Source organism: Triticum urartu, chromosome 6A, assembly GCF_056163025.1.
Source record: "Triticum urartu cultivar PI428250 chromosome 6A, HENAU_Tu73, whole genome shotgun sequence".
Classification (NCBI taxonomy): Eukaryota; Viridiplantae; Streptophyta; class Magnoliopsida; order Poales; family Poaceae; genus Triticum; species Triticum urartu.
In genome coordinates, this window is record NC_141878.1 from 158,525,105 (window position 1) to 158,597,193 (window position 72,089).

The 72,089-nt window shown below is 42.3% G+C and overlaps 1 protein-coding gene across 1 annotated transcript; it reads left to right on the forward strand.

Moving 5' to 3' along the window:
• Positions 1-23,252: 23,252 nt before the first annotated feature.
• On the forward strand, positions 23,253-31,296 carry LOC125517402 (actin-related protein 4). The gene is made up of 20 exons (XM_048682594.2): positions 23,253-23,469; positions 23,559-23,650; positions 24,629-24,802; positions 24,880-24,953; positions 25,323-25,403; positions 25,494-25,554; positions 25,625-25,674; positions 26,161-26,215; positions 26,485-26,562; positions 26,637-26,690; positions 27,968-28,021; positions 28,112-28,172; positions 28,490-28,541; positions 29,128-29,194; positions 29,392-29,451; positions 29,539-29,601; positions 29,768-29,830; positions 30,412-30,476; positions 30,810-30,878; positions 30,966-31,296. The coding sequence occupies exons 1-20, from the start codon at positions 23,457-23,459 to the stop codon at positions 31,009-31,011; spliced, it is 1,332 nt and encodes a 443-aa protein (XP_048538551.2). The 5' UTR covers positions 23,253-23,456; the 3' UTR covers positions 31,012-31,296.
• The last annotated feature ends 40,793 nt before the right edge of the window (positions 31,297-72,089 follow it).

A 72,089-nucleotide genomic window follows, 5' to 3' on the forward strand; every position in this document is an offset into this window, starting at 1 on the left:
CATTGTCCCACTGCGGACATTCAAAGATGTAGTGGCCAGGTTTCTTGCACTTGTGGCATGTTCTCTTCTTGTAGTCATGAGCAGAAACTTCATCATTCCTTGAGCTAGATCGTGAGGACTTTCTGAAACCTTTCTTCTTGGTGAATTTCTGGAACTTCTTCACAAGCATAGCAAGCTCCTTTCCAATGTCTTCAGGATCATCAGAACTGCAATCAGAGTCTTCTTCAGATGAGGAAACAGCTTTTGCCTTCAAAGCACGAGTTCACCCATAGTTGGGACCGTAGATATCTCTTTTCTCGGAAAGCTGAAACTCATGTGTGTTGAGCCGCTCAAGTATGTCAGACGGATCGAGTGTCTTGAAGTCAGGGCGTTCTTGAATCATCAGGGCTAGGGTGTTAAACGAGCTGTCAAGTGATCTCAGGAGTGTCTTGACGACTTCATGCTTGGTGATCTCAGTAGCGCCGAGGGCTTGAAGCTCATTTGTGATGTCAGTGAGTCGATCAAACATGAGCTGAACATTCTCATTGTCGTTTCTTCTGAAGCGGTTGAAGAGGTTGCGAAGGACACTGATTCTTTGATCTCTCTGGGTTGAGACACCTTCGTTGACCTTGGAGAGCCAATCCCAGACTAGCTTGGATGTTTCCAGAGCACTCACACGGCCATACTGTCCTTTGGTCAGATGACCACAGATGATGTTCTTGGCAGTGGAATCCAGTTGAACGAACTTCTTGACATCAGCAGCGGTGACACCTTCACCATCCTTGGGGACGCCATTCTTGACGACATACCAGAGGTCGACATCAATAGCTTCAAGATGCATACGCATCTTATTCTTCCAGTAGGGATATTCAGTTCCATCGAAGACTGGGCACGCAGCGGAGACTTTGATTATCCCTGCGGTCGACATAGCTAAAACTCCAGGTGGTTAAACCGAATCACACAGAACAAGGGAGTACCTTGCTCTGATACCGATTGAAAGTGCTAGTGATCGACTAGATGGGGTGAATAGGCGATTTTTATGAAAGTCTTCAAAACATGGAAGTTTCAAAGACAAACGGTAGAAACAAACCTATTACCATGCAGCGGAAGGTAGACTACACTAAGCAAGCCATAGTCAAGTATTCAATGAGATGAAAGCACAAAGACTAATAGTAGCTAGGCAGTATAGATCAGGATGGAAGATAGTACGAAGCCAAACAGAACAAGCAGTTGCACAGTGAAGACAAATAGATAATGCAAACAGGCAATGACTTCACAAGGACCAATCTGTAAATAAAGAGATGGGAAGAATGGAACCAGTGGCTCGTGGAATACAATGATTTGTTGGACCAGTTCCAGTTGCTGTGACAACTGTACGTCTGGTTAGGGAGGTTGAGATTCAACTCAGAAGACCACGTCTTCACCTTATTCCCCTTGAGCTAAGGACACCCAGTCCTCGCCCAATCACTCTGGTAAGTCTTCAAGGCAGACTTCCAAACCTTCACAGACTTTGTTCACCGGCGATCCACAATGTCTCTTGGATGCTCAGAACGCGATGCCTAACCGGCTGGAGGATTCACAGTCCTCAAGTGTAATAAGTCTTTAGATCACACAGACAGGAAGACTTCAGTGATGCCTAACACTCTTTGGCTCTGGGTGTTTAGGGCTTTGTCCTCGCAAGGAATTCTCTCTCAAAGGCTTTGAGGTGGGTTGCTCTCAAACGACAAAAGCCGTACACTAACTCTGAGCAGCCAACCGTTTATGGTTGTAGGGGGTGGGCTATTTATAGCCACTGGGCAACACGACTTGATTTGTCCGAAATGACCCTGGATCACTAAGGAACTGACACGTGTTCCAACGGTCAGATTTCAAACACACACGGCAACTTTACTTGGGCTACAAGCAAAGCTGACTTATCCAGCTCTGGATAAGATTTGCTCTCATTGTCTTCGCTCGAAGACATAGGATTTTGGTTAAGCATCACTTTAGTCATTTTGACTTGTTCACTTGGACCCCACTTAACAGCACGGTGGTTCCTATGACTCAACAAAGAAGAAAAAGAACGACGAAACAACTAAGTCTTCGTGCTCCATAGTCTTCACGTGATGTCTTCTCTTGTCATAGTCTTCAATGTGAATGTCTTCACATACCACCTTTGACTTCAATGTCTTCATACATTTTTAGGGGTCATCTCTGGTAGGAAAACCGAATCAATGAGGGACTTCTACCTGTGTTATCCTGCAATTCTCACAAACACATTAGTCCCTCAACCAGGTTTGTCGTCAATACTCCAAAACCAACTAGGGGTGGCACTAGATGCACTTACACATGGTATGGCCTCACCATGCCCTGGTAAAAATTGGAGAATGTTTTCCTTATGTCGTGATGCGCGCCTTTCATAAATCGAACCATCACCGAGGAAGTTTCATGGTTTCGAGGGGGAAATCACCAAGATTGAAGGGGGGATCCAAATTTCCTTTGTCCTTTGTCCACGAGTTTTTTTCCTATGATGATCATACAACCTGCAAGTCACTGTGTTCAAATTTGGCACTTTTCCAGGTTCATTTGCCATATTTAGGGGATTATGTGCATTTCCTAGGCATTAATGCCCATAATTCAAGTTCAAACAATCGATGCATAAAAGGGTCCACAAGAACGGCCTAGAAAACCATGCTCGTGCAATTTAGTAAATTCTCATGCCTTTTACAAGGAATGGACAAAAATTTCGATGAAATGTGTGGCAAGAGTCAACCACAAATGTCTGTTTGTTGGGGTTTCAACTATTGAAAAAATGAAATAAATGCTTAAAAAACATGACGCCTGGCATGGTGCCATGGTATGACCTCACCATACCTTGGTAAAAATTTGAGAAGGTTTGGCTTATGTTGTCATGCACGCCCTTCATAAATCAAACCATCACTAAGGAAATTCCATGCTTTTGAAAGGGAAATCCTCAAGATTGAAGGGGAATCCAAATTTTCTTCGTTCTTTACCCTATAGTTTTTTTCTACGATGAACATACACCCTGCAAATCACCGTGTTCAAATTTGGCATTTTTCCGGGCTCATTTACCATATTTAGGGGATTATGTGCATTTTCTAGGCATTTAGCGCATATAAATCCAATTCAGCTACAGGTGCACGGGTGTGATGTGAGGGACGTGGATTGCCTTTCGATCGCGGCGCATCCAATGATGCACACGTGTGATCCGCGTGGCTGGGGTTCCGGCCAATCATAACGCAACACACAATAGGCTTAGCGCACACTGTTTCTGGAAGCGACGGAGATGAACAATGTGCGATAATGAATGAGCAAAATTGTAAGGGAAGCCAAATTTTTGTTGTCATTTGTGGTTGAGCTCTTGAATACCACCGCATTGTACGGCTGCCCGGCCCCTCCGTCCCAGAGCTCTCTCCAGGCGTCGTCCATGGCACCGTGGCACGCAGTAACTGGTAAGGAAGCGATGGCATCCCGTCGCGCCGCGTTCCTCGATGATACGTCTCCGTCGTATCTACTTTTCCAAACACTTTTGCCCTTGTTTTGGACTCTAACTTGTATGATTTGAATGGAACTAACCCGGACTGACGTTGTTTTTAGCAGAATTACCATGGTGTTGTTTCATGTGCAGAAAACAAATATTCTCGGAATGACCTGAAACTCCACGGTACATCTTAGAAAAAACAATAAAAAATCCTCGCCAAAGATGAAGACCAGGGGGCCCACACCCTTCTCACGAGGGTGGGGGGCGCCCCCTCCCCCCTAGGGCGTGCCCCTACCTCGTGGGCCCCCTGTTGCGTCTCTGACTCCACCTCCATATATTGAGTTTCGATGAGAAAAAAATCAGGGAAAATAAATCATCGCGTTTTATGATACGGAGCCGCCGCCAAGCCCTAAAACCTCTCGAGAGGGCTGATCTAGAGTCCGTTCGGGGCTCCGGAGAGGGGGTTTCGTCGTCGTCATCACCAACCATCCTCCATCACCAATTTCATGATGCTCACCGTCGTGCATGAGTAATTGCATCGTAGGCTTGCTGGACGGTGATGGGTTGGATAAGATTTATCATGTAATCGAGTTAGTTTTGTTAGGGTTTGATCCCTAGTATCCATTATGTTCTGAGATTGATGTTGCTATGACTTTGCTATGCTTAATGCTTGTCACTAGGGCCCGAGTGCCATGATTTCAGATCTGAACCTATTATGTTAGTATATAGTCACCTACTATGTGTTATGATCCGGCAACCCCGAAGTGACAATAATCGGGACCACTCCCGGTGATGACCATAGTTTGAGGAGTTCATGTATTCACTATGTGCTAATGCTTTGTTCCGGTTCTCTATTAAAAGGAGGCCTTAATATCCCTTAGTTTCCAATAGGACCCCGCTGCCACGGGAGGGTAGGACAAAAGATGCCATGCAAGTTCTTTTCCATAAGCATGTATGACTATATACGGAATACATGCCTACATTACATTGACGAATTGGAGCTAGTTCTGTGTCACCCTATGTTATGACTGTTACATAATGAACCGCATCCGGCATAATTATCCATCACTGATCCGGTGCCTACGAGTTTTCCATATACTAGTTCTTGCTTATTTACTTTCCCGCTGCTACTGTTACAATCACTACAAAATACCAAAAACATTACTTTTGCTGTATTTACTTTTGTTGCCGCTACCGCCACTATCATATTACTTTGCTACTAAACACTTTGCTGCAGATACTAAGTTTCCAGGTGTGGTTGAATTGACAACTCAGCTGCTAGTACTTGAGAATATTTTTTGGCTCCCCTTGTGTCGAATCAATAAATTTGGGTTGAATACTCTACCCTCGAAAGCTGTTGCGATCCCCTATACTTGTGGGTTATCAAGACTAATTTTTGGCGCCGTTGCCAGGGAGCATAGCTCTATTCTTTGAGTCACTTGGGATTTATATCTGCTGGACACTATGAAGAACTTGAGAGATCCAAAAACCAAGATATATCCCTCAACTACGAGGGGAGGTAAGGAACTGCCATCTAGCTCTGCACTTGATTCACCTTCTGTTATGAGTAAGTTTGCGACACCTACGCCTGCTTCTGCTATTCGTTCTGATATGTCGCATGTTATTGATGATGTCACTTCTGCTATGCATGATACTTATGATGAAGCTGCTTCTATGCCTGATACTACTGTGCCCCTTAGTGAATTTCTTGATGAAAAAATTGCTAGGGCTAGAGAAAAAGAAATTATTGAATCTGAATATGATGATGAAAATATGCCTGTTATTCCTGAGGGTTATCTTTTTGATAGGGAATCTTCTGCTGCTATTTCTGCTTGCAAAGATAGATATGAGCTTAAGAGGTTATTAATTAAATGGAACAAAGAATCACTTAGAGATAAAATGAGACCTGACCCTGCTTTTGCTACTTCACCTATATGTGTTCCTGATAAGGATTATGGATTCTCTGTTGATCCTGATATAATTACTTTGGTTGAATCTGATCCATTTTATGGCTATGAATCTGAAACTGTTGTGGCACATCTTACTAAGTTAAATGATATAGCTGCCCTGTTTACTAATGATGAGAGATCGCGTTGCCTTTATATACTCAAAATATTTCCGTTCTCACTAAAGGGTGATGCTAAGATATGGTTTAATTCTCTTGATCCTGGTTATGTGCGTAGTCCCCAGGATATGATTTATTACTTCTCTGCTAAATATTTCCCTGCTCATAAGAAACAAGCTGCTTTGAGGGAAATATACAACTTTGTGCAAATTAAAGAAGAGAGTCTCCCACAAGCTTGGGGGAACCTTCTCAAGTTACTTAATGCTTTGCCTGATCATCCTCTTAAGAAACCTGAAATACTTGATATCTTTTATAATGGACTAACCGATGCTTCCAGAGATTACATGGATAGTTGTGCTGGTTCTCTTTTCAGGGAAAGAACACCGGATGAAGCTGAAATTCTATTGAATAATATGTTAACAAATGAAAATAATTGGGTAGCTCCTGAGCCAGCTCCTGAGCCAACTCCTGCTCCAATTACTGAGCCTATTCCTAAACCAACTCCGAAGAAGAGAGGTATTTTATTTCTCAGTCCCGAAGATATGCAAGAGGCAAAGAAATCTATGAAAGAAAAAGGTATTAAAGCTGAAGATGTTAAGAATTTACCTCCTATTGAAGAAATACATGGTCTTAATATACCGCCTGTTGAAGAAACATATGATCTTAATTATTTATTTACTGAAGAACCTCCTGATCCCGATATCCCGACACAGGTAGTAAAGGTAAATTATCTCTATAGATATGATAAAGCTGAAGTCCCTCCTACTAAAATTGCTAGTCAGTGCTTGGATGAGTTTGATAACTTTATGTTTAATCAAGAGGACTTCAATGCTTATTTTGGTAGACAATTAAAGGAAAATGCTTATATGATTAGACGCTTGGGTGATTATATGGCTGATATTAAAGGTGAACTTAAACTTGTTAGCAAACATGCTTCTATGGTTAGCACTCAAGTAAAACAAGTACTTAAAGCTCAAAAAGAAGTGCTTAATGAAATGAATAGTAAGAAAAATGATTATGCTGTTAGAGTGGCTACTAGAACTGGTAGAATGACTCAGGAACCTTTGTATCCTGAAGGCCACCCTAAGAGAATCGAGCAAGATTCTCAAAGAAATAATATTGATGTTCCTAGTTCTTCTAAAAAGAAGAAGAAGAAAAATGATAGAAATTTGCAAACTTCCAGTGAACCTATTGCTGAACCACCTGATAATCCAAATGATATATCTATGTCTGATGCTGAAACACAATCTGGTAATGAACATGAACCTAGTAAAAATATTAATGATAATGTTCATGATGATGCTCAACCTAGTAATGATAATGATGTAGAAATTGAACCTGATGTTGATCTTGATAACCCACAATCAAAGAATCAACGTTATGATAAAAGAGACTTTGTTGCTAGGAAACATGATAAAGAAAGAGAACCATGGGTTCAGAAACCCATGCCCTTTCCTCCGAAACCATCCAAGAAAAGGGATGATGAGGATTTTGAGCGCTTTGCTGAAATGATTAGGCCTATCTTTTTGCGTATGAGATTAACCATGCTTGCTAATTATACTTTTAAGGGTGGAATACCAAAGAAACTTGGAGACCCCGGAGTACCTACTATACCTTGCTCCATTAAAAGAAATTATATTAAAACTGCTTTATGTGATCTCGGAGCCGGTGTTAGTGTTATGCCTCTCTCTTTATATTGTAGACTTGACTTGAATAAGTTGACACCTACTGAAATATCTTTGCAAATGGCTGATAAATCAACTGCTATACCTATCGGTATCTGTGACGATGTGCCTGTTGTGGTTGCAAACGTTACTATTTTAACGGACTTTGTTATTCTTGATATTCCCGAGGATGATAGTATGTCTATTATTCTTGGAAGACCTTTTCTTAATACTGCAGGGGCTGTTATTGATTGCAACAAAGGCAATGTCACTTTTCATGTTAATGGTAATGAGCATACGGTACACTTTCCAAGGAAACAACCTCAAGTTCATAGTATCAACTCTATTGGAAAAATTCCATCGATTATATTTGGAGGTATTGAATTTCCTCTCCCTACTGTCAAGAAGAAATATGATATACTTATTATAGGGGATGTGCATATCCCCGTTGAGGTAACTTAGTGCTATTCGAAATTTCTCCGGTTTCATGATTATCGGAATGAGTTTGTTAACAAGACTTGATCAACCTTGTTAGTGGAGTCTTTTTGATGAGCATGAGATGGATGAAACTAGAAGGACAAACTTTTGTACCCCCACTTTTACTTTCTGTTATTTATATTAAATAAAGTAAAAATAGTATTTTTCTGTCTGTTTCCTGACTTATCCGTGCAATATAAGAATATCCCGAAAATAAAAGTCCTCAGAATGCCATGCCAATCTAATATGATTTTTTTCGGGAATATTTGAGGATTTACTGTGCAAAAATTACCGCGGAAGGAGCTGCCACCTGGCCACGAGGGTGGTGCCCCCCCTATAGGGCGCGCCCCCTGCCTCGTGGGCCCACGGTGGCCCTCCTCCACTTATCCCAGCACCCATCTTCTTCCTCTATCTCACACAAACCCGAAAAACCAACTCAAGCACGAGTTCCAGCCACTTTTGCTGTGATTTTTGATCTCCTTGCTCAAAGCACCTCTCGCAAAACTGCTTGGGGAGATTGTTCCTTGGTATGTGACTCCTCCATTGGTCCAATTAGTTTTTGTTCTAATGCTTTATTCTTTGCAAATTTGTGCTGCATAGGTGACCATGTTCTTGAGCTTGCATGTCAAATTTATATGGTTCCAAGTAGTTCTAATGCTTGATATAGGCTCTAGGCACTTGTAGGAGTAGTTGCTATCAATATTATTGAGTTTGGTTTACTTTTATTTTGAAGTTACTAAAAATTTCAGATTGTTTCAGAAAAACGATGAGGAGATTATTGAGGGGCTCATCGAGCCAAAGCTCGAAGGAAAAGGCACCGAAGCCTAAGTATAATTTGCCGCGCACCGCAGAGATTCGGGCATGTGAATGGCCTTCTGATGATTTCTTGAGAGCAGCCGATATCTATGAAGATTTTCATGAATTGGCTCACAATGCAGGCCTCACCGCTTTCCTCCACGACCAATGCGATCAGTATCTCTTACTCACAAATACCTTTGTGCAAAACTTTCATTTTCATTCTAGGAACTCACCACCTACGGTGGAGTTTCATTTATATGATGAGCATAAGGAGATGTCACTTTATGATTTGTGTCAGATTTGTTTAGTCCCTTTTGGGGGCAAGACAGAAGAACCACATCATGATGATGTGGCTGGGTTTATTGATAATATCACTGTAGGAGAAACGAGGAAGGTTTCCGACGCACGAATCACTAGCATACATTTTCCTGTTTTGCGTTACTTTGCATTATTTGCTAGTCGTTGTTTAATTGGACGCGGAAATTCTGGAAACCTTAGTATCCCTGATTTAATTATTCTGCTCCAAGGTTTATACAGTGATAACACTTTTAGTTTGGGCGGTATTATCGCTAGATGGTTAAATATGAACCGTACTAAGGGCCCTGTCTTTGGAGGCATCTATGCCACATGCCTAGCCGCACATTTTAACATACCTATTAGGCATGCTGAGAAGGAAGAAAAGGTGCTGCCCCATGTTTATCTAGATCATAAAAGTATGGTGGCACATGATTTTATTGTTAAAAATAGGGCAGGGGAGCTTAAATATCAATTGTTCTTTAATAAACATCATCCTGAGACTATTGCCTTGCCTGCTCCTTTGTTTGATTTGACTGCAGGCACGTACCTTCACGCCTACCGGGACCCTGCACTAGCCTCGGAACAGGAGCCACAAGATGAGCCTCCACAACAATCTATTTATTCTTGGGATCCAGAGATGACTGTCAGCCAGTGGCAGTCAGAGTCTTCTTCTTCATCACAGTATGATCCCAACTATTCCTCCTCATCACAGTACGACCCCAACAGCTATTATTATGGATATCCGCCAGGCCGGCCGTGGCCATAGACCAACTTAGGCCAAAAACCTAAGCTTGGGGGAGTATGTATTTCTCACCGACATTACATTTATGTTCACACACACTCATTGCTAGATGTTGGTGCTCATACTTTTTCATTGTATCATCCATGCTAGTTTATTTTCTTTTTCCTGTTTTCTTCTTGTGTGTTTGTTAAACCTTAAGAAAAAATATTATTAGTAGTTTATTTTTCTGCTGTAGTAGTAATAATTAAAAAGAAAACCCAAAAATATTTCCCGTTCTTCTTTTGCTTGTTGGGAGCTTTCCCGTGTAAATAGTTTTATTTCTTTTCTTTTATTTGGGGGTCGGTAGGAGAAGACCATGATTAAATTGTTGAAGTGGCTCTTATATGCATTATTGTTGATTTAACCAAGAGCCCATATTGCCTTGTCTTCTACTGTTTATTGAATGCCCGTAGATTCCAGCTTAGTCCAATGCACGTGCACTCTTATTATTATTCACACCGTTCGGTCGTGCAAGTGAAAGGCAATTATGATGATATATGATGGACTGACTGAGATGAGAAAAGCTGGTATGAACTCGACCTCTTTTCTTTTTGTAAATATGATGAGTCCCTCGTTCTTGATTCAGCCTATTATGAATAAACATGTTTGCAGTGACAATTAGAGATCATAGTTGCGTGTGCCATGCTTGATTAGCTATGAGTTATAATGATTTACCTTGTATGCCAACATGCTATTGAGATGATTGTGATGTGGTATGATAGGGTGGTATCCTCTTTTGAATGATTTAAGTGACTTGACTTGGCGCATGTTCACGCATGTAGTTGAAACAAACTCAACATAGCCTTCACGATATTTATGTTCATGGTGGATTATATCCTACTCATGCTTGCATCCAATGTTTATTAATTTTAATGCATGTACATGGCTGTTGTCGCTCTCTAGTTGGTCGCTTCCCAGTCTTTTGCTAGCCTTCACCTATACTAAGCGGGAATACTGCTTGTGCATCCAATCCCTTAAACCCCAAAGTTATTCCAGATGAGTCCACTATACCTTCCTATATGCGGTATCTACCTGTCGTTCCAAGTAAATTTGTATGTGCCAAACTCTAAACCTTCAAATAAACATTCTATTTTGTATGCTCGAATAGCTCATGTATCAACAAAGGTTGTCCTTATCTTCTGTGTTAGGCGGGTTATTCTCAAGAGGAGTGGACTCCGCTCCTCACTTACGAGAAAATGGCTGGTCACCGAGATGCCCAGTCCCATGCTTTATGCAAACTAAATCAAAATTAATTGCAAACAAAACTCCCCCTGGGACCTGATGTATGTTGGAGGCACTCATTGTTTCGAGCAAGCCATGGATTGATGCTTGTTGGTGGAGGGGGAGTATAAACTTTACCATTCTGTTTGGGAACCGCCTATAATGTGTTTAGCATGGAATATATCGCCATCTCTTAGTTGTTACATTGACAATGAAAGTATACCGCTCAAAATACAATTTATCTCTATTGCAAAACCGAGCTCTGGCACCTCTACAAATCCCTGCTCCCCTCTGCGAAGGGCCTATCCATTTACTTTTATGCTGAGTCATCACCCTCTTATTAAAAATCACTAGCTGGAGAGCACAGCCGTCATTTGCATTCATCACTGTTAATTTATATTGGGTATGACTATGATTGGATCTCTTTTACCATGAATTACAATGTCTAGTCAGTCCTTGATCTTTAAAGGTGCTCTGCATTTATGTTTTGCGGTCTCAGAAAGGGCTAGCGAGATACCATCTTGTTATATCATATTATGATTGTTTTGAGAAAGTGTTGTCATCCGAGATTTATTATTATGACTTGCTAGTTGAGTATGCTATTGATACGAGTAATTGTGAGACCTGAGAATTATTGCAAGCGTGGTTAGTTATGATCTATGCTGAAAACTTGAATGCTGGCTTGACATAGTTACAACAATAAGAGCAAACAGAGTTTGTAAAAGTTTTTCTTTCTTTCTTTCAGTTTGTCAACTGAATTGCTTGAGGACAAGCAAGGGTTTAAGCTTGGGGGAGTTGATACATCTCCGTCGTATCTACTTTTCCAAACACTTTTGCCCTTGTTTTGGACTCTAACTTGTATGATTTGAATGGAACTAACCCGGACCGACGCTGTTTTCAGCAGAATTACCATGGTGTTGTTTCATGTGCAGAAAACAAATATTCTCGGAATGACCTGAAACTCCACGGAACATCTTAGAAAAAACAATAAAAAATCCTCACCAAAGATGAAGACCAGGGGGCCCACACCCTTCTCACGAGGGTGGGGGGCGCGCCCCCTACCTCGTGGGCCCCCTGTTGCGTCTCCGACTCCAACTCCACCTCCATATATTGGGTTTCGATGAGAAAAAAATCAGGGAAAAGAAATCATCGCGTTTTACAATACGGAGCCGCCGCCAAGCCCTAAAACCTCTCGGGAGGGCTGATCTGGAGTCCGTTCGGGGCTCCGGAGAGGGGGTTTCGTCGCCGTCGTCATCACCAACCATCCTCCATCACCAATTTCATGATGCTCACCGCCGTGCGTGAGTAATTGCATCGTAGGCTTGCTGGACGGTGATGGGTTGGATGAGATTTATCATGTAATTGAGTTAGTTTTGTTAGGGTTTGATCCCTAGTATCCATTATGTTCTGAGATTGATGTTGCTATGACTTTGCTATGCTTAATGCTTGTCACTAGGGCCCGAGTGCCATGATTTCAGATCTGAACCTATTATGTTTTCATGAATATATGTGAGTTCTTGATCCTATCTTGCAAGTCTATAGTCACCTACTATGTGTTATGATCCGGCAACCCCGAAGTGACAATAATCGGGACCACTCCCGGTGATGACCATAGTTTGAGGAGTTCATGTATTCACTATGTGCTAATGCTTTGTTCCGGTTCTCTATTAAAAGGAGGCCTTAATATCCCTTAGTTTCCAATAGGACCCCGCTGCCACGGGAGGGTAGGACAAAAGATGTCATGCAAGTTCTTTTCCATAAGCACGTATGACTATATACGGAATACATGCCTACATTACATTGACGAATTGGAGTTAGTTCTGTGTCACCCTATGTTATGACTGTTACATGATGAACCGCATCTGGCATAATTATCCATCATGATCCTGTGCCTACGAGTTTTCCATATACTGGTTCTCGCTTATTTACTTTCCCGCTGCTACTATTACAATCACTACAAAATACCAAAAACATTACTTTTGTTGTCTTTACTCTTGTTGCCGCTACCGCCACTATCATATTACTTTGCTACTAAACACTTTGCTGCAGATATTAAGTTTCCAGGTGTGGTTGAATTGACAACTCAGCTGCTAATACTTGAGAATATTCTTTGGCTCCCCTTGTGTCGAATCAATAAATTTGGGTTGAATACTCTACCCTCGAAAGCTGTTGCGATCCCCTATACTTGTGGGTTATCACGCGACCACACACATGGTAAGGAAGCGATGGCATCTCGCTGCGCCGAGTTCATCGCCGCCGGCGGCCAGACAGTTACATAGGCGGACTTTGAGGCTGCCATGGCTGAATGGGTGGTGGATCTAGAGGCGGCCAAAGCCGCATAGAAGGAGCGGAAAAGGTGGAAAGCAGTCAAGAAAAGATAGTCCCGTGGGTGCAAGAAAAAAGAGGCCGCACGCCGTGGTGAGGAGAGCTTGGCGGAGATCGAAGCACAATGGGTTGCCACCTACAAGGCCGGGAAGGAGAACATCGGCGTCTGGCCAGCATGCCCTGATGGCAGCATGTGAGAAGTAGTTTAAGTTTGTAGTATTAGAGCAAATTACCAGTAGTACTTTAAGTTTGTAGTTTTAACGTAAAATGTCAGTAAGAGCATCCTTTGAGGGCTTTGAGCGTTGATTAGCATGTGTGCCCGTGTGCATTCTTTTGCGTTAATCATTAGAAGATCACAAAACACACGGTTTCTATGCCGTACCCGTCTACGTTTTTGCGTTAATGACCCATAAGTCAGTTACCTGTGCGATATTTTCTAATAAACCAGGCATACCATTGACCGAAAAAAATCAAGTACACATGTACATTTTTTTGGAGACGGGATCTGCCAACTTTCTTTTTTCTCGCACATGAGTATTTTACGCGGTTCGTCTGCGTTGTGTGTTTCCCCCGCCCAAGTTCCAAATTTCGCACTGAAACTTTCATTAGGCGCGCGATTTCAAAATTTATTCCTCCAACCACATCCCCTTCCCCTCAATATCCCCCCTCCCTCATGCCTCCCCCTACCGGCATCTCAAACCGCCGCCGCCGCAACCACAGCTTCAACCACATCTACGTTCTGCTCGGATCCAGTCAGGTAACCCACCGATCTCTACCACTTCCTCGACCTAATTGCTTAAATGGCGCCTGTGAAACATCCTCATGCCTCCAAAACACCCCCCCCCCCCGCCGCCAGGAGCTGATGGCGGTCCATGGCGCGATGGCCGCTGTGCGTATTGACCCGGAGGAACACCTCGCCTCCGCCGCCACCGCCGACATGGTGCAGGCTCTGGCCCAGATGAAGTCCCCCAGCGACTACCCCCCAGGACTTAACAAGTAAGATTTGACCAGCTAAATCTTACCAATACCACTTGCAACGGCTATGATTTGTACGATTGATGTATTAAGCATGTTCGTGCCTTGTTTATTTCAGTACTACACACTGTGTGATGTTCAAATATTATCGTGGTCAGCTCAATTTCACCAATACCAGCAACAAACTTACAATACATGACTCACGATATCACTAGATATGCCGCCCATTTGCTATTTTTAGTGGATGCTAACCCTGTTGCACTTAACATGCCTGTCCATGTACTTACGCAGGGTCATAACGGCTGATGCTTTTGTTTGCCGTTGAGGTGAGCTGCATCCCATGGCTTATAGTATTTCACATAATTTGTGCAATTACAGTTTAACTTCTACCCATTTACTGGTTGCCTGTAGGTACACATGTCAGTGGCACTGATCCATGCTTCGACCTGGAGGAACAGCTCGCCTCCGCCGTCGCTGACTTTGGGCGAACTCTGGCCAAGATGAAGTGCCCCAGCAACTACCTCTCAGGACTTACCAAGTATGTACTCACCAGTTCAATCTTACCAATACTAGTTGCAATTAATGGCTATGTTCTGTACGGTTGATGTATTAAGCATGTTCTAGTAAACATGCCTAACATGTTTTTGCTAATTTCCCTACCTTTTTATAGACATCTGGGCCATTCTCTGCTCTAGCAGCACCTGCCTTGTGATGTTTAACTATGCCAATTGCATTTTTATTAGTACCGATTTCAATGTCTATTAAGCATGTTGCAATTAGCAGTTGAATCCATTTTTAAACAGTTGCATTTCAATGGCTACAAACTTACAAAACATGACTTAGGATGTTGTTAAGCCTGTTGCAATTAACAGTTGTATCCATTTTTTAATCTGTCCATTTGCTACCATGCTACTCTTCGCAATGAAGATATACTAGAGATGCTGCCCCATTTGCTTTTTTTGGTGGATGCTAACCCTGTTGTACTTAACATGCTTGTCCATGTACTTACGCAGGGTCATAACGACCGATGTTGTTGTTTGCTGTCAAGGTTAGCTGCATCCCATGTCTTACAGTATTTCACATCATTTGTGCAATTGCAGTTTAACTTCTACCATTTACTGGTTGCCTGTAGGTCAGTGGCACTGATCCACGCTTCGACCCGGAGGAACAGCTCGCCTCCGCCGCCGCTGACTTCGGGCGGGCTCTGGCCAAGATGAAGTGCCCTAGCAACTACCTCTCAGGACTTACCAAGTATGTACCCATCAGTTCAATCTTACCAATACCAGTTGCAATTAATGGCTATATTTTGTACTATCGATGTATTAAGCATGTTGTATTAAACATGCCTAACACGTTTGAGCAATTTTCCCTACCTTTTTATAGACAACTGGGCCATTATCTGCTCTGGCAGCACCTGCCCTGTGATGTTTAACTCTGCCAATTGCATTTTTATCAGTACCGGTTTCAATGGCCACTAAGCCTGTTGCAATTAATAGTTGTATCCATTTTAAAAGAGTTGTATTTCAATGGCTACAAACTTACAAAACATGAATTAGTATGTTGTTAAACCTGTTGCAATTAACAGTTGTATCCATTTTTTAATCCGTCCCTTTGCTACCGTGCTACTCTTTCGAAATGAAGATATCACTATAGATGCTGTCGTTTTATTATCATTTGCTATTTTTGGTGGATGTTAACCCTGTTGTAGTTAACATTGGCTTTCCATGTACTTACACAGGGCTACAATGGGCGATGCTGTTGTTTCCCATCGAGGTTAGCTGCATCCCATGTCTTATACACCATCTATTCCTAAATATAAGTATTTTTAGAGATTCCAATATAGACTACATAAGGAGCAAAATGAGTGAATCTAGATTCTAATGTAAACTATATCTATAATTCTATATACATCCGTATGTAGTTCATATTGAAATCTCAAAAAAAATACTTGTACTTAGGAACATAGGTAGTTGTATTTTACATCATTTGTGCAATCTCAGTTTAGCTTCTAACATTTACTGGTTGCTTGTAGGTACATATAGGAGGGGTACTGATCCACGCTTCAATCCCTTTTGCGTATGGGACAATGAGATATTCATGAACAAGCGTCAAGTGAGGAAACTAAGAAAGATTGTTAGGCGAAAGAAATGGGTGATTGGAATTAAGCTCTTTATTTATACTTTGTCGAAGACAACAGTGAACTTTAGGATGTTAAGTAATGTGTTGCCTTTTCCCCTGCCCACAACAAGTTACTGTATTAGACCTCAATATCTGATATTTTTCTCTTTTCGGTGGTTTCTGAAGCTATTTACTGATGATTACCTTGCAAACTATATGACCGGAGTGGAGGCAACTAAGGTTAAAGTATATAATTCATGCTACCATGATAATGCTCTAGAAGTCTTCCTGAAGGCGGTGAAGGATGGGCGGGCGATCGTCACAAGGGGTTGGACAAAAGTGGTTCGTGCCCATGGCATGCAGGAAGGCACATTATGGGCATTCCGCTTCTTCAACACCGTCAGCAGTCAAAATGATTTACACTTGTCTCTTCACCTTTACCACCTTTAAATACTACGGTTCATCATAGTTAATTGATGCCTAATCCTGTAATTACTGAACATATTGTATTGGCAATTTTATTTATGGATTCTTTGTTGAACCATTGTGCTGAGATTTTGAATTGCATGTTTCGTATTTCAAAATTTCCAATTAGAATAATAAATTACAGGCAAAAACAAAAAAAGAACAGACGGTCATGGACCTTTGCAAATGGTTCTAGTAGTAAAAGCGCTTGCAATGGATAGCCCAATGCCACGCAGTTTCTACATCAAATCGTGTGTGATGTAGTTAATGAAAGCAAACAGTTAACCAAGGCAGAGCGTGTGTGATAGTTACACCTTTCACACACGAGCGTATACATAAAACCGTGTGGGATGTACATCCAAACGGAAACGTTTTCCCTGGATTGACTGTGTGGGATGTACATAAGAACGAAAACATATTCCTTGGATTGACTGTGTGTGATATACATACGAACGGAAATATTTTTCTGGGATTCACCGTGTGGGGTGTACATACCTATGGAAATGATTTTCTCGAATTACCGTGTGGGATGTACATACCTACAAAAATGATTTTCTCGGATTAACGTGTGGGGTGTACATACCTACGGAAATGATTGGGTTTCGATGCCTCGCCCGATCGCACATGGCCCCAGCCTGGGTCCCAGGAGGGCCTATCCCCGATGATTTCTGGGTCGTGTGGGAAGGACACCCTATCGCACACACTCACTTGACGACGGTTCCAAAAGCCATTGCGGAAATGGGTAAAAAACCGTTTGTTTAGGACCTACATGCACCAGTGGTATGCCTCCACTGTTTTGCCAATTTGCTTTTCCAGACATGTTTGAATCGTGCGTTGGTATGTGGCACCAGCATTTTTGAGCCCGAAAGGCATAGTGTTGAAGAAGAAAGGCCCATAGGGGTAATGGATGCTGTTTGCGGCCTGGTCGGACTACTTCATCTTAATTTGATGGTATCCAAAGTATGCGTCGAGGAAACATAGTGAGTCGTGTCTTGTGGTTGCGTCCATGATTTGGTCAATGCGGGGCAGTGGGAAGGGGTCCTTAGGGCAAGCCTTATTGAGGTCCTTAAAGTCGACACAAAGGCGCTAGGATTTATCCTTCTTTGGCACCATGACCAAGTTTGCCAGCCAATCTGGGTGTTTGATTTCTCTAATGAACCCGGCTTCAAGTAGCTTGGCTAGCTTCTCCCCCATAGCTTGTCATTTGGATTCGGAAAATCGTCGCAGTGTTTGCTTGACTGGTTTGAACCCCTTTTTTATGTTGAGGCTGTGTTCAGCCAGTCTACGTGGGATTCCTGGCATATCCGAAGGATGCTAAGCAAAGATGTCCCAATTTTTGCGCAGAAATGCTCGCAAGGCGACGTCGACAGTCGGATCCAGCTGTGCTCCGATGGAGGCTGTCTTGTTAGGATCCGTCGGGTGTACTTGAAATTTAACTATTTCGTCTGGGGGTTTGAAAGAAGTGGACTTGGGCCTCTTATCAAGAATTACATCGTCCTTGTCCACTGTGGTTCGCAGAGTGGTTAACTCTTCAGCCTCGAGGGCCTCAGATAGTGCCTCGAGGGCCAATGATGTAGTTTTGTTTTCGGCGCGGAGTGCTATATCCGGATCACTGGTGATGGTGATAACTCCGTTGGGCCCTGGCATTTTTGAGCTTCATGTACCCGTAATGGGGTATTGCTTGAAAGCATGTGAAGGCGTCTCGCCCCAACAGGGCGTGATATCCGCTATTGAAAGGTGACACGTGGAAGAGTAACTCTTCGGACCTGTAGTTCTCCGGTGTGTCGAATACTACATCAAGTTTGATTTTCCCCGAGCATCGTGCTTCTTGATTGGGGATAATACCTCGAAAGGTGGTGTTGCTTTGCTCGATGCGACTCTTATCGTTTACATTTTATTGAGCGTGTCCTCGTAGATGAGGTTCAGTCCGCTGCCGCCGTCCATGATCACCTTAGTGAGCCTGAAGCCATCCACAATTGGGTTTAAGACCAAGGCGGCAGGTGCTCGGACTGATCTGGCCCTTGGTTCGTCATCGGCAGTAAAATTTATTACCACATCGTTCCAAGGATTTATTGCGGCTGCGTGGTTGACTTCGGCGAGGTTACAGAGCGCCCTTTTGTGCCGATTATTTGAAGAAAAGGTCTCGAAGACCGTAAAGACATTGAGATCGTCATCCTTCGAAGAGTGTGTCTCCGGGGTGATTTTTGTGAGGATGGCATCGCCGCTCTTAGCCACTTGCCGGAGCACCCAACATGCCCGAAGGTTGTGTGTTGGTTCGGCATTCAGCGTAGTGTGTATTTGACAGGGCTTGTCGAGCAGTTCATCAAGGATAGTTCTATGTCCTGTGAAGGATTTGATTCTTTTGTCAATGAGATGATAATCGGGTGGCCCGTATGGATGCATCCTTTTTGCCCGTCCAGCGGGCTGTTTGACGGCAGGAGGATCCCATCGGGCTGTCTGGGCTTTCCAAGCGCTTTCCATTGCGCAGTACTTCTGTACTACGTGTGCCAGATATGTAAAGTGCAGTATGCGGCGGCGGTTGAGGGCATTGAGGATTCCCTCATCCGTATAGTTGCGGCAAAAAATTGAAACCGCATCGTCGTCGTAGCAATCTTTAATCTTGTTTTTAACAAGGAGGAACCTAACCCAGAAGTGATGGACCATTTCCTGAGGTTGCTCTCGTACGTACATTAGGTCACATACATTTGGAGGACCTGAATTGCTTGGGGAATATTGCTTCTGGTGGGTCGGCGGGCTAAAATTTAAACCCTGACCCGCCATCGCCTCTGGAGTTTGAAGAACTTCCGAGGTCGCTAGTCCAGGATCTGGAGGGTCCTGAAGACTTTCGGGCTCAATGCCTGATTCTATGTTCGGAGGACATACGGTCTCTTCCCGTGGACGGGTATCCGACGCGTAGGGCTCGGAAATCCGAACATAGCTTGTTCTTAACTTAGGGGAAGAAGTATTCTCGGCTCGCTCCTCCACGACCGCTACCAGATGGGTGGTCGGTGGGGATTTGATTTCCCTCTGATCGGGTTTAAGCCCAATTCGATCATGGTCTGTTGCAACTCCCAGGGCGGCGATGTGATCTAGCAGTTCGTTCAAGGACGAGGCATTTACCGGATCCATCTCTTTCGGAGTGTTCGGGGCCGATGCGGAGGTGATGTTTGGCGACTGTGGGGGCTGCCTTTGGCTTAAAGGCCAGTCATGAGCCCATGGTGAAACCACCAAGATGGAGGACCTGTCCTGGGGCTAGGGCCCTCCCAGAGGTGATGATGTCATTAATGACAAGGCGATCCATCGATCCTTCCATCAACGACACAAATGAACTCTCAATGAAAGCACCAATGTCGGTGTCAAAACCGGCCGATCTCGGGTAGGGGGTCCCGAACTGTGTGTCTGAGGATCAAAGGTAACAGGAGACAAAAGGGACACAATGTTTGCCCAGGTTCGGGCCCTCTTAATGGAGGTAAAACCCTACTTCCTGCTTGATTGACTTTGATGAGTATAGGGGTTACAAGAGTTGATCTACCTCGAGATCGTAATGGCTAAACCATAGCCGTCTAGCCTATGTGAATTCTGATAGCCTCTACGGACTAACCCCTCCGGTTTATATAGACACCGGAGGGGGCCAAGGTTGTACATAGCCGGTTTACAGAAGAAGGAAACTGTCATGGTATTCTCACGGGGGGCTTGCGAGTCGACAGATGCCACAAGGGCTTAGTGTGAGGGTAAGACTGCTGCTGATAGGACCGGGAGCGAGTATGCGAGTAGCACGCGCTAGTTTACCCAGGTTCGGGGCTCTCCGGAGAGATAACACCCCTACTCCTGCATGTCTGAGTATATCTGGTATATCTGTACAGAGTGCTCCTGGAGCTGTATCTGAGATCAGTGTCAAGTGCATCTGACTTGGTATATGCATGCGTATGGCCGGCTCTAGTGGCCAAGTATGGCCATGGCTTGTGGCCGTGAGTGAATGGATGAATGGATGTATGTGTGAGCTAGCTAGCTTGCTAGCCTGTGTGAGGCCTTGTGGCCATGGCCCGATGGCTTGCTCCCCTGGGTCACTTTATATACTAGTGCCCAGGGGACAAGTTACACTATTGATGGTACTGCACACTGTTGATGGTGATGAATGAATAGTGTATGCCAATGCAGCAATAGTGGCCAGGCATGGCCGTGGTGTGGCTGTCTTGTCAATGTCTTGTCAGTGTCGAGTCGGGCTGCAGTCGGCAGCCGGCTGGGCACAGCAGTCAGCAGCTGGCCGGGCAGAGCAGTCGGACGGGGAGCCGGCGGAAGCGGCCGGGCCGTCGGACTGAGGGGCTTTGCTAGCCCCGATGTCTTGAAATATCGTCTCACCGTCTTCGGGATATCCGTGTCCAGTTACTCCGACAGAAACTATACATCCGGACGCTAATCTTGCCATCCACGCAAAGGAGAGTCCCATTCGGACACGGGGGAAGGCCTTCTGCCTTATATCTTCATGGCCCATTAGTCCGGCCCATATCACACAACCCGGACATTCGAGGACCCCATGATTCAGGACTCCCTCACTCTCTCCTCCAACTGCCACAAACCAATGACCAATTCTGACATGTTCTTCATTTAGACATAATTTGGCATTAGAGCTAGCATCCTACGCATAAGTAAAGATCATGCACGTGCAAGAAGGTAAATGGTAGGGTTTGAAAGAATCACAAACAATGATTGACGCGGAATATATTTTACGCGTGCAAGCTAGGTGCTCTATCGTACGTCCACGTCGATGAAGGCTTCGGTCTCAAAAGTCAAGGTTGCAAGATTTCACGAAGGAATCGAGTCCACGAAGGGCTCACACCTACGAAGGGTCCACGAGAAGCAACCTTACTTATCTCACCATGACTTACACCCACATAGAGCTTACCTCACTCGAGTATACCTTCATGATGATACGATCTCTTTGCCCTCGCAAACTTCTTGGTTTCTCTGCAAGCCCAAGCACACCTGGCCAATCTAGTAGGCACCAGCCTCCAAAAGATAATTAGATGATGCTGTTGATGATGAACTCCTTACTCTCATGCTTCAAAAGATAATCTCCTTTACACTCAGACACTCTTTCACAATTTTGACTTTTGGGTAGGAGAGATTTGGGTGAAAAGCAACTAGGTGACTAGAAATCAAAGAATCAATAGTTGGAGTGGAATCCTTTTGCACAAGAAGTGCGAGCTCTCTCTTAGAAATATGGATGTGTAATGTGTTTGCTTCGGGAGATACGGGTGGAGTGGGTTGGGGTATATATAGGTTGCACAAAAAATCCGAACGTTACTCACCTTTTAGCACATCCCGGTGAGCCCAACTGAAAACACTCAGCCAGACCGATATGTACAAAGGTTTGAACTTTGGATATTTCGGTGACTCCAGATGAAACTAAGGATGGCAAATTTACTCATGGGTATAGGTACCCGCGGATACCGTACCCGCATGGGTAGGGTATGGGCACAATTTTATACTCATGGGTAGTACCCATACCCTACCCGTTAAGTCATGGGTAGGACAAGTGTATAGCATTGTACCTATAGATATATCCATACCCTACCCATTTTATACTGACATGTGTACCTTACCCATGAAGTGTGTCGTGGGAACCTATGTTAAAGTTGTCACCAATCATCAATTTGAATTGAAATAATTGTTATGTACTCATCTATTTTGTTATTGAGTTGAGATAAATATTTGTTTGGTCAAATGTGGCATCGATGAATGTGAAATTGTGAATAACTTGTGTATTATTTGATCTACCCGTTGAATACCCAATGTGTATGGGTATGGGTAAAGTTCCGTACCTGTGAGTATGAGTATGGGTAGAATTTTGTACCCATTAACTACATAGGTATGGGTATAGTATTGCTCTATCCGCACCATACCATACACATTGCCATCCTTAGATGAAACTACACTATGGCTCTCAGTTGTGCTGACCTAAGTACTTTCCACACTTCGGTCAATTTTGATGGGCAATGAAGGTTGGCAAGAGCTCTTCAGTGAGACCGGAGGGCCAACTCGGTGAGACCGAAAGTTTAGACTTTAGAACAACGACTATATCAATTTGACTCGGTGACTCCGGTGTATATGGTTCCGGTGAGTCCGAGTAGAACTTTGCATAGATTCCTACCTTCTTCTTGGAGATGTGATGTTAGGATTTCTCATCATGTCAAGATTTAGCCTCAGGTGCTTCGATGCGTCTTTTTAGGGACACGTGCACGAAGATTTCCCGGTTGTCATCAACAAGGTAAGTCGGCTCTGGTAAGGGAGCGATGACAGTGGTATGTCGACGGCTCGTTCTGGCGGTGATAGTGGTTGTACAGTGGTCTCGGAATTTTGATGTAATTTTTATTATGTTTGAGATGCTTTCTACTTTCGTTTGTCCCACATACAAACATGTAATCTCACTCTATGAATGTACACACGCACATATAACCACTATTTGTGCTATTTACTGGACTATTTGTATTTGAACACCTACTTACTCGACCCTCTTATCTTTTTTTTTTTAAAGTTACTCGACCCTCTTATCAACCACCGCACGAAAACAAGTCAAAAAAAAAGTTTACAAAACGACGACAAGGTCCGGCACGGCTATCCAGTTCATAAGCTCGACCTAAGCGAAACGACGAACTGGCAGCGTAGTTGGAGGTGGGAGTTGACAAGTGAGGAGCAGAATTAAGAATTTGGAGGGGAGGGTTGCCGAGCAGCCCCAGCGTCACCGCCGACGCCTCGACCCCGCGCGCCCCCGCTCCTGCTCGCCGAGCCCTCCCTCTCCGGATCTCCGGCATGTACGGCGGCGGTAAGACCCGCCCGTGCCCCTGGTAAACCCTAAACCCCGGAGATCTCCCGCCCTGACCGCTTACTTTCGCTTTGGTCTCTCACCCGCAGACGAGGTCTCGGCGATCGTCATCGACGTGGGCTCCTACAGCTGCAAGGCGGGCTACGCTGGCGACGACACCCCCAAATGCGTCTTCCCCTCGGTGAGCTTCTGCTTCTGCTGGGTCAGATTTTCTGTTTCTTCCGAGTGTCTCGTTGTGACCCGGCTGTTTTAGTTCGTTCGTTGACCTGGGAGTGCTTCAAAATTTCCAAGTTTTCGAGCTATTTTAAGTCAAACGGCTTCGGATTCTGGTTCAAACATGGGGGCGCTAGCGTATCAGTTCATGATATATTGGCCAAACCATAAACTTTGTAACAGGCGCGCCCTACTCTGCAAATAATAGCTACATTAGTACTAGGTTGGACTCAGGCATTGAATCTATGGACTGCGATAAGATGCACATACCTGTCGATTCCAGCGCAGCGTGTGCAATCTTTTTAATCTGTTGACAAGAAAGTTAGTTAATGATTCAGGCCTGTCTAATGGCCCATCTTTTCCAGTGTTATCTAGTGTGAGCCTTTCTTACATGCACCGCGAGTCAAATGCAAAAACTGAATTTCAAGTGTTGAAAGTTTCTGCATTGTGAACTTGAGCTATTAGTTCTGGAGGTTAACTGTCAGATCTCATGGGAACTTGGGAAATGGCACTGTTGTGTTTGAAATGTGAAGTTCAGTTTATATACAAGTTGTTGAGTTGGAGAATATTTCTGTCTCCCGTAGACTCTACAGTTAATGTTTTATTTTTGTTGTGTGAAGATTTACCCTCTGCAGTTAGTGGGGTTATTGGGCTAATTTTGCAGAGTGGCAGTAAATTGCTACTTCCACTCTGTTACTGATGAAATAAGCAAACTACTCATGTGATAAGATTCAGAGAAAATGAGAAGTACTGTGTAAGTTAGCACTAAGAAAATGGTTTGAATTTGGCCACTTTTGTTTGGGTTTAGCACGTTTTCTTCTCCTTTGCCTGAACAGTGCTTGGATATTATGTTATTTTGTTGGTTCAAGGGTATGTGAGCTACCCAATCGGGACATTTTGGCCAGTACAACTTATTGCACTCAGTATCTGGTTTTGATATGTCAAGGTTGTTGGTTCAATTGAACAAACGGGAGATACTGATGAAGCTAAGCCAGAAAAGGAGGCCGACTCTGGATCAGATCCTAAGAATGGATCCAAGCCTATGGATGTGGACAAAGCCAAGACAAAGCGCAAATTTTATCTAGGCCAAGAATTAGAATTCAGGAGGGAGCATATGGAGGTTGGTGACTGCACATTCTGAGGGTGATTTGTTGCTCATGTATTTTATTAACTTCTCTTCCCCTCCCCACTAAACAGGTGATCTCACCGCTGAAAGATGGAACAGTTATTGATTGGGAAGTTGTTGACAACATATGGAACCATGCTTTTAGGTAAAATTTGTTTACCTGCTTGATGCAGCTCTGAGCAATTTCTCCTCTTTAACATGGTTCATCGATAATCAGCAATGGCACCATTTGGATTATAATTAAGTTACTAGTTTAAGCTTAACAAGTTAGCATTCTGTGTTTATTTGCTATCGAGTGTACTGATTGTGAAATCTTTAGTTAGTTTGTAAGTATACAAGACATGATTCGTTGTTTACCCGCTTGTTTTATTTAATTTGTTGGGATGTTTAGACTTCTGTAACAGCTAAGGTTGATTAAGTACAGGCCTTTGCTCGTTATGATGCTATGTTATTTGTTGGAGTTGCTATTGCTTTGTTCCATTGTATTGTCACACTCACTTATTCTGTATTTCAGACGGCGGCTATTGATCAATCCTGAAGAGCATCCTATGCTGATAGCAGAACCATCTACAAACAGTGGACAGCAAAGAGAGAAGTATGTGTATATGTTCTGTGTTTAAAATATTTATATCGCTAACCCATATGAGTGCCTTCAAGCCTGACTCTTATTTTCCATGTTCCATAGAGCAGCCGAACTTATGTTTGAGAAGTACAAAGTGCCAGCGCTGTTCCTAGCAAAAAATGCAGTATGTCTCTCTCAGAAGCAATCCTTGATGCAATTGGTTTGTTATTTTTAATTGTTGATTGGGTTGTCAGGTTCTCACATCTTTTGCATCTGGACGTGCTACATCTCTGGTGGTTGACTGGTCAGCATTTTCTTGATGGTGTTTTATCTCTGCAACCTGCTATTTTCCTTGTAGATAAATGAAGGTCCCTTTTTGCCACGTTAGCACGATTAGTTTTTGAACAAGTGCACTGTGTTGTGGTGCCTTCTTGGTTCTCAGTCTCCTACTTTATATCTGAAGTATATTGTTCTTCACCAATATATGCTGCACATAGCATACAGATATTGTGGAGCAATTCATCCGCGACAAGAAAATACTCATGACGAAGTTGGTTTAACTGTTAATGCTAAAATTTCCATTTTCTCTGTGCTTGATGTGAGCACCTTAACCCGGTTTCTTGCTTAGATGACCTCGAATTCTTAAGCATTTTATAAGCTGTGTCATTGGATTTTAACAAGCTGGTGTTGAACATCGACGGACGATTTATTTCATCTTCATTTCAATGCTTTGGGTCTTTGTCATGAGAGAAATTGCTGTATTATGACCGAGTGATCATTTTTGGTGCAGTGGTGGCGGGTCTACTGTGGTTTCTGCTGTGCATGATGGTTATGTGTTGCAAAAGGTATGTTATGATATTAATGTACTGATTTTCAAAGGGAGGTGTACACTACACTACTTGCCTGTATCTAATAGTGACCTGCCCCTTTTTGCGTTGTACATTTCATTTGAAAGTGTGATTAATCCAACCTTCTCTTTAAAATTTGATAAAATAAGATGTCAAGTTGTATCATATGGACCCTGGCATACGTAACACTGACACCACTTTTGGCTTGTCTCTTCTGAAGCCTTTTTTTCTATTGTTTTGTTCACTAACTTGTTTTCACGTGGCAGTCTGCGGCAACTTCTCCAATTGGTGGCGAATTTTTAACTGACTGTATGATGAAAAGCTTGGAGAGCAAAGGCGTTGTTGTAAGCATTTCTCTTTGTTAAGATAGCATACTAGCCCTTGCTGTATTTTCATATCCTGTTTGTTCACTTCTCAGATTAGGCCCAAGTATTCATTTAAGAAGAAGGAAGTGAGACCTGGAGATTATAAGGTGTAATTTCTTTAACATTACGTTTGATATCAAAAAAAATATTCTTGTTTGCTTGTGATTCCTTTGGACCAAGAGATAACTCTTTATACCATTCGATGTGCCCCTTTGTTGAAATGCCTTGTACCATTGGATGTGAGCTGGGCCGTTGGTATATTTGAAACCAACACACCAGCAAACAGAAGACGGGCAACGTATACAATATATTTATCTGACCATGGAAAAACGTCACGGGCTGGTGTCTGATCTCTAGGGGATCCATGTCTAAGACTAGTCACAATGGGGAGTAACTTAGACTAGTAACATCACATTTTACTAGGCTATGTTACTACCTCCACAGTGGGTAGTAACATATGTGTGGTGTCATGTCATGATTCATTTATTAGCCTATAGACTCATATTGTCTTGGTATGTGTGATGTTACAGTAACTAGCTAAGTTACCACCATCACTTCTCTCATCATTAAATATGTGCCACATAAGCAAAATTATCTTGAAAAATGTGATGTTACTAGTGATGTTACTCCCACTGTGGCCAGTCTAACAAAAAAGGTGAGAGAGCCTGCAAGGTGGTCTCTCTACCTTCCCCTTGCTGAGTTCTTTTCTGGCACCCAATTAAGTTTTACCACATGGCATAGGTCTGTAGATAGACACTGAATACCATTTTGACATTTCCAATATCATAAAGTAACACCGTCCTGTTCATATCAATATTCGTAGATACACGAGCACTAGGTGGTTCTCTGACTAATATCTAGCCGGCCCTTCAAAATTTATTTAGTATCTTTCTTCCTATTTATGTGGTCTACCTAAGGTTCTGAATTTGTTGTGTTAATTAATTAATCATGGTTAATTGGTTACATTCGAAATTAATTAGCATTATGCTATTTCTCTTTCTAACCACGCAATTACAAGTACCTTTATTGTTATTCCCAAAAGGAGGGTCAAAATGGGTAGAATCGATATCAGTTCATAGACTTATTTTAATAATTCCGATTTCGAAAAAGAATTGATAGTTTCTACCTCTACCCTATCTATTATCATTTCAACGATCGACTTCCCCCATAATAATATCTATACTACCTAATATTGTCATGATATCAGCCGATTTCATTTTTTTAACTAACGGAGGAAGAATTTGCAAATTAATAAAACAGAGTGGACAAATTCTCCATCTCCAGGGGTATGCTTATACAGATGAAAACCTTAAGGATCACACTAGACGGATATAAGGGAAACTATGCAGTGTTTATTCTGTGAACCCATGTTTGTCTTTTTCAGGTTGTAGATCTTGATTTTCCAAACACGACAGATAGTTACAGGTTATACTGCATGGTATGTTCATTTGCAAATCTGTAATTCTTATTTTGCTTTGTTGAATTTTGTCTGTATGCCTTTAATGGTTATGCTTACTCCGTATCACAGAGAGCCATCGCTAGCGACATCAAAGAGTCAGTTTGCAGAGTTCCAGATACCCCCTTTGATGGTATAACATTTAAAAAATACATTATTTCTGTGATTGTTTAGCTTTGCTATATTAATGCAGCTCGGATGACACTGTATCCACTATACTGACCTGCACAATCGGAGGAATATGCCAACTCAGTTGCCATTCATGAATCTTATATATGAATACAACCATAATATAGTTGGCTGCTTTTTATGCATATTGTATGCCTGTCACCATTATTTTCATTCATTTGACTGATTTGACACATCTGTTTGTGTGCTTTAAGCATTACCTTGCTTTGTGTTCCTCTTTTAGGTTCTGCTATTTACTTTCCCTGCTTTATTTTCATGCAGAAGTGGCATATGCAAATGTCCCTACAACTTCATATGAGCTTCCAGATGGGCAGTAAGTTATCAATATTATGTAGACACATACTTGTTTACAGCTAGATAGTTCTATTTTATTACCAAGTAGATTAAGAATATGGGTTAGTAGCTACTTTTCTGGATTGTATCCGATGCATCGTGCGCTCTTACTCCATTGTTCATGCCTCTTCACTTCAGTACACCCTACAAATGGACATGGCGAATTTCGTTGTTTACAAATTGACATAAAACCAGTATATCATAGCATTCAAAAATTGCAGTTTGGTAACGGGTAACCACAAAGTTTCAACTCAAATTCTGATGAAAAGCCACAGTTTACTTGGATCTGCTCATGTGCCGCATTTTAGTGGAGCCTCGAGTTGTAATTTAACTAATTTTGCAGCCTGGTAGACCATATCATGATTCAGCTACTACATTGATTGTATACTTATTTCATGTCCATTAAAAAAGTAGACATGTCATTTCGATTTTGGATGCACAATGCACCTAAAAGGTGCTGGGGTTCTGATCTCCACTTTCTCTATTTCTGTTGCTGTAATTTTCTGGTAAATATGTTGTTCGTACTGTTTAAGACCTTATAACTTATTTATGTTATATCTGAGCAGAACTATTGAAGTTGGTGCAGATAGATTCAAGATTCCTGACATTTTGTTCAACCCATATCTTTCTCAGGTGAGCGAGAAAAGTATAATTTCCCGTGTGCATGTATGTTAATTGGTCAGGATTTGTGCTAGTGGTAGATCACACTATCCAGGAGCCGAACAAGTTCATTGCTTTCTTCTTCATTAGATGCTATTAATATTCAAAAAAAATCTTTTGGACCTAGCTGACTTGTCTTCCTCTCTCACGAATTAACTTTTGATCAACAGACTATTCCTGGCATCGATGGATTTGGAGATTCCACTTCAATTCGTGGACTTCCACGAATGGTGAGTTAAGTTATGGGTCACTATACAGTTGTGCAGCTTGGACAATTCTTTATGTTAATGAATGCCGCCACCATTGCCTTTCATCAGGTCCTTGACAGTGTAAATAGGTGTGATGTTGACATTCGCAAGGAATTACTCAGCAACATCTTGGTAAAGACATTATCAAGTGCTGCATTCTGCTACTCTCTAAATGTTCCCATGCACAAGCTTAGTGAATGAATCTCGTATAACATTACAACATAATCTTTAATTCTCCTGTTATGTTTTGTTAATACTTAATACAACTCTAACATCTGCAAACTTGTATTCTGGATAGCTTTCTGGCGGCTCGTCATCAATCCTGCAGATAAAAGAGCGCCTAGAAAAAGAAGTACTGGAGGTAAAAGAACTGAACAAGATAGGATAAGTCACTTATGCTTTATATTTTCACCGTTTCCACATATATTTCATTTTAGAATATGAGGATTCATCAACCACTAGCATACACAAAAGCATTTAGACTTCTCACATAGAAATGATAGCAGGTTTGTCATGAAAAGTTTTTCTACATTATTTTTCTTCATATAATGACATCAATTTTGCTATAGAGGTAGTGCCATTATAGTTAGGCATGTATTTTTTTCTTTCTTTGAAGCTTTGCTTTTATTAATCAATTCAATAACTTATTTGCTTTTACGAACTCAATTCATGCTTTAGACAAGCTTTCCACCTTATTTCTGCGAACTTCGTCGGAAATAGAAGATTAAAATGGATCTTGTTGATTATTTTGTTAGTGACTACTGACTACAGTGATTACAATGGTTACTTAGTCTTGATGACTATTAATAATGGTTCCTTAGTCTTTGATTTTGCTGGTTAGTGAACAGTGATTACAATGTTGTGACTAAAGTCTAAAGCTGCTTTATTATGTTCCCTGAATCTCTGCAGGGTTATTCTTATTTTTTAACTCAATGATTGCAGGAGTCCCCTCAAAATGCTCGCGTAAAGGTTTTGGCAAGTGGAAGTTCAATGGAGAGGCGTTTCAGGTTAGACGCTATATTTGCTTGTCATTGTATGCAGTGGCTATATTCAATGGATCCCGTTAGAAGCAGAGCAGTTTGAATGATCGCGTATGTCATTGTGTTGCCACTAGAAAGTAAAACTGTATTTTGCTGTATTAATTAATCCGAGTAGCTTTAACACATATTGTCGTGGCCCTGAAATTGGCTGAAAACATGCTTATCATCATGCCAGTAAAACTTATCAGGGCCATAGGGTGTGAATGGGTCTGAGGGAGACTGATTCTGTCTGTTCGAGATTCATCTTTTAGATAGACGTTCATTGACAAGGCTGAATATATATCTGTAATTTGAGTGCAGTGTTTGGATTGGAGGGAGCATTCTTGCATCTCTCGGGTCGTTCCAGCAAATGTGGTTCTCCAAAGCAGAGTAAGTTTGGGTTGATATTCTAGGGTCTGTTTGCCCTGCCCGTCACTGACACCTAACAACATTTTCTTGTATGCATCTCGCAAACAGGTACGAGGAGCATGGCGTTTCCTATATCCAGAGGAAATGCCCATGAAATGGTTCAACATGCTGCCTGAGCAGAGCTTTGTGCTGCCGAAAGATGTAGTATGTGGGCAACAGTTAGATGCACCTTGTTATCTGGGGATGTTTATTCTTGTGATGACTAAATTAGTTTTGAGGCGTGCGCAGCGCAAGTTGAGAACAAGCTCAGCTGATACTTTGCCATTGATGGTAGATAGTAGCAGTTCATGTGCTGATTTTTTTCGTCCGCGATGCACCGAGTACTGTATTATGCAACTAGTTACTCTCATGTACTATCCGGGGGTGGAGTCTTTAGCCATCTTTTTTTTTGGACAAACAAAGTCTTTAGCCATCTTGTTACGCAGCTGTAACTGATGTACTACATCTACGTTAGTCACGTGAAAACGCTTGTTGAACTTACACGGTTATAGGTGGCAGGTGTCGATTTTCCGGCGTTTGTGGCGCTAGGAGCGTGATGTACATGCGCCCTGAGCAAATTATTACGATCGGGACAATAGTGAGCTGAGGGAATGTCCAACTTTTTTTTTTGAGACAACGGGAATGTCCAAGTTGGATCACCAAAATGTCTAACAATAATCAAATTAGGCTAGATTAGTCCGGACGTTTTGAAATCCCCTAGCCCGCAAACAAATCAGAGGAAGCTCTTTGCGGTGTGGACGTTCAGTCGGATACACTCAAAACACCACCTGGAGCCAGTGCAATTTCACAATCCGGCATTGTTTTTGCGTTAAACCCATTCTTCTCCGCCCCAATAGCCATCGCGTTCGCTCGTTTCACCATGCAGTTGCCGCAATGAATTCATTGGAGATGCCCACAGAATGGTTCTTCAACCCTTCGGATCCGGAGAAGACCGTGCGCGCGGTCGCGGCCACGGAACGACATGTGAAGGTGAGGGAGAGCTCCTGCAAAGCGGACCAACGTGATGATGCCGCCTAGGCAATCACATCCCACGGCCCTCCCAGTACAAGCCACCGTACTACTACGCCAACCATCTCAACGGTCAGCCCCACACGCAGCAATCGCCATAGCACTCCGCCGCCTCCAGACACCATCCATCGTATGTCGTCGGCATCAACACTGACTACGTGTTCAAAGAGTCACAGTCGGCACAACTCGTCATGTGTAGTTTCCATCCGAGGAGCCCTCATCCGGGAGTGCCCGGTCACTGTTCATTCGAATGCCCCCCCTCCCCCTCCCCAAGCTCGACGGCACCCATCGACGATACGATGATGAACATGATCTACAACAGCGGCGGCCACAAGGACAAACAAGATGAGGACAACTACTGCTTGCAGCTGGAGCAAGAGACGCCAACGGATACCCAACAACCCGAGCAACCCGAGTCGTACATGGCTAATGCGGATGCAAAGAAGAGAGGTTCGGCGTACTTAAAGAAAGAGGATGAATTGTTGTGCTTGGCATGGTTGGGCACGAGTGTTGATCCATTTCAAGACACCGAGTAAAAGGGCGCGTTTTTTTGGCAAAATGTGCATGATTTTATGAGCAAAAACACTACCCCCCCCCCCCCCCCGCACACACAAAACAAAGAAATGGTCCATGAACACAATGCGAAGTCGATAGACCGTCGATGGCACAACATTCAACATGAGTTCAACAAGTATTGTGGCGTGTATACACAAATACACAACTGATGGACAAGTGGCGCATCACTCCTCGAGCTCGTAAGTTTGCTTTGTGTTGCTCTATGCATTGGCAATTGGATTGATTGGCTCTATGTTACAACTTATTGGTTATGTCGTTCTCTTGCTTTGCTAGCCAAACTGGGCCACCGCTTTGTACCACAAGACCAAGGGCAAGCCATTGACGTTGATGCCTTATTGGTTCAAGTTGAATGGACAAAGCAAGCGGGCATCCATTACCCATTTCGCTAATACCACCGACGCCGAAGCTGATGACGATGATGTTGAGCCAACCATCGGAGGGCTTGCACCGGCCACCTGTGTGGCTAGGTCGAGGGGGGAGCAAATAGGAGGCTTACAAGGAGAAGCAAGAAGTGGCAACGACCAAGATATAGACAAGTTCGACGACATTATGGTACAGAAGGAGGAGGCATGTGTCAAACTAGTGATATAAAGGAGGAAAATAAGACGGAGAGATTTGACACGTTCATGGAGATGCAAAATAAGAAGCTTAAGCTTGGGGAGAGGAAGATTGCTATCAAAGTCGCTTCCGAGGAGCAAAATTTGTTGTTCCTGAAGGTGGCGGACTTGAATATTGATACAGTGAAGTTTGTTCAAGACTTCCATGCTATCATATACAATTTTTTTACGCAAAAGGAGGGTGAAAAGAGGTCAGAAAATTGAGGTATTTGACATGTACAACGACCTGAGACGTTTTGGAATTGATGGATGTAAAAACAGTCTTGAACATCCAATGGTTTTAGTACTAGTTGCACTTATTTGCAACTATTAAAATGTACCATTGAATTGCTATTTATTATCTAGATAAATTTGTTAAAGGGAAGAGAAGGTTGGATAAGAATGGACATTTGGCGAGACCCATTAAATGACCTTTCTCTAATTGGATGTTTGTGAACAAGTTCAAACGTGTCCACAGATATTTGGGGGGCGCAACATTAGGCTCAGCCAGACCCGATGGATGCAATTTTGGCCTGTTTGCCTGCCTGCATTGCATTGAATTTTTTACCCGCGTGAACCTTAAAGCACCGTTGGGCCTGGCTATAGAGGAATGCTCGGATCGACTGTTTCCAACAAGTCAGGCTCAAGCGATGCAATCAAGCTGACGTGGGTGGGTCTGGTGACACAGTTAGGTGCGAGCTGGTGCGGACATGTGGAGACCTGTACGTGAATTTGCACGTGTTCTACTTTAATCTTTTCATCCAACCCCTTCTAATCTACGCAACAGTGCTTTGATTCAACATAAGTTGTACACGAAAAAGATGCACATTGATGTTGTGATTTCATTTAGACGATTGGTTCATAGTATTGTTGATGTAAACGTTTAATTTCGTGTTCATGTTTAGAGCTTTTACACATTTTTTCACTAAATTTCCCTACCAGACTGTGCAGATGTTCCCTAGCTTTGCATGTGGTATGATCTTACTCACATTTCTTAATTTTCTTCACCTAGTCCCTTCTAATCTACACAATGGCGCTTCGATTTGAGATAAGTTGTACATGAAAAGGATGCACATCGACGTTTGGCTCCATTCTGGTGATTGGTTCGTAGTTTCGTTAACCGTAAATGTTGAACTTTGTGTTCATGTTTGTAGTTATGTTGGACGGGGTTTTTCACGGTTGAAATTTCCTTTGACCAGTAGCTTCATCTCGCCGTTTCACACAACTTTCATGTTGTGAGTTCTCTATTTCAATGCTCATGGACGAGTAACAAATCCCAATCTCGATTCATTTCAACTCAACGTCCATTTTGCATCATGTTTTCTTACTGTTATTTATAATGTTTTTATTCATAATAATGCTTTTTGGAGTAATTCTAATGCCTTTTCTCTCATAATATGCAAGGTATACACAAAGAGGGAGAATTCCGGCAGCTGGAAATCTGGACCTGGAAAAGCTACGTCAGGCCACCTATTCTGCACAACTCCAAACAAGCTAAAACTTCATGGAGATTTTTTATGGATTATTTGAGGAATATTGGAGCAAATAACTACCAGAGGGGCCCACCAAGTGGGCACAACCCACCTGGGCGCGCCAGGGAGCCCAAGCGCGCCCTGGTGGGTTGTACTCACCCAGACCCACCTCCGGTGCCCATCTTCTGGTATATAGGTCATTTTGACCTAGAAAAAAAAATATAGGGAGGACTTTCGGGACGGAGCGCCGCCGTCTCAAGGCGGAACTTGGGCAGGAGCACTTTTGCCCTCCGGCGGAGTGATTCCGCCGGGGGAACTTCCCTCCCGGAGGGGGAAATCATCGTCATCATCATCACCAACGACTCTCCCATCTTGGGGAGGGCAATCTCTATCAACATCTTCAACAGCACCATCTCATCTCAAACTCTAGTTCATTTCTTGTGTTCAATCTTGTTACCAGAACTATAAATTGGTGCTTGTGGGTGACTAGTAGTGTTGATTACATCTTGTAGTTGATTACTATATAGTTTATTTGGTGGAAGATTATTTGGTGTGCCTTTGGGGTGCCCCCCTCCCACGTATATAAAGGGGGGAGGAGAGGTGGACGGCCCAAGGGGGGCGCGCCAGGTGTGGGGAGTCCTACTAGGACTCCCTAGTCCAAGTAGGATTCTCCTCTCTTTTTTCCTTTTTCGGAATAGCAAAGAGGGAAAGAGAGGAGAAGTAGGAGAGGGAAAGGGAGGGGGGGGCACCGCCCCCACCCCTTGTCCAATTTGAACTGGGCAAGGGGGGCACGCACCACCTCCCTGGCCGGCCCTCTCTCCTCCACTAAGGCCCATGTATGCCCCATTAACTTCCCGAGGGGGGGGGGGGTCCGGTAACCCCCGGTACTCCGAAACTCATCGGATACGACCCGAACCTTCCGGTGTCTGAATGTAACCTTCCAATATATGAATCTTTACCTCTCGACCATTTCGAGACTCCTCGTCATGTCCGTGATCTCATCCGGTAGTCCGAACAATCTTCGGTCGTCAAATCACATAACTCATAATACAAATCGTCATCGAACGTTAAGCGTGCGGATCCTACGGGTTCGAGAACTATGTAGACATGATCGAGACACATCTCCGGTCAATAACCAATAGCGGAACCTGGATGCTCATATTCACTCCTACATATTCTATGAAGATCTTTATCAGTCAAACCGCATAACAACATACGTTGTTCCCTTTGTCATCGGTATGTTACTTGCCCGAGATTCGATCGTCGGTATCATCATACCTAGTTCAATCTCATTACCGGCAAGTCTCTTTACTCGTTTCATAATACATCATCACATGGCTACCTCATTAGACACATTGCTTGGAAGGCTCATAGTGATGTGCATTACCGAGAGGGCCCAAAGATACCTCTCCGATACACGGAGTGACAAATCCTAATCTCGATCTATGCCAACTCAACAAACACAATTGGAGACACCTGTAGAGTATCTTTATAATCACCCAGTTACATTGTGACGTTTGATAGCACACAAGGTGTTCCTCCGGTATTCGGGAGTTGCATAATCTCATAGTCCGAGGAACATGTATAAGTCATGAAGAAAGCAATAGCAATAAAACTAAACGATCATTATGCTAAGATAACGGATGGATCTTGTCCATCACATCATTCTCTAATGATGTGACCCCGTTCATAAAATGACAACACATGTCTATGGTCAGGGAACTTAACCATCTTTGATTAACGAGCTAGTCTAGTAGAGGCATACTAGGGACACTCTGTTTGTCTATGTATTCACACATGTACCAAGTTTCCGGTTAATACAATTCTAGCATGAATAATAAACATTTATCATGATATAAGGAAATATAAATAACAACTTTATTATTGGCTCTAGGGCATATTTCCTTCAATCTCCCACTTGCACTACAGTCAATAATCTAGATTACATAGTAATGATTCTAACACCCATGAAGTCTTGGTGCTGATCATGTTTTGCTCGTGAGAGAGGATTAGTCAACGGTTCTGCAACATTCAGATCTGTATGTATCTTGCAAATCTCTATGTCTCCCTCCTTGACTTGATCGCGGATGGAATTGAAGCGTCTCTGTTGGGGAACACAGTATTTCAAAAACTTTCCTACGATCATGCAAGATCTATCTAGGAGATGCATTGCAACGAGAGGGGAGAGTGTGTCCATGTACCCCCATAGACCGAAAGCGGAAGCGTTTAGTAACGCGGTTGATGTAGTCGAATGTCTTCGCGATCCAACCGATCCAAGCACTGAACATACGACACCTCCACGTTCAGCACACGTTCAGCTCGATGACGTCCCTCGATCTCTTGATCCAGTTGAGGACGAGGGAGAGTTCCGTCAGCACGACGGCGTGATGACAATGATGATGAAGTTACCGACGCAGGGCTTTGTCTAAGCACTACGACGATATGACTGAGGTGTGTAACTGTGGAGGGGGGCACCGCACACGGCTAAGAGAAGACTTGGTGTGCCTTTGGGGTGCCCCCTCCCACGTATATAAAGGGGGGAGGAGAGGTGGCCGGCCCTAGGGGGGGCATGGGGGGAGTCATACTTGGACTCCCGGTCCAAGTAGGATTCGGTCCCCCTCTTTCCTATTCCAAGTAGGAGAAGAAGGGAAGGAGGAAGAGGAGAGAAGGAAGAAGGGGGGCGCCGCCCCCACCCCTTGTCGAATTCGGACTGGGCAAGGGGGGGGGCGCATCACCTCCTGGACGACCCTCTCTCTTCTCCACTAAGGCCCATGGTGGCCCATTAACCTCCTGGGGGGGGGGGTCCGGTAACCCCCGGTACTCCGAAACTTATTCGAAACGACCCGAACCATTCCGATGTCCGAATGTAGCCTTCCAATATATGAATTTTTATGTCTCGACCATTTCGAGACTCCTCATCATGTCCGTGATCTCATCCAGGACACTGAACAAACTTCGGTTCATCAAAACACGAAACTCATAATACGAATCGTCATTGAACGTTAAGCGTGCGGACCCTACGGGTTCGAGAACTATGTAGACATGACTGAGACATATCTCCGCTCAATAACCAATAGCGGAACCTGGATGCTCATATTGGCTCCTATATATTCTACGAAGATCTTTATCGGTCAAACCGCATAATAATATATGTTGTTCCCTTTGTCATCGGTATGTTACTTGCCCGAGATTCGATCATTGGTATCATCGTACCTAGTTCAATCTCATCACCGGAAAGTCTCTTTACTTGTTCCGTAATGCATCATCCCGTGACTAACTAATTAGTCACATTGCTTGCAAGGCTCATAGTGATGTGCATTACCGAGAGGGCCCAGAGATACCTCTCCAATACACGGAGTGACAAATCCTAATCTCAATCTATGCCAACTCAACAAACACCATCGGAGACCCCTGTAGAGCATCTTTATAATCACCTAGTTACATTGTGATGTTTGATAGCACACAAGGTGTTCCTCCGGTATTCGGGAGTTGCATAATCTCATAGTCCGAGGAACATGTATAAGTCATGAAGGAAGCAATAGCAGAAAAACTAAACGATCATTATGCTAAGCTAACAGATGGGTCTTGTCCATCACATCATTCTCTAATGATGTGATCCCGTTCATCAAATGACAACACATCTCTATGGTCAGGAAACTTAACCATCTTTGATTAACGAGCTAGTCAAGTAGAGGCATACTAGGGACACCCTGTTTGTTTATGTATTCACACATGTACTAAGTTTCCGGTTAATAAAATTCTAGCATGAATAATAAACATTTATCATGATATAAGGAAATATAAATAACAACTTTATTATTGCCTCTAGGGCATATTTGTTTCAGTCTCCCACTTGCACTAGAGTCAATAATCTAGATTACATAGTAATGATTCTAACACCCATGGAGTCCTGGTGCTGATCATGTTTTGCTCGTGAGAGAGTCTTAGTCAATGGGTCTGCAACATTCAGATCCGTATGTATCTTGCAAATCTCTATGTTTCCCTCCTTGAATTGATCGTGGATGGAATTGAAGCGTCTCTTGATGTGTTTGGTTCTCTTATGAAATCTGGATTCCTTCGCCAAGGCAATTGCTCCAGTATTGTCACAAAAGATTTTCATTGGACCCGTTGCACTAGGTATGACACCTAGATCGAATATGAACTCCTTCATCCAGACTCCTTCATTTGCTGCTTCCGAAGCAGCTATATATTCTGCTTCACACGTAGATCCCACCACGACGCTCTGCTTGGAACCGCACCAATTGACAGCTCCACCATTCAGTATAAATACGTATCCGGCTTGTGACTTAGAGTCATCCGGATCAGTGTCAAAGCTTGCATCGATGTAACTGTTTACGAGGAGCTCTTTGTCACCTCCATAAACGATAAACATATCCTTAGTCCTTTTCAGGTATTTCAGGATGTTCTTGACCGCTGTCCAGTGATCCACTGCAGGATTACTTTGGTACCTCCCTACTAAACTAATAGCAAGGCACACATCAGGTCTGGTACATAGCATTGCAAACATGATAGAACCTATGGCTGAAGCATAGGGAATGACTTCCATTTTTTTCTCTATCTTCTGCAGTGGTCGGGCACTAAGTCTGACTCAACTTCACACCTTGTAACACAGGCAAGAACCCTTTCTTTGACTGATCCATTTTGAACTTCTTCAAAACTTTATCAAGGTATGTGCTTTGTGAAAGTCCAATTAAGCGTCTTGATCTATCTCTATAGATCTTGATGCCTAATATATAAGCAGCTTCACCGAGGTCTTTCATTGAAAAATTCTTATTCAAGTATCCTTTTATGCTATTCAGAAATTCAGTATCATTTCCGATCAACAATATTTCATCCACATATAATATCAAAAATGCTACAGAGCTCCCACTCACTTTCTTGTAAATACAGGCTTCTCCAAAAGTCTGTATAAAACCATATGCTTTGATCACACTATGAAAGCGTATATTCCAACTCCGAGAGGCTTGCACCAGTCCATAAATGGATCGCTGGAGCTTGCACACTTTGTTAGCACCTTTTGGTTCGACAAAACCTTCTGGTTGCATCATATACAACTCTTTTTAAGATATCCATTAAGGAATGCAGTTTTGACATCCATTTTCAAAATTTCATAATCATAAAATGCAGCAATTGCTAACATGATTTGGATAGACTTAAGCATCGCTATGTGTGAGAAGGTCTCATCGTAGTCAACTCCTTGAACTTGTCGAAAACCTTTCGCAACAAGTCGAGCTTTGTAGACAGTAACATTACCGTCAGCGTCAGTCTTATTCTTGAAGATCCATTTATTTTCTATTGCTTGCCGATCATCGGGTAAGTCAACCAAAGTCCACACTTTGTTCTCATACATGGATTCCATCTCAGATTTCATGGCCTCAAGCCATTTTGCGGAATCTGGGATCATCATCGCTTCCTCATAGTTCATAGGTTCATCATGGTCAAGTAACATGACCTCCAGAACAGGATTACCATACCACTCTAGTGCGGATCTTACTCTGGTTGACCTACGAGGTTTAGTAGTAACTTGATCAGAAGTTTCATGATCGTCATCATTAGCTTCCTCACTAATTGGTGCAGGAATCACTGGAACTGATTTATGTGATGAACTACTTTCCAATAAGGGAGAAGGTACAATTACCTCATCAACTTCTACTTTCCTCCCACTCACTTCTTTCAAGAGAAACTCCTTCTCTAGAAAGGATCCATTCTTAGCAACGAATATCTTGCCTTCGGATCTGTGATAGAAGGTGTACCCAACAGTCTCCTTTGGTTATCCTATGAAGACACATTTCTTCGATTTGGGTTTGAGCTTATCAGGTTGAAGCTTTTTCACATAAGCATCGCAGCCCCAAACTTTAAGAAATGAAAACTTGGGTTTCTTGCCAAACCACAGTTCATATGGTGTCGTCTCAACAGATTTAGATGGTGCCCTATTTAACGTGAATGCAACCATCTCTAAAGCATAACCCCCAAACTATAACGGTAAATCAGTAAGAGACATCATAGATCGCACCATATCTAATAAAGTGCGGTTACGACGTTCGGACACACCATTACGCTGTGGTGTTCCAGGTGGCGTGAGTTGCGAAACTATTCCGCATTGTTTCAAATGAAGACCAAACTCATAACTCAAATATTCACCTCCACGATCCGATCGTAGAAACTTTATTTTCTTGTTACGATGATTTTCCACTTCACTCTGAAATTTTTTGAACTTTTCAAATGTTTCAGACTTATGTTTCATTAAGTAGATATACCCATATCTGCTCAAATTATCTGTGAAGGTTAGAAAATAACGATACCCGCCGCGAGCCTCAACACTCATCGGACCGCATACATCAGTATGTATTATTTCCAATAAGTCAGTTGCTCACTCCATTGTTTCGGAGAACGGAGTCTTAGTCATCTTCCCCATGAGGCATGGTTCGCAAGCATCAAGTGATTCCAAAAGCCCATCAACATGGAGTTTCTTCATGCGCTTTACACCAATATGACCTAAACGGCAGTGCCACAAATAAGTTGCACTATCATTATTAACTTTGCATCTTTTGGCTTCAATATTATGAATATGTGTATCACTACAATCGAGATTCAACAAAAATAGACCACCCATCAATGGTGCATGACCATAAAATATATTACTCATATAAATAAAACAACCATTATTCTCTGATTTAAATGAATAACCATCTCGCATCAAACAAGATCCAGATATAATGTTCATGCTCAACGCTGGCACCAAATAACAATTATTTAGGTCTAAAACTAATACCGGCAGTAGATGTAGAGGTAGCGTGCCGACGACGATCACATCGACTTTGGAACCATTTCCCACGCGCATCGTCACCTCATCCTTAGCCAATCTTCGTTTAATCCGTAGCCCATGTTTCGAGTTACAAATATGAGCAACGGAACCAGTATCAAATACCCAAGCGCTACTACGAGCATTAGTAAGGTACACATCAATAACATGTATATCAAATATAACTTTCACTTTGCCATCCTTCTTATCCGCCAAATACTTGGGGCATTTCCGCTTCCAATGACCAGTGTAACGCCCTCGATGCGGCTATATCTCCCACGTGTCGAAGCACGACTTAGAGGCATAACCGCATTGAAAGCAATGTCGCAAGTGAGGTAATCTTCACACAACCCATGTAATACATAAGGGAAAGAGATACATAGTTGGCTTACAATCGCCACGTCACACAATACATGAATAAAGCATTACATCATCCAGATACAATCAAGGTCCGACTACGGAACCAAAATAAAAGAAGACTACCCCAAATGCTACACAGATCCCTGATCGACCCCAACTGGGCTGCACTACTGATCAACTAGAATGAAACAACACAAAGGACAAGATCTTCATCGAGCTCCTCCTTGAGCTTGGTTGCGTCACCTGCTCGGTAACATCGGCACCTGCAAACTGGTTTTGGAAGTATCTGTGAGCCACGGGGACTCAGCAATCTCACACCCTCGCGATCAAGACTATTTAAGCTTATAGGAAGGGTAAAAGTATGAGGTGGAGCTGCAACAACGACTAGCATATATGGTGGCTAACATATACACAAATGAGAGCGAGAAGAGAAGTCAAAGCATGTTTGAGAAAGTATTATCAAGAAGTGATCCAAATCTACTTACGTCAAGCATAACTCCACACCGTGTTCACTTCCCGGACACCGCCGAGAAGAGACCATCACGGCTACACACGCGGTTGATGTATTTTAATTAAGATAAGTTTCAGGTTTTCTACAACCGGACATTAACAAATTCCCATATGCCCATAACCATAGGCACGACTTTCGGAAGTTCAAATCCATGCAGGGGTGTCCCAACTTAGCCCATCACAAGCTCTCATGGTCAACGAAGGATATTCCTTCTAGCGGGAAGACCTGATCAGATTCGGAATCCCGGTTACAAGACATCCTCGACAATGGTAAAACAAGTCCAGCAAAACCACCCGCTGTGCCGACAAATCCCGATAGGAGCTGCACATACCTCGTTCTCAGGGCACACCGGATAAGCTAAGCGTACGGGAGCCAACGTAATCCAAGTTGCCAAGGGACGGCCCCGCACGGTGCTCTGGGTTGGACCAACACGTAGAGAAGCACTGGCCTGGGGGTTTAAATAAAGATGACCCTTGGGCTGGCCTAACCCAAGGGAAAAAGAGGCTAGGTGGTGAATGGTAAAACCAATGTTGGGCCTTGCTGGAGGAGTTTTATTCAAAGCAAACTGTCAAGGGGTTCCCATTATAACCCAACCGCGTAAGGAACGCAAAATCCGGGAACATAACACCGATATGACGGAAACTAGGGCGGCAAGAGTGGAACAAAACACCAGGCATAAGGCCGAGCCTTCCACCCTTTACCAAGTATCTAGATGCATTAATTAAATAAGAGATATTGTGATATCCCAACAAAATATCCATGTTCCAACAAGGAACAAACTCCAATCTTCACCTGCAACTAAACACGCTATAAGAGGGGCTGAGCAAAGCGGTAACATAGCCAAACAACGGTTTGCTAGGACAAGGTGGGTTAGAGGCTTGGTTTAACAATATGGTAGGCATGATAAGCTAGTGGTAGGTATCGTAGCATAGGCATAGCAAAAGAGCGAGCAATCTAGCAAGCAAAGATAGAAGTGATTTCGAGGGTATGGTCATCTTGCCTGGAATCCCGCAAGGAAGAGGAGCGAGTCCATGAAGAAGACAAACGGACGTAGTCGAACGGGTCCTAACAAACATGACATTATCGGAACCAACCCGAAGAAGCAACACCGGAAAGAAGCACACAACATAGTAAACAACCAACACATGAACATGGCATGATATGCGGAATGCGGTCTGTGATGCATATGCATGATTTGGAAAGGAATGAGTGAACCTGGCCTCAACATGGAAAACCAAGAGTGCCACTGGAAAGGTGAGTTGATTTCAGTTGAAATCGATATAAAGATCACCGGAATCGGATGCACGGTTTGGAAATGACAAGCAAAACAAATATGGCACCGGTCTGCGATTAACAGCAAGTAGCCATCTAAATGCATCAAGATAAATATGCTACATCACTCAAACATGGCAAAAAAAATACATGGCAGGGATCCACTCATGATGCTTGACAAAAGATGAACACTGAGCTATGACTAATTCATCCAATAACAGGTTCAAACAAGCATGGCAAAAGTGCAAATGATAACAGGTTTCAGACTTAGTGAAATTAACACAAGTCTGGAATTTATCATCAGGAGGCAATGTTTAGAGCATGATAACTACATGCTACAGTAACATATCATGGCAAAGCAAGGCATGGCATGAAGCTACTCAAAGCATATAACAAAAGTCCCTTAGTGACCTTGAGCCAAAAGGGATCAGAAAATACAATTGCAAGCATGTGAACATGGCAAAAACATAAACATATTCAGACTTAGTGAAAAACTGGAGCATGGCAAATCAGATAACGAGTAGGCATGTTTACGAGCTCGATGCACTCACTAGAGAGCATGGCATGACAAACTTAGCATACAACCATCAAGAAGACATGGCATAGAAGCTATACATGGCAAGAACAATATCATAGCATGCACAGATCAATAGCAACATCCTCGGCAAAATCGCTAAACATGTCAACAACCTGCCAGGATCATTTTATAGCAAAAGTAGAGCTCGATTGACTCAAGCTAGGGTGCTCCATAATTGCAAACAAAGACATGGATGGAAAAATCACAACAATATTAACAAAACATCCTTACTGAGCATCCTCAAAAGAGGCACGGATCACTAGGAAACAACATGAACATATGACATAACAACAAAAATAGGACAAGGACTTGGTGAAATTCCAAGTCCCTGAAATCAGCATCAACGAGTAAGCTACTTTGTATGCTTGTGCTAGTCACCACAAAGATCACAAAAATACATGGAATACACCCCTATAAAGATGGCATGGCATATAACAAAACACATGTAGAGCTCAGGGTCATAGCATGCACACATTAATCATGGCAAATATGACAAAAGGCCATTTGCTGAAACAGATCTGCAACTTTCCTCACATAGCCCTCTTCTAACAGCATTTCGGGCATCAAGATGAGCTCAAATGAAAATGATGCAATGATATGAAATGATGTACTTGTCGAGACGAACATTTTGATATGCTACACGCACGAATCAGAGCTTCAGATGCAGAGTTATGGCATGTCAAAGATTGCCTAAAAAATTAGGGTTAGGGTCGAGAAAGTCAACCGATTCCAGATCTGGATCTGGTGGGCGCGGATCCCGAGGTTCGTCCTTGAGCTTGCCGGCGATGGGGATGCGGTGGCCGGACTCGAGGAAGCTCACCGGCGCGAGGGGGGCTCGCCGGAGTAGAGGGAATGGCCGGAGGAGAGGTCACCGGATCCGGGGAAGAACGGGGCGGCCTCGGGCGTCTCCGGCGATGGGGCGGCATGGTGGTGGAGGCGCGGCGAACTGGACCGGGGCGGCGCGGTGACCGGATCGGCGGGGCGACTGTCGCCGGCGATGGCCGGAGGCGGCGCCTGGCGCCGGTCGGCGGGAAGAAAGGCGGGCGAGGCCTGAGGCGGCGCGGGCTCTCGGGGGCCCGGCGTGGGCTGTGGCGGGCCGCGGTGGGAGGCGCCGGCAGTTGCCACGTGGCAGCCTCCTGTTGGTGGCGGCGGCGAGCGGACACGTCCGCTGCCCGGATTTTTGTCCGGCGGCGGGTGGAGTTTTTCTAGGGTTAGGGTGGAAGGAGACTCGGGATTTTCGAGGAGGGGTCTATTTATAGAGGTAGGAAGAGCTAGGAAGCTCCAAATGAGGTGCGGTTTGCGGCCACACGATCGTGATCGAATGTTCTAGACGATGGAGGGGCTTTTGGTGGGTTTTGGGCCAAATTGGAAGGGTGTTGGCTGCAACACACACGAGGCCTTTTCGGTCCCTCGGTTAACCGTTGGAGTATCAAACGAACTCCAAATGGAACGAAACTTGACAGATGGTCTACCGGTAGTAAACCAAGGCCGCATGACAAGTCTCGGTCCAATCCGAAAACGTTTAACACCCGCACACGAAAAGAGGTAGAAAGGGACACCGGGTGACATAGGAGCGCCGGATTGCAAAACGGACAACGGGGAAAAGGCTCGGATGCATGAGACGAACATGTATGCAAATGAAATGCACATGATGACATGATATGAGATGCATGACACGCAAGCAATGACAAGGCAACACAGTGAATAACTGGAAGACAACTGGCACATCAGTCTCGGGGCGTTACAACACTCCACCACTACGAGAGGATCTCGTCCCGAGATCTAGAATGGCACCGGAGGGAAAACGGAAGAAAAAGAGGAGAGGTAAAGCTAAGTTGCTTCTTTGACAAACGAGTGAAACCACGAGCCTGGAGAGGTTGAACAAATTGCAAGAAATAAGGCAACAAAGAAGAACAAGGTTGAAAGCACTCCGTTAAGAATGGGGGAAAGAAAGAACCGATTCGGGTAGCACTTCGGTTGAAAAGATATGAAAGACCTGATAAAATGAAAGAGCTTGAGCAAAGGGACATAACACTCCGGTTAAATGGGTGAGCACGAAAAGAATATGATCTTTGATGAAAACGAGATGATGGTTGAAGAAAGCAAAATCATAATGCCTCCCGAATGAGAGAATAGAAGTTGGATCGTCGGAACAAAAGAACGGAGAAGAAAACAACATCTTCTACCTCCGATGAGCTTGAAAAGCATCTTTAGGAGTAGGGTCGAACGGAGTTGTTAGAAAACCAAAAACGAAAAGATATGCTTGTAGTGGGCTTATGGGAGATATCTCAAAATTATGAGGTGAAATTCTGCCATTAACGAAACAAGATTGGATAGATATCAACAAGGATACGAGAAACTATTTCACCGGGAGGATAAGTGAAGAACTTGGATCATTTATAAGCACCATAATAGCAACAATCCTTAGGGAAGGCTTAAGGTGAAATATAGCCCAAGATAACTCCAATGAAGAGATTAATGGATTGGAAAGGATGTGTTGAGCGAAGAGAAAATGATGGATTTAGATATGTCACTCTTGAAACCCTTGTGATCCATGAAACACGAAGGGAAATTATCAACAATGACATAACACCACCTCAAAAGACATGCGTGAAAGAATTGCACTCTGGGTTGCAAGATGGAGAATGCTTGAACTCCTCTGAAAAGAATCTCAATGAAAACTTTGAGAAGGAATTAAATCCTTTATGAACCCTCATGTAGAGCCTCCATGAAGAACTCCGGTTAAAAGAATGATCACAAAGAAGTGAAGGATGAAAATAATAAGGTTGAAGCCTTGCAATGATTGAATGAAGCTTTGCGACGAGATAAATGAGAGATCCTGAAACTCCGGGAAAAGAAAAGATAAAGCATCTCGAACTGAGAATGTGATATGATGACGCACTCCGGAAAAATAAATTGAATAAACTCGATGAAACAAGAATAAGAATTACATTATGCTTATCCTTCACCAATTTAATTGATGACGAGCAAACGGATTTGGCATACTACTTATTCTCGTAGAAAGGATTAAGCAAGATATAACGCAAACTTGAGAAGGTCTTCAACGAACCACCGGTAGGATTGGAAATAAGGAGTCAATTGATATTATAACGAAGGAAGAAGAATATTAGAAGAGGCACCGGTAGAATTCAAAATGAACGAAGAAAATATAAAGAAACACCGGGAATAATTTGCAAATGAACAAAGATGCTTGAGAGAATTTAGATACAAGTGAAACGAATAGATCACGAACCGATTAGAGAATATTTGAATGATGCACCAGTAAGATTTGGAGAACAATAGTTGAAAGCTGAGGATGAATAAACCCAAATTGATGGACTCCGGATAATCAAACTGAGAAGACTCTTGAATTGCTTCGGATGGGTGAAAAGAATTCTGACAATCGAAAACAATTATGAGAGGATGGCCTCGAACTAGAATCACGAATCTTTGAGAGGACGGATAAGATATGGAGCTAAAACTCTTCTTCAGTCTTCAAATGTTTGAGAGAACCACCACCTTGAATCGTTTAGACACTCCGGAAGAATCAAAAGTGAAGAGGTAGAGCCAACAATGACAAAGAATTTGAAAGGTCTTGGAGAAATACATATGACTGATGATAACTCATTCTTACATCAAACTTCGGAAAGAATTTTGAGGATAGCTCCGGGAAAATAAGAAGAGTCAGGTAAGATCCTGGGAAAAAACCTGTGGGTTAGGGCCCACTCAAAAGAAACATCGTTGAAATGATTGCTTGAAAAAAAGAGATTGCACCAGTTGAATTAAATGACTTGAATGAGATAACGAACTCGCAAAAGCTTGAACGAATTGAGAATGGAAACTTGAATCTTCTGAGATATCTTCAACACTCCGGAACAATTGAATAGTGAGAGGTGAATAATTAAGAGGTGCACCGGTATGAGAATGCATTTGAAACGAGAAAAGGATATGATCGACAAATCTTGACTTGAATCCACCGGAGAAGAAAAGAATGAAGAATGATGAACGAGTAGAGCATCTTCAAGAGAACCACTGGGTAAGAACATTGACGAAAAAGAATGGAGAGACTTCTCATCAATCACATGATAATTGATTCAGAAATCCGAATCCTCGAAGAAAATGGGTGGGAGGGTGGGAAAACAAAGTCAACTTGGAACGAATGAAGCAAACACCGTTGAGAAAGTTGAGATTGAAACTTGCGGATGTTGAAATGATCGGATCCACTTGAAGAGAAAGACGCCGGTCGAGAAGGAACTTAGATGACAAACTCGATGATCAAGAAGGATTAGCATTCACGTAGGAGTATAAGAACACCGCTTAGGAAAGGTATGGAATCAACATTTGACTTCAAAGCAACTCGAATACCACAACTCAAAACAAAACAAAGGATTGGCTTGTAGAATAAGCCGGAACAAACATATGATAGATCCCATATCGTATCATGTGTTTGTTGGAAAGAATTCCTACGAGCTACTTGAATTCCCACTTATAAACTCCCGAAACTTTCTGGTTATGCAATCAGGTGTTGGGGATACAGGGGAAGCATAATATCTCACCCAAAACTAGCAAATCCTACATTCAGTTGTATCCATCCTTCAACACATAACCAAGAAACCTTCGGAAATCGTTTCCCTCAACCTTCGAAAAGCATCCGTTATACGAGTTATGGCAATACTCCCGAACTCCCGCCCCAGTACTGGGTGGTGTCGAGGTTATCTCACCAACAACTGCATAAAAGAGATTTTCGATGTCGGCGAAACTCAGGTATTCCAGAATCTCAACGATAAAATTGTGACGACAACACCTTGGAGCTCAACACCCCGGGACACTGCCACAACCCCTAAATGTCAGGAGGCACCAAGAACAATGTTCTCGTCACAAAACCATCGGAACAATTCCAAGATACCCGCATGATCCTAAGAATTTTTTAGTGAAATTTGAGAAGAGAAGAGTCAAAACTCTACGTTAGGATGCCTCACCAGAGCGACAAAGGGACTGAGGAGTAAAAGAATTCCTAACTCTCTGATATATAATTCCTAATTGACTCAAAACATTTTTCTAGACTCAACAACGCCAACGATTTGATCAAGCAGGGGGCTCCTAAGGTCAGGGAAGGCTCTTATTACCAACTTGTAACGCCCTCGATACGGCTATATCTCCCACGTGTCGAAGCACGACTTAGAGGCATAACCGCATTGAAAGCAATGTCCAAGTGAGGTAATCTTCACACAACCCATGTAATACAAAAGGGAAAGAGATACATAGTTGTCTTACAATCGTCACGTCACACAATACATGAATAAAGCATCACATCATCCAGATACAATCAAGGTCCGACTACGGAACCAAAATAAAAGAAGACTACCCCAAATGCTACACAGATCCCCGATCGACCCCAACTAGGCTCCACTACTGATCAACTAGAACGAAACAACACAAAGGACAAGATCTTCATCGAGCTCCTCCTTGAGCTTGGTTGCGTCACCTACTCGATAACATCGGCACGTGCAAACTGGTTTTGGAAGTATCTGTGAGCCACGGGGACTCAGCAAGCTCACACCCTCACGATCAAGACTATTAAAGCTTATAGGAAGGGTAAAAGTATGAGGTGGAGCTGCAGCAAGCGACTAGCATATCTGGTGGCTAACATATACGCAAATGAGAGTGAGAAGAGAAGGCAAAGCACGTTCGAGAAAGTATGATCAAGAAGTGATCCAAATCTACTTACGTCAAGCATAACTCCAACACCGTGTTCACTTCCCGGACACCGCCGAGAAGAGACCATCACGGCTACACACATGGTTGATGTATTTTAATTAAGATAAGTTTCAGGTTTTCTACAACCGGACATTAACAAATTCCCATCCACCCATAACCGCAGGCACGGCTTTTGAAAGTTCAAATCCCTGCAGGGTGTCCCAACTTAGCTCATCACAAGATCTCACGGTCAATGAAGGATAATCCTTCTAGCGGGAAGACCCGATCAGACTCGGAATCCCGGTTACAAGACATCCTTGACAATGGTAAAACAAGTCCAGCAAAACCACCCGCTGTGCCGACAAATCCTGATAGGAGCTGCACATATCTCGTTCTCAGGGCACACCGGATAAGCTAAGCGTACGGGAGCCAACATAACCCAAGTTGCCAAGGGACGGCCCCGCACGGTGCTCTGGGTTGGACCAACACTTAGAGAAGCACTGGCCCGGGGGTTTAAATAAAGATGACCCTTGGGCTGGCCTAACCCAAGGGAAAAAGAGGCTAGGTGGCGAATGGTAAAACCAATGTTGGGCCTTGCTGGAGGAGTTTTATTCAAAGCGGTCAAGGGGTTCCCATTATAACCCAACCGCGTAAGGAACGCAAAATCCGGAAACATAACACCGATATGACGGAAACTAGGGCGGCAAAAGTGGAACAAAACACCAGGCATAAGGCCGAGCCTTCCACCCTTTACCAAGTATATAGATGCATTAATTAAATAAGAGATATTGTGATATCCCAACAAAATATCCATGTTCCAACAAGGAACAAACTCCAATCTTCACCTGCAACTAACAACGCTATAAGAGGGGCCGAGCAAAGCGGTAACATAGCCAAACAACGGTTTGCTAGGACAAGGTGGGTTAGAGGCTTTATTTAACAATATGGGAGGCATGATAAGCAAGTGGTAGGTATCGTAGCATAGGCATAGCAAAAGAGTGAGCAATCTAGCAAGCAAAGATAGAAGTGATTTCGAGGGTATGGTCATCTTGCCTGGAATCCCGCAAGGAAGAGGAACGAGTCCATGAAGAAGAAAAACAGACGTAGTCGAACGGGTCCTCACAAACACGACGTTATCGGAACCAACCCGAAGAAGCAACACCGGAAAGAAGCACACAACATAGTAAACAACCAACACATGAACATGGCATGATATGCGGAATGCGGTCTGTGATGCATATGCATGATTTGGAAAGGAATGAGTGAACCTGGCCTCAACATGGAAAACCAAGAGTGCCACTGGAAAGGTGAGTTGATTTCAGTTGAAATCGATATAAAGATCACCGGAATCGGATGCACGGTTTGGAAATGACAAGCAAAACAAATATGGCACCGGTCTGCGATTAACAACAAGTAGCCATCTAAATGCATCAAGATAAATATGCTACAGCACTCAAACATGGCAAAAAAATACATGGCAGGGATCCACTCATGATGCTTGACAAAAGATGAACACTGAGCTACGGTTAATTCATCCAATCACAGGTTCAAACAAGCATGGCAAAAGTGCAAATGATAACAGGTTTCAAACTTAGTGAAATTAACACAAGTCTGGAATTTATCATCAGGAGATAATGTTTAGAGCATGATAACTACATGCTACAGGAACATATCATGGCAAAGCAAGGCATGGCATGAAGCTACTCAAAGCATATAACAAAAGTCCCTTCGTGACCTTGAGCCAAAAGGGATCAGAAAATACAATTGCAAGCATGTGAACATGGCAAAAACATAAACAGATTCAGACTAGTGAAAAACTGGAGCATGGCAAATCAGATAACGAGTAGGCATGTTTACGAGCTCGATGCACTCACTACAGAGCATGGCATGACAAACTAAGCATACACCCATCAAGAAGACATGGCATAGAAGCTAGACATGGCAAGAACAATATCATAGCATGCACGGATCAATAGCAACATCCTCGGCAAAATCGCTAAACATGTCAACAATCTGCCAGGATCATTTTATAGCAAAAGTAGAGCTCGATTGACTCAATCTAGGGTGCTCCATAATTGCAAACAAAGACATGGATGGAAAGAGCACAACAATATTAACAAAACACCTGTACTGATCATCCTCAAAAGAGGCACGGATCACTAGGAAACAACATGAACATATGACATAACAACAAAAACAGGACAAAGACTTGGTGAAATTCTATGTCCCTGAAATCGGCATCAATGAGTAAGCTACTTTGCATGCTTGTGCTAGTCACCAAAAAGATCAAAAAAAATACATGGCATACACCCCTGTAAAGATGGCATGGCATATAACAAAACACATGTAGATCTCAGGGTCATAGCATGCACACATTAATCATGGCAAAAATGACAAAAGGCCATTTGCTGAGACAGATCTGCAACTTTCCTCACATAGCCCTCTTCCAACAGCATTTCGGGCATCAAGATGAGCTCAAATGAAAATGATCCAATGAGATGAAATGATGTACTCGTTGAGACGAACATTTTGATATGCTACACGCACGAATCGGAGCTTCGGATACAAAGTTATGGCATGTCAAAGATTGCCTAAAAAATTAGGGTTAGGGTCGAGAAAGTCAAGCGATTCCAGATCTGGATCTGGCGGGCGCGGATCCCGAGGTTCGTCCACGAGCTTGCCGGCGATGGGGATGCGGTGGTCGGACTCGAGGAAGCTCGCCGGCGCGTGGGGGGCTCGCTGGAGTAGAGGGACTGGCCGGAGGAGAGGTCACCGGATCCGGGGAAGAACGGGGCGGCCTCGGGCGTCTCCGGCGATGGGGCGGCGTGGTGGTGGAGGCGCGGCGAACTGGACCTGGGGCGGCGCGGCGACCGGATCGGCGGGGCGACTGCTGCCGGCGATGGCCGGAGGCGGCGCCGGGCACCGATCGGCGGGAAGAAAGGCGGGCGAGGCCTGAGGCGGCGCGGGCTCTCGGGGGCCCGACGTGGGCTGCGGCGGGCCGCGGTGGGAGGCGCTGGCGGTTGCCACGTGGCAGCCTCCGGTTGGCGGCGGCGGCGAGCGGACACGTCTGCTGCCCGGATTTTTGTCCGGCGGCGGTGGGTGGAGTTTTTCTAGGGTTAGGGTGGAAGGAGACCGGGATTTTCGAGGAGGGGTCTATTTATAGAGGTAGGAAGAGCTAGGAAGCTCCAAATGAGGTGCGGTTTGCGGCCACGCGATCGTGATCGAACGCTCTAGACGATGGAGGGGATTTTGGTGGGTTTTGGGCCAAATTGGAAGGGTGTTGGGCTGCAACACACACGAGGCCTTTTCGGTCCCTCGGTTAACCGTTGGAGTATCAAACGAACTCCAAATGGCACGAAACTTGACAGCGGTCTACCGGTAGTAAACCAAGGCCGCATGACAAGTCTCGGTCCAATCCGAAAACGTTTAATACCCGCACACAAAAAGAGGTAGAAAGGGACACCGGGTGACATAGGAGCGCCGGATTGCAAAACGGACAACGGGGAAAAGGCTCGGATACATGAGACGAACATGTATGCAAATGAAATGCACATGATGACATGATATGAGATGCATTACACGCAAGCAATGACAAGGCAACACAGCGAATAACTGGAAGACAACCGGCACATCGGTCTCGGGGCGTTACAACCAGTCCCTTTGCAGTAGAAGCACTCAATTTTAGGCTTAGGTCCAGACTTGGGCTTGTTCCCTTGAGCAGCAACTGGCTTGCTGTTCTTCTTGAAGTTCCCCTTCTTCCCTTTGCCCTTTTTCTTGAAACTAGTGGTCTTGTTAACCATCAACACTTGATGCTCCTTCTTGATTTCTACTTCCACAACCTTTAGCATCGCGAAGAGCTCGGGAATTGTCTTATCCATCCCTTGCATATTATAGTTCATCACGAAGCTTTTATAACTTGGTGGCAGTGATTGAAGAACTTTTTCAATGACACTATCATCAGGAAGATTAACTCCCAATTGAGTCAAGTGGTTGTGGTACCCAGACATTCTGAGTATATGTTCACTGACAGAACTATTCTCCTCCATTTTGTAGCTGTAGAACTTATTGGAGACTTCATATCTCTCAATCCGGGCATTTGGTTGAAATATTAACTTCAACTCCTGGAACATCTCATATGCTCCATGACGTTCAAAACATCGTTGAAGTCCCGATTCTAAGCCGCAAAGCATGGCACACTGAACTATCGAGTAGTCACCAGCTTTGCTCCGCCAGGCGTCATAACATCTGGAGTTGCTCCCGCAACGGGCTTTGCACCTAGCGGTGCTTCCAGGACGTAATTCTTCTGTGCAGTAATGAGGATAATCCTCAAGTTACGGACCTAGTCCATGTAATTGCTACCATCATCTTTCAACTTAGCTTTCTCTAGGAACGCATTAAAATTCAAAGGAACAGTGGCACGGGCCATTGATCTACAACAACATAGACATGCAAAATACTATCAGGTACTAAGTTCATGATAAATTAAAGTTCAATTAATCATATTACTTCCCACTTAGATAGACATCCCTCTAGTCATCTGAATGATCATGTGATCCATATCAACTAAACCATGTCCGATCATCACGTGAGATGGAGAAGTTTTCAATGGTGAACATCACTATGTTGATCACATCTACTATATGAGTCACGTTCAACCTTTCAGTCTCAGTGTTCCGAGGCCATATCTGCATATGCTAGGCTCCTCAAGTTTAACTCAAGTATTTTGCGTGTGCAAAACTGGCTTGCACCCTTTGTGAACGTAGAGTTTATCACACCCGATCATCAGTTGGTGTCTCGGCATGACGAACTGTAGCAATGGTGCATACTCAGGGAGAACACTTATACCTTGAAATTTAGTGAGAGACCATCTTATAATGCCACCGCCGTACTAAGCAAAATAAGATGCATATAAGATAAACATCACATGCAATCAAAATAAGTGATATGATATGGCCATCAGGATCTTGTGCCTTTGATCTCCATCTCCAAAGCACCGTCATGATCACCATCGTCACTAGCTTAACACCTTGATCTCCATCATAGCACCGTTTTCGTCTCGCCAACTATTGCTTCTACGACTATCGCTACCGCTTAGTGATAAAGTAAAGCAATTACATGGCAATTGCATTTCATACAATAAAGTGACAACCATAAGGCTCCTGCTAGTTGCCGATAACGGTTACAAAACATGATCATCTCACAAAAATTTATATCTCATCATGTCTTGACACCATCACATCACAACATGCCCTCAAAAACAAGTTAGACGTCCTCTACTTTGTTGTTGCAAGTTTTACGTGGCTGCTACGGGCTTCTAGCAAGAACCGTTCTTACCTACACATCAAAACCACGATGATTTTTCGTCAAGTGTGCTGTTTTAACCTTCAACAAGGACCAGACGTAGTCAAACTCGATTCAACTAAAGTTGGAGAAACAGACACCCGCTAGCCATCTATGTGCGAAGCACGTCGGTAGAACCAGTCTCATGAACGTGGTAATGTAATGTTGGTCCGGGCCGCTTCATCCAACAATACCGCCGAATCAAAGTAAGACGTTGCTGGTAATCCAGTAGGAGATTACACGCAAGTCACCTAGTACCTGCACAAACAATCAAGAAACTCACAACCAAATCGATAAAGGGGTTGTCACTCCCTTCACGGTCACTTACGAAAGTGAGATCTGATAAAGATAATAAGATAAATATTTTTGGTATTTTTGCTGTATAGATTGCAAAATAGTAAACGAGATGCGATAATAAAAAGAGATGCAATATAATAAGGAAGAGACCCAGGGGCCATAGGTTTCACTAGTGGCTTCTCTCATGATAGCAAGTATTATGATGGGTGAACAAATTACTGCCGAGCAATTGATAGAAGAGCGCATAGTTATGAGAATATCTAGGCAATGATTATGAAATATAGGCATCACGTCTGTGTTAAGTAGACCGAAACGATTCTGCATCTACTACTATTACTCCACACATCGACCGCTATCCAGCATGCATCTAGATTATTAAGTTCATAAGAACAGAGTAACGCATTAGGCAAGATGACATGACGTAGAGGGATAAACTCAAGCAATATGATATAAACCCCATATTTTTATCCTCGATGGCAACAATACAATACGTGCCTTGCTGCCCCTACTGTCACTGGGAAAGGACACCGCAAGATTGAACCCAAACCTAAGCACTTCTCCCATTGCAAGAAAGATCAATCTAGTGGGCCAAACTAAACCGATAATTCGAAGAGACTTGCAAAGATATCAAATCATGCATATAAGAATTCAGAGAAGAACCAAATATTGTTCATAGATAAACTTGATCATAAATCCACAATTCATCGGATCTCAGCAAACACACCGCAAAAAGTATTACGTCAAATAGATCTCCAAGAACATCGAGGAGAACTTTGTATTGAGAACCAAAGAGAGAGAAGAAGCCATCTAGCTAATAACTATGGACCCGAAGGTCTATGGTAAACTACTCACACATCATCGGAGAGGCTATGGTGTTGATGTAGAAGCCCTCTGTGATCGAATCCCCCTTCGGCAGATCGCCGAAAAAGGCCCCAGATGGGATCTCACGGGTACATAAGGTTGTGGCGGTGGAAAAGTGGTTTCGTGGCTCTCCTGGATGTTTTTGGGTATAAGAGTATATATAGGCAAAAGAAGTACGTCAGTGGAGCTACGAGGGGCCCACGAGGGTGGGGGCGCGCCTACCCCCCTAGGCGCGCCCTCCTGCCTCATGGCCGCCTTGTTGCATCTCTGGCTTCCACTCCAAGTCTCCTAGATTGCGTTTGTTCCAAGAAAGATCCTCGCGAAGGTTTTGTTCCGTTTGGATTCCGTTTGATATTCCTTTTGTGCGGAACATCGAAATAGGCAAAAAAACAGAAACTGGCACTGGGCCTTTGGTTAATAGGTTAGTCCGAGAAATAATATAAAAGAGCATATTAAAGCCCGTTAAACATCAAATAGATAATATAATAGCATGGAACAATAAAAAATTATAGATACGTTGGAGAAGTATCAGCATCCCCAAGCTTAATTCCTGCTCATCCTTGAGTAGGTAAATGATAAAAACATAATTTTTGATGTGGAATGCTTCCAAACATAATTTTCAATGTAAGTTTCTTTATTATGGCATGAATATTCAGATCCAAACGATTCAAGACAAAAGTTTAATATTGACATAAAAATAATAATACTTCAAGCATACTAACCAAGCAATTATGTCTTCTCAAAATAACATAGCCAAAGAAAGCTCATCCCTACAAAATCATATAGTTTGTCCATGCTTCATTTTCTTCACACAAAATGCTCCCATCATGCACAACCCCGATGACAAGCCAAGCAATTGTTTCATACTTTAGTATTCTCAAACTTTTTCAACTTTCACGCAATACATGAGCGCGAGCCATGGACATAGCACTATAGGTGGAACAGAATATGATGATGGAGGTCGTGTGGAGAAGACAAAAAAGGAGAGCACATCGACGCGGCTAATCAATGGGCTATGGAGATGCCCATCAATTGATGTCAATGCGGGGAGTAGGGATTGCCATGCAACAGATGCACTAGAGCTATAAATGTATGAAAGCTCAACAAAAGAAACTAAGTGGGTCTGCATCCAACTTGCTTGCTCACAAAGACCTTGGGCATTTTGAGGAAGCCCATTGTTGGAATATACAAGCCAAGTTATATAATGAAAATTCCCACTAGTATATGGAAATGACAAAATAAGAGACTCTCTATCATGAAGATCATGGTGCTACTTTGAAGCACAAATGTGGAAAAAGGATAGTAACATTGTCCCTTCTCTCTTTTTCTCTCATTTTTTGGGCCTTCTCCTTTTTTTATTTGGCCTTTTTTTATTTCCTCACATGGGACAATGCTCTAATAATGATGATCATCACACTTCTATTTATTTACAACTCGATATTAGAGCAAAATATGACTCTATATGAATGCCTCTGGCGGTGTACCGGGATGTGCAATGATGCAAGAGTGACATGTATAAAAAATTATGAGCGGTGGCTTTGCCACAAATACGATGTCAACTACAGGATCATGCAAGGCAATATGACAATGATGAAGTGTGTCATAATAAACGGAACGGTGGAAAGTTGCATGGAAATATATCTCGGAATGGCTGTGGAAATGCCATAATAGGTAGGTATGGTGGCTGTTTTGAGGAGGATATAAGGAGGCTTATGTGTGATAGAGCGTATCATATCACGGGGTTTTGATGCACCGGCGAAGTTTGCACTAACTCTCGAGGTGAGAAAGGGCAATGCACGGTACCGAAGAGGCTAGCAATGATGGAAGGGTGAGAGTGCGTATAATCCATGGACTCAACATTAGTCATAAAGAACTCACATACTTATTACAAAAATCTACAAGTCATCAAAACCAAGCACTACACACATGCTCCTAGGGGGATATATTGGTAGGAAAAGACCATAACTCGTCCCTGACCACCACTCATAAGGAGGACAATCAAAGAAACACCTCATGCTTCAAATTTGTTACACAACGGTTACCATACGTGCATGCTACGGGACTTGCAGACCTCAACACAAGTATTTCTCAAATTCAAAAATACTAAACTAGCATGACTCTAATATCACCGTCTTCATATCTCAAAACAATCATCAAGTATCAAACTTCTCATAGTATTCAATGCACTCTATATGAAAGTTTTTATTATACCCATCTTGGATGCCTATCATATTAGGACTAATTTCATAACCAAAGAAAATTACCATGCTGTTCTAAAATAATCTCAAAATAATATAAGTGAAGCATGAGAGATCAATAATTTCTATAAAATAAAACCACCACCGTGCTGTAAAAAGATAAAAGTGAAGCGCTAGAGCAAAATTATCTAGCTCAAAAGATATAAGTGAAGCACATAGAGTATTCTAATAAATTCCGGTTCATGTGTGTCTCTCCCAAAAGGTGTGTACAACAAGGATAATTGTGGTGAAATAAAAATAAAAGACTCAAATCATACAAGACGCTCCAAGAAAAACACATAACATGTGGTGAATAAAAATATTGCCTCAAGTAAAGTTACCGATAGACGAAGACGGAAGAGGGGATGCCTTCCGGGGCGTCCCCAAGCTTAGGCTTTTGGTCGTCCTTAAATTTTACCTTGGGGTGCCTTGGGAATCCAAAATCTTAGGCTCTTGCCACTCCTTGTTCCAAAATCCATCAAATCTTTACCCAAAAACTTGAAAACTTCACGACACAAAACTCAACAAAAAATCTCATGAGCTCTGTTAGTATAAGAAAACAAACCACCACTTTAATGTACTGTAATGAACTCATTCTCTATTTATATTGGTGTTAAACCTACTGTATTCCAACTTCTCTATGGTTCATACCCCCCGATACTAGCCATAGATTCATCAAAATAAGCAAACAACACAAGAAAAACAGAATCTGTCAAAACAGAATAGTGTGTAGCAATCTGGAGGTTTCGAATACTTATGTAACTCCAAAAATTCTGAAAAATTAGGAAGACCTAAATAATTTTTATATTTATCTACTGCAGTTGGAATTGGTATTTTATCACTCTCTGGTAAAAAATAAAAATTATTGTCGTGAGCACATACTTTCTGTTTTTTCAGTAAGATCAAACAGCAATCACCCAAGAAGATCCTAAAGGCTTTACTTGGCACAAACACTAACTAAAACATAAAAAAACAATCATAACAGAGGCTAGATAGATTATTTATTACTAAACAGGAACAAAAAGTAAAGAAAAAAATAAAATTGGGTTGCCTCCCAGCAAGCGCTATCGTTTAACGCCCCTAGCTAGGCATTGATAATTTCAATGATGCTCACATGAAAGACAAGAATTGAAGCACAAAGAGAGCATCATGAAACACATGACAAACACATCTAAGTCTAACATACTTACTATGCATAGGCATCTTATAGGCAAACAAATTATCAAGACAAGCAAAAACTAGCATATGCATGGAAGAAAAAAGAAACAATAGCAATCTCAATATGACGAGAGGTAATTTAGTAACATGAAAATTTCTACAACCATATTTTACTCTCTCATAATAATTACATGTAGGATCATAATCAAATTCAACAATATAGCTATCATATGAAATTTTCTCTTCATGATCCACATGCATGCAAAGTTGACACTCTTCCGAAATAGTGGGATTATCATAAAATAAAGTCATGACCTCTCCGAACCCACTTTCAATATTATTGCAAACATTATTATCAATCTCATACTCATCATCGACCTTAAATAAATTTTCAAGATCATAAGAAAAATCACCCCAATCATGATCATTGCAACAAGTAGTAGACATAGCAAAATTAGCATCCCCAAGCTTAGGGTTTTGCATTTCATTAACACAATTGACATAGAATTTATAATAACATCATTGCAATCATGCTTCTTATTCAAAGATCTATCGCGAATCATTTTATAATTTTCTTCTTTCAACACTTCATCACAATTCTTAGATTCAGGAATTTCGAGCAAAATCTCATAAAGATAATCTAGTGCACTCAACTCACTAGCAATTGGTTCATCATAATTGGATCTTTTAAAAAGATTAGTAAGAGCATGGGGATCCATAACAATAGATATTTAGCAAGCTAATAGAAGCCACATGGTAACACGGGCAAACAAAAGGACGAACGGAAGAAGGCGAATAAAACGGCAAAGGTGAAGAGGGGGAGAGGCAAACGAGAGGCGAATGACAAATAATGTAATGCGAGGGAGAAGAGTTTATGATGGGTACTTGGTATGTCTTGACTTGAGCGTAGATCTCCCCGGCAACGGCACCAGAAATCCTTCTTGCTACCTCTTGAGCATGCGTTGGTTTTCCCTTGAAGAGGAAAGCGTGATGCAGCAAAGTAGCACAAGTATTTCCCTCAGTTTTGAGAACCAAGGTATCAATCCAGTAGGAGATTACACGTAAGTCACCTAGTACCTGCACAAACAATCAAGAACCTCGCAACCAATGTGATAAAGGGGTTGTCAATCCCTTCACGGTCACTTACGAAAGTGAGATCTGATAAAGATAATAAGATAAATATTTTTGGTATTTTGTTGTATAGATTGCAAAATAGTAAACGAGATGCGATAATAAAAAGAGATGCAATATAATAAGGAAGAGACTTGGGGGCCATAGGTTTCACTAGTGGCTTCTCTCATGATAGCAAGTATTACGATGGGTGAACAAATTACTGCCGAGAAATTGATAGAAGAGCGCATAGTTATGAGAATATCTAGGCAATGATTATGAAATATAGGCATCACGTCCGTGTTAAGTAGACCGAAATGATTCTGCATCTACTACTATTACTCCACACATCGACCGCTATCCAGCATGCATCTAGAGTATTAAGTTCATAAAAACAAAGTAACACATTAGGCAAGATGACATGATATAGAGGGATAAACTCAAGCAATATGATATAAACCCCATCTTTTCTATGGCAACAATACAATACGTGACTTGCTGCCCCCACTGTCATTGGAAAAGGACACCGCAAGATTGAACACAAAGCTAAGCACTTCTCCCATTGCAAGAAAGATCAATCTAGTAGGCCAAACTAAACTGATAATTCAAAGAGACTTGCAAAGATATCATATCATGCATATAAGAATTCAGAGAAGAACCAAATATTGTTCATAGATAAACTTGATCATAAATCCACAATTCATCGGATCTCGGCAAACACACCACAAAAAGTACTACATCGAATAGATCTCCAAGAACATCGAGGAGAACTTTGTATTGAGAACCAAAGAGAGAGAAGAAGCCATCTAGCTAATAACTATGGACCCGAAGGTTTGTGGTAAAATACTCACACATCATCGGAGAGGCTATGGTGTTGATGTAGAAGCCCTCCGTGATCGAATCCCCCTCTGGCAGATTGCCGGAAAAGGCCCCAGATGGGATCTCACGGGTACAGAAGGTTGCGGCGGTGGAAAAGTGGTTTCGTGGCTCTCCTAGATGTTTTTAGGGTATAAGAGTATATATTGGCGAAAGAAGTACGTCGGTGGAGCTACGAGGGGCCCACGAGGGTGGGGGGCACGCCTACCCCCTGGGCGCGCCCTCCTGCCTCGTGACCGCCTTGTTGAGTCTCTGACTTCCACTCTGAGTCTCCTGGATTGCGTTTGTTCCAAGAAAGATCCTCATGAAGGTTTCTTTCCGTTTGGATTCCGTTTGATATTCCTTTTCTGCGAAACACTGAAATTGGCAAAAAATAGAAACTGGCACTGGGCCTCCGGCTAATTGGTTAGTCCCAAAAATAATATAAAAGAGCATACTAAAGCCCATTAAACATCCAAAACAGATAATATAATAGCATGGAACAATCAAAATTATAGATACGTTGGAGACATATCAACGACCCTCTCTCCTCCACTAAGGGCCATGTATGGCCCATTAACTTCCAGGGGGGGGGGTCCGGTAACCCCCGTACTCCGAAACTCATCCGATACGACCCGAACCATTCCGGTGTCCGAATGTAACCTTCCAATATATGAATCTTTACCTCTCGACCATTTCGAGGCTCCTTGTCATGTTCGTGATATCATCCAGGACTTCGAACAATCTCCAGTCATCAAATCACATAAATCATAATACAAATCGTCATCGAATGTTAAGCGTGCGGACCCTACGGGTTCGAGAACTATGTAGACATGAACGAGACACATCTTCGGTCAATAACCAATAGTGGAACCCGGATGCTCATATTGGCTCCTACATATTCTGCGAAGATCTTTATCGGTCAAACCGCATAACAACATACGTTGTTCCCTTTGTTATCGGTATGTTACTTGCCCGATATTCGATCATCGATATCATCATACCTAGTTCAATCTCGTTACCGGCAAGTCTCTTTACTCGTTCCGTAATACATCACCCCATGGCTAACTCATTAGACACATTGCTTGCAAAGCTCATAGTGATGTGCATTACCGAGAGGGCCCAGAGAACCTCTCCGATACACGGAGTGACAAATCCTAATCTCAATCTATGCCAACTCAACAAAAACCATTGGAGACACCTGTAGAGCATCTTTATAATCACCCAGTTACGTTGTTACGTTTGATAGCACACAAGGTGTTCCTCTGGTATTCGGGAGTTGCATAATCTCATAGTTAGAGGAACATGTATAAGTCATGAAGAAAGCAATAGCAATAAAACTAAACGATAATTATGCTAAGCTAACGGATGGGTCTTGTCCATCACATCATTCTCTAATGATGTGATCCCATTCATCAAATGACAACACATGTCTATGGTCAGGAAACTTAACCATCTTTGATTAACGAGCTAGTCTAGTAGAGGCATAATAGGGACACTTTGTTTGTCTATGTATTCACACATGTACCAAGTTCCCGGTTAATACAATTCTAGCATGAATAATAAACATTTATCATTATATAAGGAAATAAATAACAACTTTATTATTGCCTGTAGGGCATATTTCCTTCACCACCCACATATCAAATTATCAAAATAGCGAACACGAATTAAGCCAACATGATGAAAGTGACTAGATGAAAATCCCATATACCCTCAAGAATGCTTTTCTTATCATAAGAGACCGTTTTGGCCTGTCCTTTGACTCGAAAGGATTGGGCTACCTTGCTGCACTTTTGTTACTACTATCTTTACTTGCTTGTTACAAATTACCTTGCTATCAAACTACTCTGCTACTTATAAATTTCAGCACTTGCAGACATTACCTTACTGAAAACCACTTGTCATTTCCTTCTGCTCCTCGTTGGGTTCGACACTCTTACTTATAGAAAAGAGTTACAATTGATCCCCTATACTTGTGTCATCAAGGCTATTTTATGGCGCCGTTGTCGGGGAGTGAAGCACCTTTGGTAAGGAAACATTTATATAGTGTGCTGAAATTTATTGTCCCTTGTTACTATGGAAAACAATCCTTTGAGGGGTTTGTTCGGGGTATCTTCACCTCGATCGGAACCACAATTCCTAATGCACCTACTGAAAATATTGAATATGAAATTCCTTTGGGTATGATAGAACAACTGCTAGCTAATCCTTATGCAGGAGATGGAACCGAACATCGTGATATGCACTTGATATATGTAGAACAAATCTGTGGATTGTTCAAGCTTGCAGGTTTACCCGGAGATGAAGTTATGAAGAAGGTCTTCCCTTTATCTTTGAAGGGAAAAGCATTGGCCTGGTATAGGCTATGCGATGATATTGGATCTTGGAATTGGAATCGATTAAAATTGGAGTTCCACCAAAAAATTTATCCTATGCATCTAGTTAATCGTGATCGGAATTATATATATATAATTTTTGGCCTCGTGAAGGAGAAAGTATCGCTCTAGCTTGGGCGAGGCTTAATTCAATGTTATATTCATGCCCCAATCATGATCTCTCAAGAGAAATTATTATTCATAATTTTTATGCTAGGCTTTCTCATAATGACCAAACCATGCTTGATACTTCTTGTGCTGGTTCGTTTATGAAGAGGACTATTGAATTCCGGTGGGATATTTTAGAAAGAATTAAATGCAACTCTGAAGATTGGGAACTCGATAAAGGTTAAGAGTCGGGTATTAAACTTAAGTATGGATACCGATGCTTTTCAAAAGTTTAGCACTAAATATTGATTTGACTCTAAGATAGTAGCCTCCTTTTGTGAATCATTTGCTACTCATGTTGACCTCCCTAAAGAGAAGTGGTTTAAGTATCACCCACCTATTAAAGAAGAAATCAAATAACTGGTACCAGTTAAAGAAGAAACTATACTTTACAATGTTGATCCAGTTGTTCCTACTACTTATATTGAGAAACCACCTTTCCCTGTTAGGATAAAGGAACATGCTAAAGTTTCAACTTTGGTCAACAAAAGCTATATTAGACACCTAAACCTGATGAACAAATTAAAGTAGAACCTAGTATTGCTATGGTTAAAGATCTCTTGGAAGAAGATATAGATGGGCATGTTATTTACTTCTGTGAAGAAGCTGCTAGAATTGCCAAACCTGATAAAAAGGATAAACATAGACCTGTTGTTGGCATGCCTGTTATCTCAGTTAAAATAGGAGAACACTGGTATCATGGTTTATGTGACATAGGTGCTAGTGTGAGTGCTATTCCTTACACATTATATCAAGAAATTATGAATGACATAGCACCCGCAGAGATAGAAGACATAGATGTTACTATTAAACTTGCTAATAGATACACTATTTCACCAATTGGGATTGTTAGATATTTTGAAGTCTTGTGTGGGAAAATAAAATACCCTACTAATTTTCTTGTTCTTGGTTCCCCACAAGATGATTTTTGTCCCATTATCTTTGGTAGACCTTTCTTGAACACCGTTAATGCTAAGATAGATTGTGAGAAACAAACCGTCGGTGTTAGTTTTGGTGATGAGTCTCATTAGTTTAATTTTTCCAAGTTTAGTAGAAAGCTTCATGAAAAATAATTGCCTAGTAATGATGAATTAATTGGTCTTGCTTCTATTGCCGTATCACCTACTGATCCTTTAGAACAATATTTGCTAGACCATGAAAATGATTTTCATATGCATGAAAGAAATGAAATAGATAAGATTTTCTTTGAACAACGTCCTCCACTTAAACACAATTTGCCTATTGAAACTCTAGGAGGACCTCCTCCACCTAAAGGTTATCTTGTGTTTGAATTAAAACAATTGCCAGACACTTTGAAATATGCTTACCTTGATGAAAGAAGATATATCCTATTATTATTAGTGCTAACCTTTCAGAACATGAAGAAGAAAGATTATTGAAAGTTCTAAGGAAGCACCGAGATGCTATTGGATATACTCTCGATGATTTAAAGGGCATTAGTCCCACTCTAGATCACCAACGTCGGTTAAATCCAAAGATGAAAGAAGTGGTAAGAACAGAGATACCTAAACTTGTGGAAGCAGGTATAATTTATCCTATAGCTGATAGTAGATGGGTATGTCCTGTTCATTGTGTCCCTAAGAAAGGAGGTATAACTGTTGTTCCTAATGATAAGAATGAACTTATTCCACAAAGAATTGTTACATGCTATAGAATGGTAATTGATTTTAGAAAATTAAATAAAGAAACTAGAAAAGATCATTACCCTCTGCCTTTTATTGATCAAATGCTTGAAAGATTATCTAAGCACACACACTTTTGCTTCCTTGATGGATATTCTGGGTTTTCACAAATACCTGTTTCTCAACCTGATCAAGAAAATACCACTTTTACTTGTCCCTTTGGAGCTTATGCTTATAGACATATGCCTTTCGGTTTATGTAATGCACCTGCTACCTTTCAAAGATGTATGACTGCTATATTCTCTGCCTTTTGTGAAAAGATTGTTGAGGTTTTCATGGATGACTTCTTTGTTTATGGGAAGTCTTTTGATGATTGTTTAAGCAATCTTGATCGATTTTTGCAGAGATGTGAACAAACAAATCTTGTCTTAAATTGGAAGAAGTTCCACTTTATGGTTAATGAAGGCATTGTCTTGGGTCATAAAATTTCTGAAAGAGGTATTGAAGTGGACAAAGCTAAGGTTGATGCAATTGAGAAAATTCCATGTCCTAAAGATATAAAAGGTATTCGTAGTTTCTTAGGTCATGCTGGTTTCTATAGGAGATTTATTAAAGACTTCTCTAAAATTTCTAGGCTCTTACGAGCCTTCTGCAAAAGGATATCCCTTTTGTTTTTGATGATGATTGTTTAGAAGCCTTTGAAACACTCAAGAAAGCCTTAATTTCTGCACCTACTGTTCAACCACCTGATTGGAACTTGCCTTTTTAAATTATGTGTGATGCTAGTGATTATGCTATTGGTGCTGTTCTAGGACAAAGAGTTGATAAAACTGAATGTTATTCATTATGATCGTAAAACTCTAGACAGTGCTCAAAGAAATTATGCTACTACTGAAAAGGAATTCTTAGCAGTGGTGTTTGCTTGTGACAAATTTAGACCTTATATTGTTGATTCCAAAGTAACTATTCACACAGACCATGCTGCTATTAAATATCTTATGGAAAAGAATGATGCTAAACCTAGACTTATTCGATGGGTTCTCTTGTTACAAGAATTTGATTTACATATCATTGATAGAAAAGGTGCTGAGAACCCAGTAGCTGATAATTTATCTAGACTTGAAAATATGCCTGATGACCCACTACCTATTGATGATAGTTTTCATGATGAGCAGTTAGCTGCAATAAATGTTGCTCATAGTACTCCTTGGTATGCTGAATATGCTAATTACATTGTTGCTAAATATTTACCACCTAACTTTACATACCAACAAAACAAAAAATTCTTCTATGATTTAAGACATTACTTTTGGGATGACCCACATCTTTATAAAGAAGGAGTAGATGGTACTATTAGACATTGTGTACTGATACGTCTCCAATGTATCTATAATTTTTGATTGTTCCATGCTATTATATTATCTATTTTGGATGTTTAATGGGCTTTAATTTACCTTTTTATACTATTTTTGGGACTAACCTACTAACCAAAGGCCCAGTGCAGATTGCTATTTTTTTTGCCTATTTCAGTGTGATAACCCACAAGTATAGGGGATCAATTGTAGCCTCTTTCGATAAGTAAGAGTGTTGAACCCAACGAGGAGCTAAAGGTAGAACAAATATTCCCTCAAGTTCTATCGACCACCGATACAACTCTACGCACGCTTAACGTTCGCTTTACCTAGAACAAGTATGAAACTAGAAGTACTTTGTAGGTGTTGTTGGATAAGTTTGAAAGATAATAAAGAGCGCGTAAATAAAAAGTAGGGGCTGTTTAGATAAATACTAGTTTTAGTAAAGAGCTTTTTGTTACGAGAAAGTTATTTGTCCCTAGGCAATCGATAACTAGACCGGTAATCATTATTGCAATTTTATTTGAGGGAGAGGCATAAGCTAACATACTTTCTCTACTTGGATCATATGCACTTATGATTGGAACTCTAGCAAGCATCCACAACTACTAAAGATCATTAAGGTAAAACCCAACCATAGCATTAAAGTATCAAGTCCTCTTTATCCCATACGCAAACAACCTACTTACTCGGGTCTGTGCTTCTGTCACTCACGCCACCCACCATAAGCAAATCATGGACATATTGCAAACCCTACAGCGGGAATCCCTCACGCTCGCGCGACACGGAGAGCACCATAGGATAGCACCAATAATAAAACATGCAACTCAAACCAATCACGATCATCAATTAACCCATAGGACAAAATGGATCTACTCAAACATCATAGGATAGCCATACATCATTGGGAAATAATATATAGCATTGAGCACCATGTTTAAGTAGAGATTACAGCGGGTAAAAGAGGGGTTACACCGCTGCATAGAGGGGGGAAGAGTTGGTGACGATGGCAGTGAAGTTGTTGGTGAAGATTGTGGTGATGATGATGGCCCCCGGTGGCACTCCGGTGCCACCGGAAGCGAGGGGGAGAGAGCCCCCCTCCTTCTTCTTCTTCCTTGACCTCCTCCCTAGATGGGAGAAGGGTTTCCCCTCCATTTCTTGGTCTCCATGGCATGGGAGGGGCGAGAGCCCTCCTGAGATTGGATCTGTCTCTCTTTGTTTCTGCGTTCCCAGATTCTACCCTTTCACTGTTTCTTATATTCCCGGAGATCCTTAACTCCGATTGGGATGAAATTTTAACACGATCTCTATCCGAATATTAGCTTTCTTGCGGAGAAAGAAGGGCATCAACCGCCTTACGGGGTGGCCATGAGGGTCCAGGGCGCGCCTGACCCCCTGGGGCGCGCCCCCTGCCTCGTGGCCCCCTCAGGCATCGTCTCGCATGGATTTTTCTTCCCAAAAATCACATATATTCCCAAAAAAATCTCTGTCAGTTTTTATCCCGTTTGGAGTCCATTTGATATGGATATTCTGTGAAACAAAAAACATGCAACAAACAGGAACTGGCACTGGCATTGGATCAATATGTTAGTCCCAAAAATAGTATAAAAAGTTGCCAAAAGTATATGAAAGTTGTAGAATATTGGCATGGAAAAATCAAAAATTATAGATACGACGGAGACGTATCAGCATCCCCAAGCTTTATTCATGCTCGTCCTCAAGTAGGTAAATGATAAAAAAGATAATTTTTGATGTGGAATGCTACCTAGCATGATCTTGATCACATATCTAATCATGGCATGAATATTAAGACACGAATGATTCAAAGCAATAGTCTATCATTTGACATAAAAACAATAATACTTCAAGCCTACTAATAAAGCAATCATGTCTTCTCAAAATAACATGGCCAAATAAAGTTATCCCTACAAAATCATATAGTCTGGCTATGCTCCATCTTCACCACACAAAATATTCACATCATGCACAACCCCGATGACAAGCCAAACAATTGTTTCATACTTTTGACGGTCTCAAACCTTTTCAACTTTCACGCAATACATGAGCGTGAGCCATGGACATAGCACTATAGGTGGAATAGAATGGTGGTTGTGGAGAAGATAAAAAGGAGAAGATAGTCTCACATCAACTAGGCGTATCAACGGGCTATGGAGATGCCCATCAATAGATATCAATGTGAGTGAGTAGGGATTGCCATGCAATGGATGCACTAAGAGCTATAAGTGTATGAAAGCTCAGACTGAAAACTAAGTGGGTGTGCATCCAACTTGCTTGCTCATGAAGACCTCGGGCGTTTGAGGAAGCCCATCATCGGAATATACAAGCCAAGTACTATAATGAAAATTCCCACTAGTATATGAAAGTGATAACTCAAGAGTCTCTCTATATGAAGAACATGGTGCTACTCTGAAGCACAAGTGTAGTAGAAGGATAGTAACATTGCCCCTTCTCTCTTTTTCTCTCTCTTTTTTCTTTTTTTGGTGGGCTTCTTTGGCCTCCTTTTCTTATTTGGGCTTCTTTGGCCTCCTTTATTTATTTTTAAAGTCCGGAGTCTCATCCCGACTTGTCGGGGAATCATAGTCTCCATCATCCTTTCCTCATTGGGGCAATGCTCTAATAATGATGATCATCACACTTTTATTTACTTACAACTCAATATTACAACTCGATACTAGAACAAAATATGACTCTATATGAATGCCTCCGGCGGTGTACCGGGATGTGCAATGATCTAGCGTAGCAATGACATCAAAAAATGGACAAGCCATGAAAATATCATGCTAGCTATCTTATGATCATGCAAAGCAATATGACAATGAATGCTCAAGTCATGTATATGATGATGATGGAAGTTGCATGGCAATATATCTCGGAATGGCTATGGAAATGCCATGATAGGTAGGTATGATGGCTGTTTTGAGGAAGGTATATGGTGGGTTTATGGTACCGGCGAAAGTTGCATGGTACTAGAGAGGCTAGCAATGGTAGAAGGGTGAGAGTGCGTATAATCCATGGACTCCACATTAGTCATAAAGAACTCACATACTTATTGCAAAAGTCTATTGGCTATCGAAACAAAGTACTACGCGCATTCTCCTAGGGGGATAGATTGGTAGGAAAAGACCATCGCTCATCCCCGACCGCCACTCATAAGGAAGACAATCAATAAATAAATCATGCTCCGACTTCATCACATAACGGTTCACCATACGTGCATGCTACGGGAATCACAAACTTTAACACAAGTATTTCTGCAATCCACAACTACCCACTATCATGACTCTAATATCACCATATTTATATCGCAAAAACTATTGCAAGGAATCAAACATATCATATTCAGTGATCTACAAGTTTTATGTAGGATTTTATGACTAACCATGTGAATGACCAATTCCTGTCATCTCTCTAAATAGATATAAGTGAAGCAAGAGAGTTTAATTCTTTCTACAAAAGACATGCCCACGCTCTAACAAATATAAGTGAAGCAAAAGAGCATTCTAAAAATGGCGGTTTTCTATGTGAAGAGAAACAGGCAATCCAAACTTCAAATGATATAAGTGAAGCACATGAAGCATTCTATAAAGCCATACTCAAAAGATATAAGTGAAGTGCAATGAGCATTCTATAAATCAACCAAGGACTATCTCATACCAGCATGGTGCATAAAATAAAAGTGAAAACTAAATGCAAAAGATGCTCCAAGATTGCACATATCGCATGAACGAAACAAATCCGAAAACATACCGATACTTGTTGAAGAAAGAGGGGATGCCTTCCGGGGCATCCCCAAGCTTAGAAGCTTGAGTCTCCTTGAATATTTACTTGGGGTTCCTTGGTCATCCCCAAGCTTGAGCTCTTGCCTCTCCTCCTTTTCCTCATATTGAGATCTTCTCGATCATCGAACACTTCATCCACACAAAACTTCAACAGAAAACTCGGTAAGATCCATTAGTATAATAAAGCAAATCACTACTCGAAGTACTATTGCAAACCAATTCATATTTTGTTTTGGCATTGTAGATATTGTAGTATAACTTTTCAATGGCTTAATCCACTGATATAAATCGATAGTTTCATCAAAACAAGCAAACTATGCATCAAAAACAGAATCTGTCTAAAACAGAACAGTCTGTAATAACCTGAACATTCATTATACCTATGTTACTCCAAAAATTCTACCAAAATTAGGAAAAATAAAAAATTTGTATATAGATACAGTGCAAAAAGAATCAGAACCATTTGATGTTCCAGTAAAAAATATAAAATCGTGCACTACAGCCAAAGTTTCTGTCCTGCACCGTACAAACCAACAAGCATCTAAAACATCCTAAAGGCAAACCTTGGCACATTATTTTTATTTTTAAACTTTAGAAAAGAACACAACATAAATAAATGACTCTAAAATTTCCAGGTTGTCTCCCTGGTAGCGCTTTCTTTAAAGCCATTAAGCTAGGCATATAGTGCTCAAGTAATGGGTCCACCCGGATCCCAAGGTATATCAAAGCCAATTTTAATTAACAATGATTTGTAATTTAATAGTGAGCACAAAGTAACATATATCATGTAATGACGAAGTCTAACTCTCTTCTTATGCATCGGCATGTCATAAAAGAACAATTCATGCACACACAGTAAAGGCCAATGCATAGTATAAACAGTTTCTTGCAACTTTACCATGTTGGAAACATAGAGAGGTGGAGATATAGTTCCTCTCTCATAATAATTGCAAGTAGGAGCAGCAAGCACATGCATATTATATCTATCAAAATCATCATGTGTAACGGTAAAAGGCAACCCATCAATATAATCCTTAATAAGTGCAAACTTCTCTGATATAGTGTAGTTGGGAGAATTCAA

Excerpts from the sequence above, each read along its gene's own strand:
- LOC125517402 (XM_048682594.2), top strand. Across the intron at positions 29,831-30,411 it reads TAGAAAAAGAAGTACTGGAG|GAGTCCCCTCAAAATGCTCG; the intron begins GTAAAAGAACTG and ends CAATGATTGCAG. Across the intron at positions 30,477-30,809 it reads TCAATGGAGAGGCGTTTCAG|TGTTTGGATTGGAGGGAGCA; the intron begins GTTAGACGCTAT and ends ATTTGAGTGCAG.